Source organism: Falco peregrinus, chromosome 4 (assembly GCF_023634155.1).
Source record: "Falco peregrinus isolate bFalPer1 chromosome 4, bFalPer1.pri, whole genome shotgun sequence".
NCBI lineage: Eukaryota > Metazoa > Chordata > Aves > Falconiformes > Falconidae > Falco > Falco peregrinus.
In genome coordinates, this window is record NC_073724.1 from 73,505,482 (window position 1) to 73,577,570 (window position 72,089).

A 72,089-nucleotide genomic window follows, 5' to 3' on the forward strand; every position below is an offset into this window, starting at 1 on the left:
ATTTTCTGAGTTCCTGTGTGGGTTTGTAGATGAGCTTGTATCGTATAACCTAACATGTTGATTCAAATGTGACTCATTTAATTTTTGCAGTAGAATAAGTATCTTACAAATCAATATGAAAGGTCAAATTAGGAAAGTATGTTAGGACTCAGTGTTAAATTTTCTTTGGATAAATGCACACTTACTTTAAAGAGAGGCTTTCATTTAAGAGGTTCATCTAATGTACTGTAAAATTACTCTTATGTTGATGTTAAATTCTTCAGGTCTACACTGTGTTATCACATGAAAAGACCAGACTTTAAAAAAAAATAAATCAATTTACCTGTATTATTGATATGAATTGTTCCCACAAATTTATTTCTTCTTTTTCAAGAAGCTTTATTCTGACTAAACACTGCTTATTTGTCTGTACTAGCACATATATATATAGTTGCTTTTTGGATGAAATAAAGTTTAGCAATGACAAAAGCCTTCATTGAAAGCTATAGTCTATATAGTGTCAAAATCCTTCTCTAAAAAGTTGTGAAATTTTGTTATTCAAGATTTGGAAAGAAATTTAATTTTAAATGAAGAAGCAGATATTTATTAATTAAAGGAGTCTTAACTATGAATTAGTTACATCAGGGTTTCTGTTTTTAAAACGCATTAAAAATTGCTGAAGTCACTTCCTGTTCTGCCTAAACTGTTAGGAATTACAGACCTAGAAATTCCTCACTTGCTATAACATATACGAAACAGTATTAAACCATTAACATTGAAAGTTACTATAATGCATTATCTTCCACTGTATGTCACCTGCAGTTAAATAGATGCTTATCACTTAACTGTTATTTTTGAAATATATTTGTGCCTGTTTCTATTCTCCACATGAGTATTTCACATTCTTTAATCTTTCTGTGAGCGTATAAGATTCCCAGCAATAGCTTATGCCTTTAAAATTTATGGGGTTTGGAGTGTTCCAACTTTTTAATTAAAGCTCTTTCCTTGGACTTTGTACAAACTCAGGAATAAAACATTTTACTCAGCATTTGTAAGAATCCCTAAAGTTTAAGATTATTCATAATTACTCCTTTTGCACATTTGTGCAGCAGACATACTGCTCTATAAAAATCAATGACATCTATCAGAAGAGTTATTTATATCAAGGTTATGTCACAAACTTGTTCATTAATGATCACTTATTCTAATTCTGTTTCTGCAACGGAACATTGTCTTGCTTTTACTTCCAGCACATGTATAGAAGTTTGGTTTCATGTATCTGATATACAGTATGTGTAATACATTATTTATTGTAGAAATGTTCACAGATACACTAAAGAACTTACCTATTGGACACATGAAAATGTAGTTATATTTTTATGCTCATATCCATTATATATCCTAAATTTCTAGTCATGCATTGAGTTTTTGAATTAAAAAACAAAAAAAACCCCAAAGAACCAACCAACCACCTTACTAATTTTACATGTTGAATTCTCTGAAAGGAATTTAATTGGTTTTAAGTCATTCTTAAAATGGCTTAATTTCCTTTTCCAGATTTGTTTGTTAACTCATTTTTTTCTTAACTCTGTTTCACCTTTGTTTTGTAGACAATGACAAAACCTTTATTCTCATTAATTTTCCAGAATAGTTTGGCAGTTATCACATTATTTAATGTGTCATGTAATTCCATAAAAATTAGTTAAGTTTTTTCAAAACTTTTTCATATATATTCAAGAATGATTTTGTCAGTCTTAACCTTTACTTCATCCAAATAATAACCAAGTGTGTATATATATATGTATTAGTAGATACATGTAGACAAATAAGCAGTGTTTAGTCAGAATAAAGTCTCATGAAAACAAAGGAATAATTTGTGGGAACAATTCAAAACACCTGATCTGTCATTTAGCTATATGAAAACCTCCTAGAAAAGCTATTCAGAAAAAGGTATGTCTTTTTAATGTTCTTAACTGTCAGACAAAAGCACTATTGGGCTAATAATGAAGTAATTATCAGTCAAATGATGAATATGTTGTGCTTTTAGTCCTATAGCCAAACTGAATTTGTCAATAACACAAAGGGAACTATAGTTTTCAGTTTAGTTTGTGCAAAAAAGCTATGTACCTAAGAAAACAACATGCATATTTGAAGAAAACCCAAAATACTGTGGGCAAATTGACTATTATAGAAAAAAAAAACCCCAAACCTCCTATGGTTATATAACACTGGCTGTTTCATATGTCCTTAGTTTGAAAGCTAAAAGAAGAATCTTTAAGTAATGACAATTCATAGTGGAAGATGACCATGCCTATATCTTTGCCTCCTCATAAACAGCCTTAGCAGAAGACAACTTCCCAGAGATGAAATGAAATTGAGCTATCTTCCTGACACCACAGTGAATGTCTCCATGACCACTGTATCAAAATCTTAGAATTATCTAATTGTATACTTCAGATGTCGTGTACTTCATGTAGTGTGTCAAATGCCTAACACACTCTGTTGGTGAGACCATACAATCGTTACTGGTGTAGCTCTCCTGTAGATACTCTATTATACCTACGTATGCTAAGGGTTGTAAAACATCCTGTGTGGCCTACAACTGTTCTTCCAAAAGTTTTCCCATAAATCCTTTCCCGACTTGTATAAGTTCTGCTTCATATCTGCCAGTCTTGGATATCACAAGGCATCTCCAAGAGCATTAGGAACTCATTTTTATACAACCAAATCCAAAACTGGAGGCCTAAAGTCAGATGAGAGTATTCTTCCCTCCTACCAGAGGACAAAAACATTCACATCCATTCTGTTTCTGATATCTCAGTGCTGATCCTCAAGACAAATTTTACAAACTGTTTTCAGAAGAAGTTAACCAAAAAACTAAACCTCATACATTGGTTTCAAGGCATGCAACAATTTTCACCAAAACCTTTAGTAACTGTGTGTTTCACAGGAAAAGATCTCTACCCCCACCATCTCTAAGGAATTTATTATCTTTGTACTGGGTGACCTGTCCTCTCTTCCACACGTTTTTTGCCCAGTTTTTCTAATCTATGCTTAAAGAGTCAAATAACCAAGCTAAATATAAATTATTACTGTCAGTACATATATTTAGTTTTGAAAACAGGTTCTTCTGGTTCCTGTATAAAAAAAAAAAAAAAAAAAAAATTGTCTAATTGAAAACTCCTCTGTTTGTTACATCTAACTGTTCTAATAAAGCTATTGCCTCTCTGTGCAAACTTCATCTGGTTTGTCTTTAGATCAAAGCTACAATAATATTATTATACCATGAAAAGCAACTTGCAGGCATGCCACATCAAAGGTACACATGTATAAACTATAGCATTCATATCTAAAAAGCCTGAAAACTCATAGGTTTATGATGATTTAAATATGTCTGTGAATCACCACTTTTTGATGGGCTTCCACTCAGCTTGCTTTTACCCTTTATAGCAAGGCAATGTGCAAATAATGATGTTATATTACCATGTGAGGCAAATAACAAGTAAATGAAAAGATTTGTGAGTCTGATAGTTTTCGTCATCTACTAGACTGTTACAACACCATGAAATCATATCAATTACTTTATCTTAAGGAAAATTCTCCTCTTTGTACAGTTTTGGGTTTTGGTTTTTGGTTGGCTTTTTTTGAGAACCTAAAATATATGGAAAACTTGACCTGTCATAGATCACCGCATAAGCAAGGTAGTTGATCAGTTTGGTTTTGGATTGGCTTGTCTAAATAACATCAAACTACAGGGAATTCAATACTATTAGGATGGATTTATATTATAAAAAACATGCAGATTTCTCAAACACTATTTTCTACAGCCTCGCTTACAAATGCCTGACTCAACTAGAGTCTTCAAAACCAGTCAAAATATTATACCATTTTGTGAAAATCAGACACATTTGGGGAAACAAATGCTCAGTTAAAGGTCTCTCTCTTCATTAAAATAGCACTGCAAAGTAGTTAGCTAAGGTTGGCAGAAGTCACTTGGGAGAATCTAGATTTCCATGTGGAAGCAGCTCTGAAACAACCGTATGTCCAAGATTAGCATGATCTGACAATCCAATTCAAAAACATGGAGATTGTAATGATGACATTACATGCAAAAGGCTAAAAAGGAGAAGGTTTTAAAAATCAAATCTGAAGTGTTTAAGAATTTAGTTATGCTAAGTATTCAAAATCTTAAAAAAAAGAAAAAAAAGAAAAAAAAAGAAAAAAATATTTTTAAAATCCATAGTTTGACAGAATGTGAAGTTTGTCTGCTGGAAGTGACACTGAACTAGATTTATAGCATAGGAGTTCAGAAAAGGCCAGCAGAACTGGGGAAGTGATTTTCCCTCTGTACTTGGCACTGATGTGTCCACACCTTGAACAGTGTGTTCAGCTTTGGGCCCCTCACTGCAAGAAAGACATTGAGGTGCTGGAGCATGTCCAGAGAAGGGTAATGAAGCTGGTGAAGGGTCTGGAGCACAAGGCTTATGAGGACCAGCTGAGGGAACTGGGGTTGTTCAGTCTGGGGAGGAGGAGGCTCAGGGGAGACCTTATTGCTACCTACAGCTACCTGAAAGGAAGTTGTGGCGAGGTAGGGGTCAGTCTCTTCTCCCAAATAGCAAGTGACATGATGAGAGGAAATGGGCTCAAGTTACACCAGGGGAGGTTTAGATTGGATATTAGGAAAAAATTCTTCACTGAAAGCGTTATCAAGCACTGGAAAAGGTTGCCCAGGGAGGTAGTTGAGTAACCATCCCTGGAGGTAACTAAGAGGATGTTGTGTTGGTTTAACCCTGGCAGGCAACCAAGCACCATGCAGCCACTTGCTTACCCCCCCTCACCCAATGAGATGGGGAGGAGAATTGGAAAGGAATGTAAAACTCAAGGGTTGATATAAGAACAATTTAATAGGTAAAGCAAAAGCCACGCACACAAGCAAAGCAAAATAAGGAATTCATTCACTACTTCCCATGGGCAGGCAGGTGTTCAGACACCTCCAGGGAGGCCAGGCTCCATCACACGTAATAGCTACTTGGGAAGACAAACACCATAATGTCAGATGTTACCCCGCTTCCTTCTTCTTCCTCCAGTTTATATACTCTGCATGATGTCCCATGGTATGGAATACCTCTTTGGCTAGTTGGGGTCACCTGTCCAGGCTGTGTCCCATCCCAATTTCCTGTGCCCCTCCAGCCCTCTCACTGGCAGGGCCCAAGAAACCAAAAAGTCCCTGACTTAGTGTAAGCATTACCCAGCAACAACTAAAACCATCAGTGCGTTATCAACATTGTTCTCACATCATAGCCAAAGCACAGCACTATACTAACTACTAAGAAGAAAATTAACTCTATCTCAGCTGAAACCAGGACAGATGTGTAGATGTGGCACTTAAGGACATGGTTTAGTGGTGGACTTGGCACTGTTAGGTTAACAGTTGGACTCTATGATCTTAAAGGTCTTTTCCAACCTAAACGTTTCTCTGATTCTTTGATTCTACAATTCTTCAAAAAAGAAATGATGCTCCATGTATTGACAAACAAGATAATAAATTGTGCTCTATCAAAAAATGAAAGAAATTTTTAAGAAGAATTCCATAAAGTGTAATTATGGTTATTTTACACAAATGCCACAAGCAGGTGTTGTGATCAGACAGACTTCCAGTCTGCTACTCAGAGCAGGGAGACAGCTTCACTGGTTATGGGCCTGGGGTTGCAAACAAACATTAGGACTCACATTGTGATTAATATGTTTACTTTAATAAACACCATAAATCAGTGCCCACAAGCAAAACACTATCCCTAATAATATAGTGGAGGCAATGATCATATGTTGGTCACCCTCAACATTATTATAATAAATAACATACAAAAAGGAAAAAAAAACCAAACAAAGACTACAGAGCTGATTAAAACATTATAGTAATCTAGTAAGCTACAAGCAAAAGAAAGTAAACAGACATATGACCGGCTCAGAGGTAAAGCGCAGCATGACAATAGTAGGGAATCTCAGGCTGGCTGAGAGGGAGCTCCATTGAGTGCTCTCTGAGTCGAGATTTTATACCTTTACAGACATATAGGCTTTTTGTATGGATAACTTCCATAAGCAAGCCTTTTTTTATCAGTTTAGACACAACATAAAGCTATTACAACACTGGTTGTGTGCTCCCCCTTAGCCAATAGACAGTTTTTATCTCTTTTGGGGTTTGATCCCTTTGAGGCAGAGGGTGTGTGAGCGAGACATTGTTATTGCATATGCACAGTAGGGATCAAGTGCCTCAGAAAGGAGAAACTACCCAGTCTATGCCTGGTCCTGCTCCTCTCTTGTGGCTTCAGTGGAAGTTTCCCTTCTTCAGCACACTTCTTTTTTGTAGTTATTTGGGTTTTTTTCCCCAAACAACAAATTGAACCTCACAGCAGGCATAATGAAGATGATCATTGTTTTCCTTAATTTTTATAATGTTAAATTCCTACTGAGTAATACAAGGTCTCATATTATCTAGAGACAAAACTAAAAATTAATCTATAGTTCTTGTGGTTTCACCCAGCAGGAGGCTAAACACCACACAGCTGTTTGCTCACTCCCCCACCCCCCAGTGGAATGGGGTAGAAAACTGGAAAAAAATTAAAATTTGTGGGTTGAGAAAAAGACAATTTAATAGGACAGAAAAGGAAGGGAAAATACTAACACTAATATGGCTATTAATAAGAGTAAGAATAAGAATATAAAACCCAGGTGATGCACAATGCATTTGCTCACCACCCACCAAACAATGTCCAGCCAGTTTCTGAGCAGCAGCCCCCACCAGCTTTACCCCTAGTTTATATACCGAGCATGACATCATATGGTATGGAATATCCCTTTGGCCAGTTTGGGTCAGCTGTCCTGGCTGTGTTTCCTCCCAGCTTCTTGTGCACCCCCAGCCTACTCACTGGCAGGGCAGCATGAGAAGCTGAAGAGTCTTTGACTTAGTGTAAGCACTGCTCAGCAACAACTGAAACATCAGTGTGTTATCAACATTATTCTCATCCTAAATCCAAAACACAGTACTATACCAGCTACTGGAAAGGAAAGTCTATCCCAGTCAAGACCAGGACATTACTATGTCATCCATTTTGTAAAAAAAAAAAAATAAAATAAAAAATATTTGATGTTTCAAGGATCTTTCATCATCAATAGAACTAGAAAACATAAAAGTATTGCTTTCATTCATTGTTACCTAAGGAAAAAAAAAATCTCAAATGTGCAATAAAAATATTGAAACTTCAAATGCTATACTTTATATGTTACTCAAAAGCAGTCTTGTCATCAATGGCTGTAGCCTTCAATTTTTCCCACTTAGAGATGAAACTTATCTCACAGTCTTGAACACCACCTTGAACTCCTTTCCACCTCCAACCTGCTTATCGACCAGTTTCCAGTCTAGCATTTTATGTTTCTTTACCATGACCTAATGTGCTGATTTTCACTGTAATAGGGTTAATTTTCTTCATAGTATGGTCTATCTTTTGAATTTGTGACCAGTATTGATAAAACAGTGATGCTGAGCAGTACTTACATAGTGTCAAGCCTTTTCTGCTTCTCACACTGCCCCACCAGTAAGTAGACTAGAGATGCACAAGAATCTGGGAGGGGACACAGCTGGGACAGCTGATCCCAGCTAACTAAAAGATTATCCCATACCATATGATGTCATGCTCAGCAATAAAATTTGGAGGAAAAGGAGGAAAGGGGGGGCATTCAGAGTTAGTGTGTTTTTCTTCCCAAGTAACTGTTGAGCATGATGGAGCCCTGCTTTCCTGAAAATGGCTGAACACCTGCCTGCCAATAGGAAGTAGTGAATGAATTCTTTATTTTGCTTTGCTCGTGTGCACAACTTTTGCTTTTGCTATTAAGCTGTCTATATCACAACCCGTGAGTTTTCTCACTGTCAGCTTTCCAATTGTCTCCCCTATCCCACTGTGGGAGAGTGAGTTATATACCAGGGTTAAACCACAACAGCTGTTTTCCCCACTCTGGTTCATAATACTCTGAGAGACATCCTGAAAACTTACAGCCTCTAAGCTATCAGGTACTCCTACCTCTGTGCATTGACTCATGAATGTTTTTTGAAAGGACAGCCCTGCTACTTCCAGACAGGTGCCAAGCTACTTGTTGCTATCTGCTCTCTTCCTATGCTGAATGGAAAAGCAGGGGCAGCACCTTTCAAGAATTCTAGGAGGAGCAGTCCGATTTCCACTTCAGAGGATCTTGTGCAGACTGGCTAACCATGAATGATATGACTGCATCTCCAAAAGTGGAGGAAAACTGTTGTCAAGGGCTGGTGACAAATTAAAATTAATGGTGGTAACTTGTATGGATCCATTTATTATTTTGTGCACCTACAAAATTAATTTTGATATCACACTCTGAGACCTTGATCTACAGATGACTCCACTGAAAGTGGAATAATCACATTAATTTATTTTTGCCTTAGCTCATGTCATAAGTACACATTTCCAATGACAGTCAACTGAGTCAGCTGTGTAAAAGTTGATTTCTTACAATATTTAATCAAAACTCATCTCAAGCAAAAATGCAATACCTAAGATCATTCCTGAAATTACAGTAAATCCAATATGTATCATACCAACACCTAAAGATTACCTAGAAGAAACATTTTGCTTCTAACCTGCATATCATCCTTTTTCTTTCAAAATGAGGCTAAACGATACTAAGAATAATTGCTGTATGAAGAAGATATAATGCAAAATGCTTGAAGGTTTTCTAGACCTGCCAGTATAATTACTACTATTACAAATTGATGCCTCTTTTGCATTTCGTACTTAAAGTGAGATGTTACCTGAAGACATCCACGCAGGAAAACCTGTATCCTCTTTAATTTCCCAAATGGCTGGTGAGAGAAAAAGAATATGAAAAGACATCCGGTGAAAGCAAGATAGTCACATATCGTTTATACTGTCATCCTTTGAGGCAACCTGTGCAAAAAGATTTTCAGAAACTGCTGTAGTCATAGTAATCAGTTACCTTAATCTGCTAATTAGGGAATATGTAGTGTTTTTCCAGCAAAGTCAGTTTTCATTGGTAAGAATGTGTTAGAAGACAATATTTCTTAAAATACATCAAGACAATTAACAGAAACAAAAATGCATCCACAAAACAGTGTTTGTACTAGGAAAATCAGGAGTTGTAGGCTACTTCCTGTGAGGCTGGGTAACTCTTTTCAATCCTAATGTGATAAATTGCATCCTGGAAATCCTGGTACGGTCTTTGTGATTAACATATGGGAGAATAGACTTGAATCTCTCACCTGCAGAACTACTGAAAAGTGCTGGAAGTTTGGGACTCTGTGTAAATCAATGCATCAGAGCACCTAACTGTATTACAGCATAGGAATCTACTTGAAGTACCTGTGTCCATGCATGGGTATGAGTCACTATTGTCCTGAAAGAACTGAAAGGAAATTACAATGATCACTATTTAGAACTCAGTCTCTATATCCCAAAAGACTTTGTGGTACTTATATTTGTTAACAGCAAGTTAACACACTGGCATATTAGATAACACTAGAAAGCAGCAGTATAAAGCATTTTTTTTTCATTCATTCTTCACATTTCTGCAATATCCTGGCACTTCAGAACTGATATGTTCAAAAACATTTTGATGCCTACAAAGGAAAGTAAACTGTGAGATTTCCAAAAAGCTCTCAATGGGGGACATTTCAAGCTTCTTTATCTTCTTATTTGGAATAAATATGAAGTTGTCAATCACAGTTTCCTAAGAAACAGATTTTATCTCCAATTTTTTGATTTAGGGAAGGGGAAGACAAGAAAATTACTGATAGAAACACATAAACATTATAAAGATGAGAAAGGAAACTTAGTTCCCAGTGTAGTACATATTAAAAAGGTGGCCTGCTTCAGAAAGGATATAATGATTAAAAAACTAAAATTTTATTCCATCTTTCTTTTTTCACTCTCTGAATTTAGCCATAGTTATTTTTTTTCCAGAAAGAAAGAAAAAAAGACAAAAAAAAATAAAAAAAAAAAGAAAGAAGACAAACAAAACTATGATGTGCACAGGTAGGTGAATTTTGATCACCATGACTACCCACTTTTTACCCATGACTACTCACTTTTCTGAAGAAAGGACTGTTTTACTGGATTAAAAAAATAATCAGGATTTTTTTTTTTGGTGAAAATAGACTGCATATCTAAATAAAGTCATGCATGAGCATACATGGAAATTTTCATGCCAAATACATTTATATCATTGCAGCAAGTAGGAACACAATAAAAATTAACTAATGAAAATCCTGCAGGTTGGTCAGTAAAGCTCATTTGCACTTTACCCTCCTTTCCAGGGGAAAAAAAAAAAAAAAAAGTTTTTACCCTTTCCCAGTAGTAGGTCCATTTTGGAGATGACTAGAACTGGCTGTGTCTGACATGGGGGCAGCTTCCGATGGGTACTCACAAAAGTCACCCCTGCAGTGCCCCCGCTATCAAAACCTTGTCACGTAAACACAATAGATTTTTATATTAAATTGGTTTCTGGCATCAAAGCACAGATGGTGTACAATATGGTACATTCAGATATAAAGATCTTGTTGATGCAGTATTTTTCTCATACCTTATTTATTTCTCATTGTGTGTCATTGATTCTTGGAATGGAACTATTGTACTATTGTCTACTGCCAGTAGTCTATATTATCTGTAGTCCATATTGACTGTTGTCATGTCTGTCACTGCTCAGTTTGGGTTTTTTGCAACCTCTGACTTCATATTTAGTTCAGGAGAAAATGATTGAGTTTTTGATATATTTTCACTCTTAACATTGCTATTTTGATTTATGTGTCTCGAAGCAGCAGAACATGATTTCATTTTCATTTTAGTATTTTACAAGTTTCCAAGTATTTCACTTTGACTGGGCCTCCATTAGAAGATTCAGAAGACCATGCTTCTGTTAACTATACCTATGGTAGCTGATATGGCTGGCAAAGTCTTTCAGTAACCAATATTGGAAAGGCAAGTAGGTACAGTAAGATTTTATGATGCAGTATTATAAGGAAGAAAATTCTAATAACTGCTTAGTTTTCGATAGTGAAAATACCAACTTTATGAACTAGGCCTGTGTTATGAAAATGTTGAGCATGAACATGCCTTTCTGCTTTGCAGTTATAAGTAATGATCATATTTCTAAACTGATATGCACGGCTGGGGTTTCAAAGAGAAAGACAGTTATCTAAACATGAACAAACATATGTAAGGGACATTGGATGGAATTCCACGTTAAGATAGTTGTCTAAGATTTTTTGCTGCTTGCTCATTGAACTCAGACCATAGATTTTGGCTGTTACTTTTAGGTAGCTAATGTGAGATGAACTAAACTCCATCCCCAGTAGAAATGGAAGAAGCACGGGAAAGGTTGAGGTAGGACAGAACATGTGGAGGTCATCTGGTCCAACCCCACTACTCAAGCAAAGCCAGCTAGAGCCAGTTGCCCAAGACCTGTCCAGATGACTTTTGAAGATCTCCAAGGATGGACATTCCACAACCTCCCTGGGAACCCTGTTCCAGTGCTTAGTCACACTCACAATAAAAGTTCTGTGATGTTCAGACAGAACCTCCTGCATTTCAGGTTGTGTTCATTGCCTCTAGCCCTGCCACTGAGCATCACTGAAAAGAGCTTGGCTCCAGCCTCTGCATGCTCCCTTTAGGCATCTATATACACTGATGAGATCACTCACTGACACTTCTTTTTTCCAGGATGAACAGTCCCAGCTCTCTCAGCCTTTCCTCATAGGAGAGATGTGCCAGTCCCTTCACCACCTTTGTGGTCCTTCCCTGGATTCTGTCCAGTAGCTCCAAAACTGAACTGTCAGAAAGAGTATAGATACAATAATTCATTGTCCTCCCCAAGTGAAGTACTGGGGACCTGTAAGAGACTGCACTGGTGAGAACCACCATCGCCACAGCAGATGTTTGTCTCAACATTGCTATGGCAGGAAACTCACACCATCACCACAGCAAATGTTTATCTCAACATCGATAAGGCAGGAAGCCACCACCACTGCCACAGCAGAGGTTTATCTCAATGTTATTAAGGCAGGAAACCCAGCGACTGACACCATGGGGCAACTAATTCTAAGAAACTTAACCAATGCTCTGTGCATGTGCCCAGACCCAGGGTCAGGGGGACTGAGAGGCCTGGAGACCTCTGAGCATCACTTGACGGTATTGGGCACGCACAACAGTGCTGGATGGAAGGTGCGGTTAAGCAGAACAGCTCATGACAACCCTATAAATGAATGGAACCAACCAACATTGGATGGAGCGTTCCCCCACTGGACTTGGAAACAAATCGTACGGTTGGGACGCCGCAGCTCCAGGGTGATAGCTATTGCTGTGCACTATCTTTCTTTCTTTCTTTCTTTTCTTTCTTTCTTTCTTTCTTTTCTTTCTTTCTTTCTTTCTTTCTTTTCTTTCTTTCTTTCTTTCTTTCTTTCTCTCTTTCTTTTTCTTTCTTTTTTCCTTTCTTTTTTTTTCTTTTTCTTTCTTTTTTCCTTTCTTTCTTTTTTGTTTTTCTTTCTTTTTTCCTTTCTTTCTTTCTTCTCTCTTCTTTCTTCTTTCTTTCTTTCTTTGGTTTCTTTCCTTTGTTCTCTTTCTCTCTTTATCTCTCACTCTCTCCTTTGCATTTGCAAACCTGCTGTCAGGCAAATAAATTTCATTTGCTCTTGACTTCGTTTTGAGTCTTAATTCTGTTCCTGAGATTCCAAGCAGAACCTCACTCCAGTCTTGGACCAGCATGCAACAGGACCTTACAGATGGCCCAGAATAAAGTTGACTTTTAGATTAATTTAACAACATAACCATATGTTTAAACATGTATGGTGTTAGGTTTACTATTTTGGTGTATTAAGCTTATGGTGCTATATTAAAATAATTATCATTGGCAAGAAAAGAAAGTAGTCTAAGCAGAAAAGATTTATCTTTGTCTGGGAGCATGTCACAAGACCCTCCAGATGATTTTGTACTTGAAATTATCTTGTCTTGTGACACACCCCAGTCAGTTTGACCACACATCTTGTTAAATATGTAATCAGTTTTGTAATAGTCAAAAATACCTTTTTTGGGTCGCTCCCTGAGTTCTGGCCAGGTTTGGGATGGAATCCAATGGGGGAAGTTATTCCAGATGTTTCCACATTTGAAATTATGAAAGATGTTTATTCAACTGTGTAAAAGCTGGACCCTCTTGCAGCAACTTTGGAGACCTCACCTACAAGGGGACGCCCTGTGTAGGACATCCCAATTGCCAGGACAGGCTCTCCAAATCCTTGCTGCAGCAGGGGCTTCCCAGCGATTGTGGATCTGGATGATGGTAACATATTAGGGCAATTGGTGATGTATCTTTCTTAACCACTATAGCTAACCTTTGGTAGTAATGATTAGGTGCATTACCTTGCTTATTTGTTTTGTTGCTTGAACTATGGTATTGTAAGCTAATCCTTTTTTTATGTGCCCATTGCCTCATTTTCTGTATTAATTTGAAACAAACAGTAAACTAAGGTTATTTTTTCATTGGTGTCTGCATGCTATCTATTGATCCTGTCAACTGGCAAAACACCAAGTTCCATGGACTGATTTTGAATTTCTTTTCAAGAGAAGTGTCCCTTGCTAATCATAGCTTTTAGTCCTGGCTCTCCCTTGGTAAACTCTAGGTGTATATGATTTTGCTCAAGTGGAGGAGACCCTTGATTTTAAAACTTGCCAGACTAATGAGTATTCTGAGAACCAGTTTTAATTTTACCAGATTTTGTGATGATAAAATAATCCAACATATAAAACACAACAAAAAACAAAACCAAACCCACAAAACCCAACAAAACAACAAAACCAAACCAACAAACAAAAAAGATTGCCTACAATCAAGAAAACCTGATTATATTTTGCTTTTAATTTTGGGCAAAGGAACATTAGTATGTGTCTTGGGTGTTTTTGTAGAGTTTTCCTGAGCCATCCTTACACTGGAACATTGTGCTGGGTGTTGGGTCTGGAAACTTGTGGACAAATCTTAATGTGCCCTGACAGCAAACTCAGGGCAACATGTCAAATCATGTGAAGTAAACAGCAGCCATGTAAAACCTTGTTACTGACCCACCTATGCCTTTTCTGCATTTCTGCTATACATGACTTACCTGGCTCATGTAGTATTTTTCACCCTGCTGGAAACCTTTTGTCAAAGGTCTTGCAACATCAGTACCAACACTGACCACAAGACTTGCACCTGAACTTTCCCATGAATACTAGGTGGGAAAATAAATTACATCACAGAATCACAGAATCACAGAATCACAGAATGGTTTGGGTTCGAAGGGACCTTTAATGCAGTACTAAAGGTTATAGCAAGAGGCAACATCACTACAGAATCTGTATGAAAACACAAACTAAGATCAGTATTGCATGTCAAAATGCTGAATTTTTATATCCTTTATGAACTGCTGGTCCCTCAGTATAACTTACGGGAGATGACTAAACACTGCAAAGCATAATGGGCTGCCACCTCGGATATGCACTGTATATCTGTGTCCTGGTTTCAGCTGGGATGGAGTTAATTATCTTCTAAGGAGCTAGTGCAGTGCTGTGGTTTGGCTTTGATGTGAGACTTTTCAGTTTCACAGGCCTTGTTAGCAAGAAGGCTGGAGAAGCACAAGGAATCAGGAGGGGACAGACCCAGGTCAGCTGACCCGAACTAGCCACAGAGGTATTCCATACCATGGGGTGTCATGCATGGTATATATATCTAGGGGGTTGGCCAGGATGGGAAGATTGTTGCTTAGGGACTGGCTGAGCATTGGTGGGCAAGTAGTGAGTAACTGCATTGTGCACCATGTGTTTCTTTCTTCCTTTCCCTCTGGATTTTATTCTTTCCCTTCCCCTATTCATTATAACTGTTATTGTCATCATTGTTATTATTTTTCTTTCATTTATATTCTGTTTCAACTATTAAATTGTTCTTATCTCAACCCTTGAGTTTTACATTCCTTTCCAACTCTCCTCTCTATCCCTCTGGGTGAGGAGGGAGTAAGCAAATGGCTGTGTGGTACTTAATTACCAGCTGGGGTTAAAACACAATAATCTGGTACATGGATTCATAAGATCCTTCAGATGTCTTATGGTCATTAGCAGGCATCAAGCCAGCTCAAGTCTCCCACACTAAAAGCCCTGTCTTCCCCAGGGAAGTCTATTAGTTATGCAGGGAACTTGAAAGCTAGAGAGTTCTATTTCTGGAGCCAATTAAAAATACTCTGAAACTCCAGAAAGCATTTCTATTCAGAAGATACCTAGTTGGAACAAGAGCAGAATACTCCCAGAAAAAGACAGTTAAGAACAAAGAACTGCCTCTGCTTTTGTCCTAAAAGGTGCAAAAGGGAAAAGTGAGCAGCGGCCTACATAACTGTGCCCACAAGACTGAGAGCTTAATTCCCAAGCACCTTTTAAAATTACCTTTAAATGACAGTAAGAAAAATAAGAACAGCAAAACCCCACAAACAATTACATATATTTCTAAATTACTAATTAAAATATAATAATAAAATATATTAACTTTAATAACACTGGTCTTCTCTGCCTATCTATATCCTAAGCGGGTGCTTCCCTTTCTACATAGCTGCTCAGGAGCTCTAGCTTTAGTGGGCCTGCTGCTGTAGATGCAATCCAATGCCTGCCTTTTGCAGGCATGGGGTGTCATATGTTGGCTCTTTTCCTGGTGCTGCTGAAAACCACGATGACAGCCAGTGAAGCAGGCTGTGAAATGATGATTTGCCTGATGTTCAGAGTTAGTTTCATGAAAATATCCTGAGCATATGCCAGCTCTATTAAATCTCTCCCTTGAAGTAGTAATTGTGGTACAAAATTCTTAGTATTAAGGTTTTTCTTTTCTACCTTATTAGACTGTCCAGAACACAACCACTCAAGTCCATCATCATATGATTCATGCCCTACAAAAAGTCCCTGTCTAATGACCCTTGATGAGTTGCCTCCAGTTGCCTTCCAGATAGTCTCTGTAACTATCCTCTCACATTTGGTATGCTGCAAGATACTGAAGATGCTGTGTCTCTGCAATAGCTCAGATAGTGCTCATATAATTCCTTGAGAGAATAAAGGGCAAGAGAGAGAGAGTCCATAGGGCAAGGGACAATGAAGTAAACCAGAGTTGCTCAGTGCCATTTAGAGGAAGGTCTGTAACCACCTTTCTCTTTCCTATATGTGTTTGCCTGTGTCCTTGCACAGAAACACGATTGTGGTTTATGGAGATCAGTTTCACTTGCTATCTCAATCTCTCCTCATGGGAAACAGAAGACACCCACTTATGCTTGCAGTGACTGAGGGTTTTTGCAGAAGCTACTGTGAACCAGCAGCTACTTAAACAGAACTTTGTATTCTTATAGGCCAGAGACTTGTTAAACTCAAAACCCATAATTGATAGAATTCATGAGACAGCCATGCACAGACTTCTTGTTCAGTCTGATAGTAGGAGTCAAAATTTTGTGTTGTGAGAGTTGCTGCCTAAGGCTGAGTATAGCAAGAAGAGCAAAAGTCCTAACATCAGTCTGGCTTCTCCTTGCATATAAGTAATATCCTAGAGATTACTCCTTTGGCCTTTTAAGTATTCCACAGCCTGTCCTCTTTGCCACATCAGTCACCTCTTCGCCTTTAGAATAAAACAGTAATAACATGTATATCACATCACTGTTGTGATACTGCTTTTAAGAAGTCACAGAATTATCCAAGTGCTCTTGTTACCATGAATGATACAGAGCACATACTCTTCTGTTGTGTGCTAGGTACTCTCCACATCAATCTAGTGTAATGCATTTAATTTGCAGTAGTGTCCTGTGTATTTCTTCTTCCTTCAGCCGAATTTTATTTACTTGCATTTTATATTTCTTCATTTGAGAGCTGTAGGTTGTTCTTTCCCTTTTCACAGGAACAAAAGCTGCACAGTACCCTGTAGATCAGCACAGAAAAGGCTTAACTAGGCTGCTGTTTTCTGAAATTTTCTTTTTTTTACAGATAAATTCCTTCAAAGCACAGGGATGATGATGATGATGATGATGATGATGATGATGATAATGATGATCGCTATTATTGCTATTATTGTTATTACACTTTCAAGCATATAGTGCCTTCTTGCATTCTTTCTTGATGATCTGATCCAGGGAACAAGGTATAATTAAAAGTGCAAAAGAAGCTGAAGTTCACAAATACAATTGTTGCAAGAGCTGCTGTTTGATCACTTATATCAGTTCTCAGCAATTTTTAAGTTTCAATATTAAACTGGGCATTCCTAAAAGTCATATTACAGTTTTTATAACTTGCACTTACACAGATTCTCCATTTTAACATTGCATAAATTACTGTCCTCATTCATTTGAAATATATCATAATATTATTTAAGTATCTGTAAAGTTCAAACTAATCCAACAAGACATAGTCTTTGTCCTAGCAAAAATTATTGGCTGCTATTTTGAGTGCATCAAAATTTTGGCATGTCCTTTATAATTAAAATTATTTGGAAAAAAAAAAAAAAAGGAAGATTTGTCTCTGAAAAAAAAAACCAATTCTAGAAAAATGTTTGGTTATGTGATAAGAAGCTCATCTCTCCACTCACAGAGCAGGGCAGAGGCATAGGGCAGGCAGGAGAACCCAACAACTTAGTTGGATAGGCAAGCACGACCCAGGTCCAGGGATCAGCTGAGATGCATATTCGTGTATGTGTCTGTGTATGTGTGTCTATCCATCTGTGTCTAAGGCAACAGTGGGAGAGCAAAGATCTGATGGATGGACTATGCGTGGAATTGCAGCTCCTGGAGGGATCCAAAGTGTGCGTGTGTTTGTGTATCTGTGTGTTGGTGCATGTGTGCGAGGGGTCAGTACCAGCAACTGCAGTGGGGTTGCTGTGCAGGGGCCCAGTGCAGGTGCTAGTAAATGGGGAGACTGGCACCCAGGGGCAACTACTGGTCAAACCAAGTGTCTGAGCTAGAGGGATCCATGTCTCACAGATGTATATATACACATATATATTTTCCACTAAGTGGCTTTTATTCTGACCAGCCACAGAGGAAAGCAGGATTATGTTGGTTGTGCTGTGTTTATGTGGATTCTCTGTGTCTGTCTATGGCTGGTGTGGCCAGATCTGTATTTTTATAGGTATGTGTTGTCTATGTCTATCTGTGAGTGTGCCCTTTGGGAATACATGTTCAGCTTCCCTCCTAGTTTGATACAGAGATGTGGAGCTGATGTTTCTCCATGTGGCTACTGATTTTGACAGATCTCTAATATAAAAAGGTAGGCTGACATGATAATCTCAAATAATATTCGACTTCAGGTTAAGTCTTCATTTGTATATCTGATTTTATTTATGTTTTATTTTTAATTCTAGACCTTTTTGTTTTTCTGATTTGTTTTTGTGATTTGTTTTTCTTACAATTATATTAAAGACTTAATTTTTAATTAATATCATTATTGTATTCATTGTTTTAAAAATTCAGAGACAGTTATTTTGAAGGAACCAAAATGGAGGTGCCAGAAGGAAAACACTGTATAGATAATACATAACAAAAAACGATTCCAGAACAAATGTACAGCCTTCTGTGCTCTAATATTTCAACAACTGCAAAATAAAATTACTCTGGTGTTCTCAAACATATTCTGTTAAATTTTCATTTTTCCATGAGTTGTCTTTTAGTTTTATTTCCTCCACAAAATGAGAACAATTCAATGGTTAAGAATATCCTATGCAATATTTTTTGAACACTCTTATTCAGAAGACTTTTTCTGGATGTATAGTAAACATGCCTATTCTACTAAATCAAAGAATGTTGGGGAAGCACATCTGAGTGATGACACTCCTTATCATATAATCCCTGCTCACTCCCTGCCTCTGGCTTGGGATGTTCCAACAATCATCTGTCCAAGATAATGCCCAAGTGTGCTTCAGGGGTTATTTCACTACAGGGATCACTTCAGAGAGGTATTACGGATTAGTCTGCACCAAATGTGATTCTTTGCCTGTCCCAGCCACCTTAGTATCTTCTTTCCTATAATCAAGTTGCACTCCAGCCTTGCAGGAGGTAATTTCAGGTTTGTGGTATAAAAATCACTATTGTTGTATACTGCATAACAATCTTCTCACTCTTCTAGACAATTTGAACTCAGAGAATGAAAAGTGACACTCAGGAAACATTATTTATGTCATAGATTTACAGAGGCGTATGGCTGACAGCAAGGATTAAAGGCCGAGTATGGGCATAGTCAGTCTGCTTTACTGTGGGTTAAGCTGATTTCAGCATATATGGGCTCCTCTGCTTTTATTTGGGACTCACTGACAATTTCTGGAATAAATGAATTTAACAATACAGATTTAACTGTCCATGTGTATAATGCTTCAGCAACATTTATCTTTCAAGACGTTGTGCTGGTACAGAGACATACAAGACAGAGAGAAAACCTGACACCTTTTGCATGGGAAGTCTTGCTCTATAGCAGTCCGCTGTGAAAGTTTAACCGTACTGAGCCAGAACAGTAATGAGAAGAATCTATCTTCACTGAATAAACACCACCATTAAAGTAAAAAAGGTGGTGCAGGTACAGCTTCTGCATTTTTTGTGAAGAATTTTTGTCCAAAGCTGGTTAAATCAGGTATTGCCTTGACTCAAAGATTATTCCCTTAAAACCAATGAATACATCATATTATTTAGGTGTGCAGCCAATTTTCTTTGTTGGTTAGATACTATGGCAGTTACTGTAGCCGTACAAACTACCTACTACTACTTCATACTTTTTTTAACACTAATGAATCTTATAGAATTGTTCCCAGCTTGATTTTGTTTATGATTATTTTTTCTTAATGAATTTGCTTATCTGGATCCAATGAAAAACCTACATAGTGGAACAGTTTAATTCTGCTGAATTAAGAAGAATCTTAAAAGCAGCTCAGGCAGGTATGCAATCCGGCATGGATGCAATCAGCTTTACTTAGAATGCTCCCTTTAGGCTGAACTCTTCCTTCCTCTTCTACTGCTGTCCTCCACAATCCTGTCCAGACCAAGGTTTTTAATTGTACTGTTAAGAAAAACTGTTCTTTTTGTAATTGCAATTGTAGCCATTTTCCACTATGTGTGAGTTGTTTTGTTTTGGGTTTTTTTTTTTTTTTTTAGTTCTTCCTTTATTTTTGATTACCATTTGGAAAATAGCTAATAAATGCGTGAGCAAAATAGGCTGGTTGGTAATGATTTTTGCACTCATTATCACAGACGGAGCCAAGTCTAAAATAGTGCTTTGTGGTATTGCTGCATATCTCAGCAGTGCTTACATTCAAATAATGTAACTCAAAAGCAATGTACAGAAATTTAAGAAGGCATCTTTTATCACATAGCCCCGGACAATCTAGTCTTCACTGTAAATGAAGATGTATCACCCTTAATTTGATATTTTTTTTCTGAATGTTGCAATTATGGAAAACATTTAAAAGTTTACAAGTTATGGATGTTCCTGCCAAATTCATCTTATAAGTATTTTAACAGGTTTTATTCTGTCTTGGTGTCCTAACACAGCATTGGACTTGATCAACACATCCTTAGTCTAAAATGCTGATTTTGGCATTCCTTGTTCTACTTATTTCTGAAAATTACTTCCATAGCCAAGTCTTTGCTGTTTTTTGCTTTGTTTTGGTTTTGGTGCTTTGTATTGTTTTATTGAGACAATCAGTCTTTTAAACTTCCTTTTCTGGGAAAACAAATGGAAAGGCAAAACAGGTTACATTCTTGAGGTTCGTTCCTGTGTCACTCGGATGAATCGCCTTTTGTTTCAACAGTATAGCCGGCTTGAAAGCAGTTGAAAGTTATCTCTTTCCTTCACCTATTACTTACCACTTCAGTTTAGTGTAAAAGATTATACTTGAAGCATAACTCTGAGAGATATGCATTTTTACCTATTTATGCAAAAGAAAGCATTGAAATGAAATTTTCCATATCCTGGAATCTTTATAACAAGAAAGCTTTCCTATAAAGGGTATGGAAGGAATGAAATCACTACTAAAAATTCTGTTTTTCAAACAAAACTGGTATAGGGTAGATTCTGATTAGTGAGGACTCTAAAGCTGGGAAACTTACATAATTGACAGACATGAGACTGAAGGTGTTTTTATTTCTGTATTTTCCCACAGGTTAGATCCATGATGCCCTTTGGTTAGACTCCTGGTTATGTCAACAGTCTGAAGCATGTAGCTGTTACCATGGTCTGTTTAGGGAAGTTAGGCACAAACGTCTGTCACGGATTGTCCTTCTGAAGCTATATTAAGAGCTATTGATATGATATCATATATAGCTATCTACATATCCACCTAAGAATATTTACTGAGAATTGTGAAAGAATAGATTTATTTTATGGTTGAAGCAAAAGTCAATAATGGAAGTTCTGGAAGAGTCTGAAAAATATTTTCGTGAGACAAGATGAAAATCACCTCAGAGAATGTTTTGGGTATTACAAAATGTTTCAGGCAATCTGAAATTCAATAATTAATTCAACTACAAATTGTGGTCAGATTTTTTTTAATTTCTTAGAAATTAGGAAGCTCAGGATACAAAGTTGTAAACAGTTCAATTGACGAAATAAATATCCCACATTTCTATATTTCCTCCTTTTACATTTATCCATTTTTACTATTGTATCTGATCCAAACGTGCATAGTTTCATTTACCATATATTGCATTTTGAGGAAAATATACTGTTAATTTATGGATAATTTCTGTCAATAGAGATTATCTTATAAACAGAGACCAAATCAAGATATGATCAAGAATCAGATTTCTTCATATAATTTTCAGAAAATAGCATGGTTTTGCTTTATAAACATCTTAAACTATGGCAGATATCTGATAATAAATATCAGTTCAGTGGACTGAATTAAATTTAAAATCAATACTAAATTATAATTTCTTATGTGAAAAACCCACACAGATTATTAGCACAGAAGACAAGATGACTTAAAAATCTTCTTTTAAAAAATTATTTAATTAAGAATTATTTAACTTTCAGAGATAAATTCTTCAGAGAACAATAGATAAACCAAATAACTTTTTCCCAAACTCTAAATTTGTTGGTTTTTTTCTCATTCCATGAGTATCTGTAAAGATACAAGTGAGTTATTTTATGTTGTAGTTATACAAATACAATTGTGATTGACTCATTAAACATAAAACTATAATTAATCACATTTTAACATCTACTTGCACTTTAATATGGAAATCTTGTGCATAGCTCAACAAATCTGATTATTAAACAGAAGTGTAGAATAACTGGATAGGCTTTAATACATAAATGCATGAAGACCTTTCAAGAGGTTATGAAGTCTCATACTCCTAAGCTGTCCCTTTTGGTGAATAACTTCTGTGAAATAAATCTGAACATTATTTGTAACGGTCTCTTCAGTATAAATTACGTATGAAATAACATATATAAGCTTTGGCGTGCATGGCTCTTTCATAAAGACATAGAGATTTTCATTACCTCTCACAGGCCTTGGGTAGTTCAAAATGGGATTTCGTAGTTAGAGGGATCTAGGAAGTTTGATGAGTGGTACCCAAGATGAGAATTTCCTCTTCTTTTTTTTTTCCAGAGGAAATAAAACACATTTGTGTTTGCCATTTTTCTCTGGACAAGTAAGATCCAGTATAGTCAGACAGGCAGAAAGGCAGGAGATTTTCTAATGGTTTCTTGCAAAAATGTTCAAATCTCTCCCCTCTTGTACTCACATCTTCCTTGGCCAATTCCCTCTTCTGTCTTTTGATATCCATGTCACCCATATGGATAAGTTTCTTCTTAAAGCTTGGTGGAATATTTGTGTCCAGCAGTGCACGGTTTTTTGGCTGTCTACAGAGGAATGGAAATTTTCCACAGTTTCTGCAGATTTAAATGCTGACTAGATGCTGGAATTTCCATAAATCATTCATTCATTAATACACACACACACACGTATGTATGTATGTATGTACACACACACATAAGTACCCTCTTTGACAGTTTTCAAAGAATTCTATTTTCAAAAAATAAAACTTCTGTACTTTAACATTTTCTGGGGAAAAAACCCACCTTACTCTTTTGATACAGATTACACATTTTGAAATTTACTTTGGAGTGGATTTTCTGTAAAAAGACATTTGTACAAAGGAGATTTTTTGTTGTGGTGTATGTTTGTTTTGTTTTGGTTTATTTTTTAATACTGTTCGTCTGATTTCCATTATGTCTTTTCTGAAGAACTGGAAGTAATGTAATCATAGTGCAAGAGGTAATTGTGAACATTGTTGCCTGGTAATATAAAATCATTTTAGATGAGATTATATGGTCAGACAATTGTGAATGAAATATAATTTTTATATCTTTATTTTAAATAATCTAATTATTCGATCTAATTAATCATCCAGAATATCTTTAATAAAAGTTATATATTGTAGAAAGTAAATCCATAGAGTAGATATTGATGAAAAAAATTAAGGAACATAATACTTCTGGAAGGATTCTTTGTGAAAAAAAAGAGTGTGATTCAACATAATGGAATAATCTTTGAAATAAAATGACGAAAAAAAATTCTGAGTTGTCAGATGGGAGAAAATTTGTAGGGAGGTAGTAGAGAACATAAAATAAATAAAAAAAAGAGGCATTAGAAGAAAAAAAAAAGGTAAATTTTAAATGAACTTAATCACTTTTGAGACTGTCTCTAGCTCTGGTGCTCTACTCCTACTCACCCTTATTTTGTGGTCTCATCAGCCAGCTTGATGCATCCCAGTGGTTTCCTGCTCTTATGTTAGAAACACTGGATAATAATTCAATAACAAAAATCACTGTCATGTCTTTTTGATACTATGATAAGGGTAGGCAAAATACTTTCTTGCTTGAGTAGTTCTGAACATTTTTCAATTCATAAAGTGTTTAAGACTTACTGGAATTAACTTCATGATCAATGTCAATGACAGAGTTAATTACAAGTCAGAAATCATGAGCAAGTTTTATGCAGTGGAACGGCTGAAAAAAACCAGGCACCAAATATATTTATAAATGTTAATGAGCTGTTTTGTTGAATAAAGATCATAACTTTAAATAAGGTATCCAGAAATGTCTTAGAAGAGGGTATGGACATGAAAATATTAACAGATATCTTGTAAAATTAACAATTATTTCAAATATTAGCGACTATTTCAATTATTGCTTCAATAATTGCTGTCCTATATCAAACATACTGGTCAGCTTTTCAGCTGATGTGAATAAATAAATTCACCAACTTCTGTGTGAAAGCATTGTAGATAGTGACCTGGGCCAGTATTCTTTGCTGTGCTGTAGCCACAGAACCCCAAATAAGATGACACTAACTACTTACTAATTTTTGGTAGGATCTTTCCCAATGAAGAACTGTGCAGAATAGGTTTGAGATGGTACTTTCTTCTTGTTATTATTGATTTTGTGAAACGGTCACTGCACAAAATTTGGTAAATTTTAATTCAAAAATTCAGTCAGACATTTTTTTTTCTAAAAAATACTAAACAATTTTTTTAGACTAAAAAATTCAGTCAGAAAAAGCAATTCGCGATGGGAGTGAAGCATCTTCTGTTCCCCCGCAGAAGTTTACCAGCTGGACAGGACTGACTGTTGCAGCACTACGTACACTCTGTGGAGAAAGTGCCATCCAGAGCTTGTTGGGAGCAAGAGAAGTAAGAGGAAGAGCTGGCAAGAAGTGACCAGCCAAAGAATCAACCTGAAGGATATTCTAGGAGAGGGAAATCTGGCCCAAGCTACACAGGTCTAGTCTAGATGTAGACAGAAAGCTTCATTGAATATCATGTTTTCATGCATCTTGACCAAGAGACACTTCAAACACAAATTATCGAGGATTTTAGTTCCCAGCAGGACTGAAGGATCCTGTTAGTTGAGGTTTACCTGTTCCAGCAAAAAGTTTGGCATCATGGTCACATTATCGCAGCCATAGAATAGGATGTCACTGTGCAGGTCTCTGAAAGACCAAGCAGTAGGAAAGGATTCCCCAGAGCTCAATCAGACGCTGGTGTGTCTACTTCATCAGCATAGTCCAGAGAGCTCTGGATGTCAGTTGGCAGGTTCTTGAATTTGAAACCTTCCTAAACTTGCGGGAGAAGGCTCTTTGATGTTGCTGGACCAGGTACCTCCTCCTTCAGCTGCAGCATTCTGTCCCATTCACTGACTCCCTCAGGCCCTGCGTACCTTTTTGTTGTGCAACCTGCTGCAGTTTCTCTCAATAGTGGTATATCAGTCATAAGCAATCATGGGCTGCTTTCCAGGGTTTATCAGGGAGGAGAAATAAAGAAGATTTTTAACTCATATCATGGTGCTTTCTACCACAGTTTGCCCTTCCCTTGACATCTAAAGCCTGCCAGAGACAAATGTGCAAACTCTAACCTTAACATGATCACTTGTAAAAAGCAAACTGACTACAATGCTAAGGTGACTGGTTGAAATTCCCAGCAGAAAGGCATGGTCTGTCTGAGACTGATGATAATTTAATAAAATCATGGAAAGGTGAATAAGTAAATGTCTGACTGGATGACACAGGACTGTGCGTGCTGCCAGTCTGTTAGATTAGATATTCTTTGTGTATAATGAAGGGATTACTAACAATTGCAGTTGGGTTATTGATTTATGTAACAAAAGGAAGAGCTTTAGCTGCTGTGTGACAAGGATGAGAGCAGAGATTGAAGGGTTGTGCACTTCACTGCTTTCCTGGGCTGGGCACAAGCATGGGGAAAGCAAGGGACTGCTTTTGTAAAGTCATCACTCAGACACCAGGAAGGGAGTCTTATAGTCACCCAAACAGGGCTAGGGTCCACACTCTGGCTGAACTGATGAATTTGAGCACTGGAAATTTATAAACCAACTGTATATATATATTTTTAGCTGTCCATATTTGAAGAACTAGAATCTTAAGCATTTTACTCTGGTTAGCCAGACACTGATGCTTCAGAGTGTATTGAATAATGTACTTAATATGGTTGACAGCAAATAAAATAAAACATAAACTCCTGTTAAATAACTTGCCCCTTTTCTTTCCCTCAGCTAGTATTAGTCACTGCTTATTCAGATATATCCTAAAAATAAAATAAATGGCTATAAAAACCCAATCATATGGACCTTTTCCTTTCATGGATTAGTACATTGTCAACAAAATGTTTTATAAATTATTTAGAACTGCAGTTAAATAATTTTCTTTAGAAAAAATACAGGAAATTTATGTAAAAAATCCCCATATAGAATATTGATTTTAAGCATATCAAATCCTGTATGCTGTAATGTGCTAATATTTGTAGGAGAAAGGCAGAACAAAAAATACCACTGAATAAGGCAAAGTTTGCTCATTCTACCAACATTTCTATTTATAGAAAAATTGCTGTACTTGGATAAGGAACAGAAGTACCTTCAAGTAGAAGTAGAGCATGGACTGAATTTTCCAAGCCAAGTTTATTTCTGTGATTACTTCTTATAGAGCTAATGTCTCACAATATGCAGGTATAGCACAGACAGACTTTATCACTAGTTTAAATTGAACTTGTGTCATTCTGAGAAGGCTATGAATTTGTTCTGGAGTAGGCTTGTTTTACTAAATTCCCCAGTCAGCATACAAATTTAGAACAGTGATTTACAAATTGCCACTTCTAGAATGAATACACACAAATAGAGTGGAAGTAATCTGGTATTGAATATAGTTTTGTCTGATAGTTGACTTTATTCTCTGTTTGATTAAAAAGGTGCAAAATCTCCTCTAATTACAGACTAACTAATTGAAGAAGATCCTTTCTAATGATAATGAAGAACACTTCAAAATCTTTGTCTATTAGTTTATAAGATTTTTTATCTTTTGTTTATTCTGTAACCTAGACCTCCACTGTGTCTGGGGTTATTATGAGGTTATGGATAGTGTCTTGTGTTTTTCACTGACTTCTATAGACTGCTTTGCATCCTGACAGATTTGTTGCACCTCTGAAAGTGTTGTTAATTAAGGAAAAAGAGAGATTTGACTTTTCCTCGTTTTTTCTACTTATTAAAGTACTTTTTTATCTATTGTGTTTTATTCTGCTTCCTGCTTTAGTAAGGGCTAATGGCTATAAAAAACCATATATATTCTTTTCAGATATCTTGATCATGGTTCAAAAACCAGTATTTTAAACACCTGATCCATGCTTATGACTATTGTGTGTACACTACTCAAACAAGTTAGCAGTTAAGACTGTATTGCATTTGAAAATGTGATTTATTTATTTTTTATATGGGAGGTGTATTTTTGAAACCCTTGTGTAGTTACAGTAAATATATTTTTAATTCAAAATTGATTATTCAGTTTGTTTTCTGTCTTTCATTACCTTTAATTCTTGTTTTATCCTATCATTTACACAAAGAGAGTGGAAAGGAAGCAGAAGAATAATGAAAAAGCAAATGCATAAAGAATTTGGGTAGTACTGAAAAAAGTTAAGTACTGCACAAGCTAAGGAAAATGGAGAGAAGGATAAACTGGCAACAGACAATAATCAAGGAAAGAAAAAAAAAAAAAAAAAGCCATGAGAAAAGAGTGATGCACACTTAGATTTACATTCTGAATCCTAGAAGAGTAAAAGAGCAAATCCATTATTTTCACTGAACAGTTCTAGAACAGTTTTTTGGAGTTTGATGGTTAACAGAAATCAGAATCAGTTTTCTAACTGTAGCACTTCAATGGAATGGTGGAAAGTAAAATGACCACTGCTCATGAATTACCCTGGTTACCACAAACCATTTTTCTTTATTTGCCACATGCAATTTTTTTTTAGTAGAAGAGCACTACATATATGTAACATTTTCTGCAGATAGAGAAACAATCTCTAGTAAAGTATGCTATACTCAGTCATACAAGACTGGATAAAACTCCCAACATTTTCTAACAGTACCAGATCTTAGCTAACATGACTTTAATCGCAGCAGAATCAAAACAACTAAGACACTCTCAATGCAAAGAGAAAATTACCTGTCTGTTCTGAAATATTCCAAGACACCTGGGTTTTCCCTTTTCGCTCTTTGCTTCTGACAAGCAGACAGACAGATAGACAGGTAAGTAGCATGTCACAGTGCTAATCAGTGACAGGGTTGTCATTCACTTTAGATCTGTAGGGCTTTGTAAGGCTTTGTGGTACCAACATTGAGACAGGAGTAGTGCTCTTCCAAGAGATCAGATGCAGACTCCCTGTGACCCCTACTAAAGTGACGTAAGAAGAGAAAACACTTGCATTTTTCTTAAACAGTTGCTAAGAAATTTCCATCAGATGGTTACCCTTTTGTAAACTGTGGTGGGTTGACCCCAGTAAGCAGGTAAACCCTCACCCAATAATTTACTCACTCCACCCCAATGGGATGGAAGAGAGGATTGGAAGGGCAAAAATGAGAAAATGCATTGGTTGCAATAAAGACAGTTTAATAGGTGAAGGGCGAAAAAAACCCACTAAAAACAACAGAAAGAAAACTAAGTGATACTACAGCAATCCCTCACTACCTATTACCAGCAGACTAATACCCAGCCAGGCCCTGAGCAATGGCTACTTTGGAAAAACTCTCTCCCCCAGCTTTTATTGCTGGGCATGATGTTGTATGGTATGGGATATGCATTTGGTCAGCTAAGATGAGCTGTCCCAGCTGTGTCCCCTCCCAGCCTTTTTCACTCCTAACCTATTTGCTTCAGGGCAGAGTGTGAAACAGAAAAGGCCTTGGTGCTGTGTAAGCACTGCTTAGCAATAGCCAAAATTTTGTGCTATCAACACTGTATTTGTGTTCACCAGACGCCTACAATAATTTTTTGCAATTAATTGGATAACTAATTTTGACATTAATCTATTGTTTCAAGCTCTCTGAAAACTAGTAGCTACTGTTGTGTAATGTCATTTTTGAAGGTATTTTTCCACCTGCAATGGATGCACTTATTTTTATTTTCATGTGCTTTAATACACTCTTTTAATTGATGGTTCAAATGTTAAGAGATCTTTATAAGGAATGTCCTTGGGCTAGACTTTTGCAGCCATCAGGTGTGGCAAATCTAAAAATAAAAAAGATGCCTGTATTAACATGCTAAACAGAGCCAGGTAATACTTATTTGGATTGAAATTAAAACATATAATATTAAATTATAGTTTTATCCTGAGCCAACTAACATGCTTCCATGTAATTTCTGGGTGTTTTTAGGAGGTAGAGGTCAATCTATAATTTATTCTAAAGATCTATAGTGGTCACTGAGTTTTGTTCCCCACCTTAAACCATAACCATCCATATACTGTGCCTCATGTACCTCTAGAGATAGCAAAAGCTACAAGGTACAGTCCTTCTCTATAATTTCTTTTAAAAATTTGTGACTTCAAGTTATTTAAGATTTTACGAATTATCAGAAGCCTACAAGTCTGTATCATAGGAAGAGAAGGGGAAAAAAAAAAACTTCTGGCAAGAAATTTATTATATTAAAATAGCCAGAAAAATCTGTGCCAGTCTGACTTTATGAAAAAAATTTTCTAGTAATAAAAATGGTGATCTAGTGATATCAGACATGTGAGCAACACCAGTCACCCTAGAGGTTTCACAAAACCGTTATGATATCAAATGTAATCTGTCCAACATTGTTTTTCTTCCTGAGGCCAACCTTGTATGCTTCAGCAGACAATGAAGTCTGGCATTCCCATGAGCCTCTCTATGGACTAATGGAGAAAGGAGAAATCTTTTGGGCCTTTGCATGGCTTATGCTTCACAGGACTGAAGCATAGGATAAATACAAGTATTCTGAAAAAAAAAAAAAGTAGAAAAACTTTCAAGACTATTACAAATGTTATACCATTGATAGTTAAAAAGTCCTTCTAATATCCTGTCTAAATATATGCATGCTTTATTTCATCGAATAATAGAACTATATAATGGGTTGTGTTGGGAGGGACCTTTAAAGATCATCCAGTTCAATTCCCTTGCCATGGGTAGGGACATCTTCTACTAGACCAGATTACTCAAAGACCCATTCAACCTGGCCTTGAACATTTCCAGGGATGAGTCATCCATGACTTTTCTGCACAACCTGTTGCTGTTTCTCACCACCTTCATTGTAAAAGACTTTTTTCCTTATGTCCAATATAAATCTACTCTCAATTTAAAATCATTACTCTAGCCTATCACCACAGGCCTTGGTAAAAAGTTTTTCTCTGTCTTACATATTGAAAGGCTGAAAACAGGTGTACCTGGACCCTTTCTTCACCAGGCTGAACAGCCCCAAGTGTCTCAGCCTATCTTCACAGAATAGGTGCTGCAGCCCTTTGATCATTTCTGGACCTACTCTAACAGGTGCATGGCTTTCCTGCACTGAGGGCTCCATTTCTAGACTCAGTGCCCTAGACGGGGTCTTATGAGAGCAGAGCAGAAAGGGAGAATCACCTCCCTTGACCTGCTGGCTACACTTCTTTTTATACAGCCCAGGATATGATCAGTCTTCTGGGCTGCAAGTGCACTTTGCTGGCTCCAGTTTTTCATCCAACTGTATTCCCAAATCCTTCTCCACAGTGCTGTTTTTCAATCCATTCATCCTCCAGTCTGTACACTGACACTTGGGACTGCCCCAACCCAGGTGCAGGCCCTTGTACTTGGCCCTGTTGAACTTAATGAGGTTTGCATGGGCCCATTCCTCAAACCTCTGAAGTTTCCTTTTGATTGCATTCCTTCCTTGAAGCATATCAGCTGCACCACTCAGCTTGTCATCTGCAAACTTGCTGAGAGTGTACTCAGTCTCACTGTGTCATTGATAAAGATATTGACTTTATTGATAAAGGTGTTGACAATATGAACCCTGAAGGGACACCACTCATTACTGGTTTCCACTTGGACATTGAGGCATTGACTGTAACTCCTTGGACATGACCATCCAGCCAATTCCTTATCCATCTAACTGTCCATCTGTCAAAGCTACATCTCTCAAATTTAGGAGCAAGATTGTTGTGGGGGACCATTCCAACTAAATTGTTTAGAGCTATTACTACGTATTATATTACATAATTTTCTCTATCCCTGGTATTTAATCTGTGATTGTATTCATAACTTATCATATCACTTCTCAGTCTTTATGTTCTTAGGCCTTGCAAAAGAAACATTTTTACTTTCATGCCATAAAATATTTTCCTCATTCTTCTAATAATTTTCTTTACACCTATATATCAATATTTTTTCTAATTTGCAAGTTAAAGAAATAGGAACATATGTAATTTTTAAAGATATGTAATTTTTCACCAGAAACTTGGTTGTTATTGAGAATATTTACATTACCTTCCTATTTCTGATTTTCCAGTGATTTAAAGTCTGAACATATATACCTACCTGCATTTGAACTGTATTTCCATCTTTTCTTTTGCAAGATGGCTTGAAACTGAACATACAGATAAATGTGCTATCAAAATGCCCCCATGATTTGATGGATCTCTTTGCACTTTCATCTTATTTGAAAAAGAATAATTGATTCAATAATGCAATTCTCTCCTGCCACCCCCCAAAATCCATTCCTCATTCCCATGCTCTTTCTATCAGTTATTATCTCCTATCTCTTTGCTTTGCTTTCACAAATACATAGAGCTGGAGAGTTTGACATTTATACTAAAATGTTAGCCTGAGGGTTGTAAACTACACTGCCTGTGTGAACACCTCTATATTTAATTTTCCAAATGCTAAATCATTTATTTTGTCCAGTAACTCCTATAATCATTACAATCAATTTTCCTTATTTAGGATTTTTAGAACACTATGTGATGGCGGTTGCTGAGATAATAGGCAAACTACATATATACGAAAAAAGAGCTATTGTGCTGTAAGGAAAAGACTTGTCAAGTGCTGTGCAGAGCACAACACCCTAGAAGGGACAGGAAGAGACATCTGACTACTGACATGCGGCTCCAGCAAAAGCTTCTAACTGTTGAGTTGCGGCAAAGAGGAATTAATGATATACTTCCAGAAAAGCCAACACAGTCTCATGAAGCCAAGCAATTTTTTCTGACTAATTTAGGGAGAGAAGACCTGGCATCATCTGCCTATTCCCAGCTCCTTTTGTAGATAGCACTTGAGAAAACATAGTAAATAGTATCTCCCATTTACCTACAAGCGCACTGAGTTATGTTCTAAGCAATCCTTAAGCAGTACACAAAAGGTCTTACATCCTTTCATAAGCATATTATGATTTTATTAATAATTTATATATATGGTCAAAATTTTATGAAATAAATAAAAATATTTATCTAAAACATCATCTGGTATGACAACTTAACTCACTAGCACCCTGTTACATTCAGGAAAGACTACTGCTTCAATTCAACATCCTAATCAACCCACAACTTTACCTCAGTTTTGTGTATCAACAGAGAAACAGTTGCTTACTAGGTTACAAAAGCAAAATTGCCGTCCAGAGGGACCTTGACAGGCTTGAGAGGTAGGCCCACGTGAACCTCATGAAGTTCAACAAGTGTTGCAGCACAGTCAAAACCAGCTGGATGCAACAAGGCTTTATCATCAGCCAGATTCTACTGTCCCTGCTCTTTCTCCTTCCTCCAGAGGCCAGACCAGACCACACTCCATCCAACCACCTCTCCCACCATCCTCAGTGCTATTTAACTACTTAGCAGGAATGAACTACACCTGCACATCAACCATGTCAATCAACCCACTGCCTTCTAGGCAAGGTCACAGCTGCATATTATCAATGCTAATCAACTCACTGCCTTCATTCCTCTACAGCCAAGCGCAAGGTCCTGCCTTGATTGATACCTCTAGTATCAATATGGGCTGGGTTGAAAATGAATTGAGAGCAGCCCTAAGGAGGACTTGGGAGTCTGGTGGATGAGAAGCTCAACATGGCCCGACAATGTGTGCTTGCAAGTCACAAAACCAACCATATCGTGGGCTGATCAAAATAAATGAGGCCAGCAGGTCAAAGGAGGTAATTCTTCCCCTCAACTTCACTCTTGTGAGACTTTACCTGGAGTCCTGCATCTATCTCTGGGGCCTCCAACACAAGAAGCACATGGACCTGTTGGAGCAAGTCTAGAGGAGGGTCACAAAGATGATCAGAGGGCTGGAGTATCTTTCCAGGTTGAGAGACTTGGGGTTGTTCAGTCTGGAGAAGAAAAGATTCTGGGGAGACCTTATAGTAGCCTTTCAATATTTAAAGGGGACTTAAGACAGATGGGGACAGACTTTTAATAGGGCCTGTAGTAATACGACAAGGGGTAATGGTTTTAAACTAAAAGAGGGTAGATTTAGATTAGATATCTGGAAGAAACTCTTTACCGTGAGGATGGTAAGACAATGGAACAGATTGCCCCGAGAAATTGTGGATGCCCAATCCATACAAGTGATCAAGGCCAGACTGGATGAGGCTTTGAGCAACCTGGTTTAGTGGAAGGTGTCCTTGCCCATGCCAAGGGGGAGGGGGGGTGGAACTAGATGATCTTTAAGGTCCTTTCCAACCCAAACCATCCTATGATCCTGTGATATAGGGGGATGGGGTTTATGTGTACTTTGCAAGCATAATAATAATAAGTAAAATGTTACTTACAGTTAACCACATTTTTCAAGTGAATATACTCTTCAAGTAAGTATATATGTAACTTCTGAAGCACAGGAATTTGATGAGTATTCTCTATCAAATCTCAAGCAAATAGAGAAAATTTGTTTAGAAAGGTAGACAGAGGGTTTAGATACTGTTTGAACAATTTCTGTACCTCCTTATAAAATTCTGTTTCTCTTCATACTGGGCCTATGCCTTTTTTATGCAGACAGTGATCATTTTGGGATATTACTGTACTATGTACTATATTTCACAGACACTTGACATGAAAATAAGGGAAAACGTCTTTTCTTTATGATTCCAAAGTCAAGGTCTTCTGTGTCTACACAGTAAATTCCCTTTTATTTTTTTTTCATATAGAAATTATTTGGATTAATAAATGCAGCATTCATTTTTGAGGGTCTTCACAAATTCCTGAAAGTCTCCTCCATACATGGAACAAGAACAGGAAATATCCTATCCTCGGGACAAAATTTAGGTTTTGTCCAGTTCAGAAAGCTGGAAAAAATATAAATATATTTCAGTTTAAGCTTCTCTCTGCTGTTTCCTCTACAAGTGCTACAGGAATTTTAATGAATGTCTTTAAGCTGGTGGTACAGGCAATCCTGAGTAGTAGCGAGGGTGGAAACAATAGGTTTCATAGGATCCTATTTCCCAATACACCTAAGGAAAATGAAGGAAAAACTTTCAAAAAGCCCCAAGAGGAATCCTTGTTCAGGATGGCAATTTTGCATTGAAAACAAGGGGATTTTAAGTGCAGTATTTCTAACATAAGCTTCCATAGGTTCAGTACACTGAAATAAATGCCAGTCTTACCTGGGACAGCAGCTGTAGCACAGAAATTCCTTAAATCTCCTCAAAAATAGAAAAAATCATGTGATATATAGCAATAGTTATCAATTTTAACTCTTTCAGGAGAAATATATCATACATTTCTGCACAAAAAAAGTACAGTCATTCTAGCACAGCATATTATTACCTACACTGATATGCTTTTCTAATCTTTAATTTAATTTTAAAGGCACTAAAAATGGTATTTCCTCATTTTAAGAAACTATCCTTCACTATTTTTCATTTTAGAAGGAATTAATTGAATAGTTTACACATGGGGCAATTTAGCAGCAGTTAGTGCTGCTCTATTTTATGTGTATTTTATAGCATTAATCCAGAAATAATAATTTAACAAGATAATATAATAGGAAAACTGTACTTGATCTCACTGTTAATATTTGAAATAGGATATGTAATTACCATTTTCTTTGGAAGATTAAAATATTAAAGCTATGCCAGTTGCACAAACCAACCTTTTTTTTCACTGCTATGCGTAAGCATCTCAATGTTGATTTTATTTTCCAGCATCTTTCATATAAGCAATCCAGAAGCTATAGGCAGATGCTGATGGCATCTGGCCAAAATCAGACACTGACAAGGTGATATCAAGATGCTCAGTCTGTCTGTCTGGGTGTTCTCCTGCTAGTTATGGAAAGCACCCTGGATCATCTTGACCCCCCGAAAAAACAGATTTGACATATATTGTATAGTCAGCCACAAGTTTTGTTTATTCTTCTGATTTAGGTTGTGGTGATCAGTTACAAGACAGGACTGGTTTGCAGGGATCCCCAGACAGCCCCAGTCACCTGATCTGCATACCTTACTACCACTTTTCCTGTGTCTTGACCTTAACTTCTATTGCTGCATATTTCTCTTTCTCTGCCCTTGTGTATTCCCAAATAAACAGTCCATTGAGTCCAGCTTTGCTGCATCTGTATCCAAATTTGGTTTATCTGATGCTGTTACCTGGACCATCTCTTCCTTACATGTGTGGTGGGTTGACCTTGGGTGGAAGCTAGGTGCCCACCAAGCCACTCTATCACTCCTCTCCTCTGCAGAACAAGGCTGGGGTATGTGTGTGTGTGTGTTTGTGTGTGTGTAAATAAGATGGAAAAATAAACATCTTGTGTTTGCAATAGCAAAAGGCATATGCATGGTAGTGAAGGAAAACAAAAGATGTTATCTACTTCCCATCAGCAGGTGATGTTTGGCCACTTCCCAGAAAGCAGGGCTTCAGTACACGTAGCAGTTGCTGGCAAAGGCAAATGTTGTAAAAAACAAATGCCCCACTTTCCTCCCCATTTCTCTTAGTTTTTATATCTGAGCAGATATCATAAGGTATGGAATATCCCCTATGTATGGGTACAGAATAACCCAGTACCCCTAGCCTACTGGTGGATGTGGGTGTGTGTGGCAGGTGGAGGGTTGGAGAGACAGCCTTGTTGCTGTGAGAGCACTGCTCAGCAGTATTCAAAACACTGGTTAGCAACCATAGGGCTTGCACAGCACTATGAGGGCTGCTATGGGGCTCAGCCAGCCCCAATACAGTGCAGTATCACAGATGGTGTTGCTGAGGCACTGTTGGCCTGGTGCAACTCTTGCTCCCCTGAAGGTCCATAGTGCTCCCATTCAGCTGCCTGTGATGTTTGGCCATTTCTCTGAAACCTCTCCCTTAGCCACCTGTGGAATACCTCAAAAGTGCTATCTGTAAATTTTGTAAGCTGCTCACTCTATTTATAGCATCCAGCAACTTCCTATCTAATGTCCAGCAGGTTCTCATGTCCTGTTTAGTTAGCTTAATCTCTGGTGAGTGTCTAGCCAGAGCCCCAGCCATTTGTTTGAAACCCTAGCATAAACATCCACATTCAGACATCCAAATATTGTGTTGCAGAACTATATTTTAAAAGACGTTAGTTTTACCTTTTAAAAAAAAAAATCTTCAAATTAAATCTGACAGCAAATATTTACGAGACAAACTAAACCAATAAGCAAGAATTTTCAATTCTGCAGGAGAGATATTTCAAGGTTCACCATATTCTCTTTTACTACAGATAGGAAGAATAATTTATTCAGATTTAATAAATTTATCAGTTGTAATACTTGGATTTCTTTTCTTAAGTACAGTGACTAGTTTTTGTCTCATTCAGTATCTACTGTGTCTTTTGTCTTCCATTTTGCAAGTTAAAATTGAGAGCCTTTTTCTTGGTTTAGAGCAGACTGAGGATGAATCAAGTGAAGAAAGTTCCAAAGGCATACAGCTTTCATACATTAGTAAAGTAAAATTTGTACAGGATTCAATGAATAAAATATAAATGCATGGCTGTTTCTGCAATTTCCAGTAAAATATTATAGGAATAATAAAGACATGCACTACTAATACATAAGAAAAAAACATATACATGCTTTTAAATATTTACAGTTGAAGAAGCCATCACTGTTTTGATCCACTTTAATTCTTTTGTAAAACATTATACTTACTAACTTAAGATATGTGTTATTTTGGTTGGGTTTTTTTTCAGTAAACCAAAAAACCTTTAAAAATGGAGAATTACATAATAAATTCTGGGGGGCTTGCACTGTAGAGGTCTTAGTGACAATATTTTTCTATTTTACAGGAATGTTGCAAATCTAAATTCATTAGTGTCAGTAAATCAGTGCTGGACTAAGTGCTAAGAGAAACAAACAAAATATAATAAAACCTTTAAATCAATTTCATGTTGCATTAAAACTGATAGAATGAATATGGGTGTACATTATATATTGACATCCAGGTGATATGAAGTTTATTCTGTTTCTTCATGCCTTCCATATGTAAGCTGTATCTTAAAATGGACTTGTTTACCACTAGCTTTAAGTCAATGAGAGTTTTTCTTTCCAATATTGTAACTCATCATGCAATATTACTTACTGATTAAATTTTTAAAAATATATAATTTTTAAATTACATGCTCTCATTTTCCTTCCTTCTGCCTCACATTTTAGAATGTCAATTTATTTTTCCTACCTATTGCTTTATTTTCATTTTTTCTTCTTTTGTTTCTGATTTTATTTTTGTATCTAAACCTTGTAATATTCTCTTTTAAATACTTGTTTTTCTTCTATCAGAATTTTAATCTGTTAAATTCTTTCATAAACTATAATGCAAAAGAAGTTGACAGTTGAATTAATTTAACTGCTACTTATTACATATCTGTATTATATGAATTGTGTTTAGTCTTTAAGAAATATCCAGCTTACATATTTCCTTCTTGTTCTCAGTCTCAACAGTGTGAAGTTTCCTGCATTTTTTGCTTTTTTTGGGTGTTTTTTCCCCCTACTGTTTATAAAAGAGCAAATAATAGCACCTGAAAAGTTCAAAAGTTTGGAAATTAAATTTTATGGCAAATTGGTAATCTGTTTAAGTGGATAAAACCCCTACTAAGCACTGAATCATCTGTGCATAAACATGTACTTATTTTTACATTAAATTAGTTGTTGAGCTGTTACATATTTTCACTATTGAAAGGCCATCATAATAAAAGAAGACAGTGATGTAGATGGATAATTATAGGGTTAGATGAGGTATTCCTGATATCTACAGTGACTGCAGAAATGAATCTTAATGAATTTTAATCCCTTACTTTTTAGCGGCACATAGTAATGGAATTCAAACATTGGTTTTGCTATTGATTCATCCTCACTTTGTCTGCTTTTCCTGTTAGTCACAGTTCAGAATCCTGAACAGTTCTGTATGAAACAGTTAAAATAAACCAAATCAAGTTTTAGAATAGAGGCTATATTTGAAATAAAATTGACATTAATACATGGTAGTTCTTTACATACCGTACTGTGTGACTTAAGGATAGCCAAATTGACTGTAAATAAGCAGATGTGTAAGGAATTAATATATTCTTTCTAAATGAAAATTATATAGTTATGTGACTATTTTTAATTACCTCACTAATGTTTCAGAAAATTAATTAAACGGAAAGGATTAAAGTCAGAGAAAACAGATCTTATAAAATGGCTGAATTCACTCATTTCAACTCAGGCTATGTTTCCTTGGCAATCATCACAAGCATACTATATATATATATGTATATATGAAATGCACTTTCTCAGTTATTTCAGAAACATAAACTTCACAAAAGATTAAATAATCTCTTAACGTATGGATTTTTAATTATATTAAAGTTTTATATGTACAAATATACACTTAAATATGCATATAGTAGAAAATTTATAGTAAAAGAGATATAGATAAAGTAAAAGAGAATAGTAAAAGACATTCACCATCAGCAAATAATACTTTGCATGGGAAATCACCCAATTTAATGAAAATGTCAAATACTGTCTTACAACGTGAGCTTACTACTGTTGCCAATAATGTTCTCAATTATGTTGTAAGAAAACACCTCCTCACTCTTTGTTCTAGGTATTTGCATTGTCTACAATGTACATGAGCTGTAACCGTGAATCAAGTGAGGACACAAAAAAATTATTTTTCCACATGGAGATTTTAAATTTTTCTCACTTTTGGTGGAAGGAGACCATGCAGCATTTAAGATCACAGTTTCTTAAGATCAAAGTCTTAAGAAAAGAATCCTTAAGTCTCTTTTAGCCCTCTATTCTCTGAGGTTTTGTTTGATTTATTTTCTGTTTTGTTTAGTTGGTTTTGGTTGTTGGGGTTTTTTGCATAAAACAGACATTCCTGTGCTATGTTCTTGCTTCCTATACTAATATTTAAATGGCAATTATTTGTTCAAAAAATGCCAGTTCAAAAATTTCAATAATATCCAGTAATAAATATGAAGTATTTTGTGAGTTATGGCTTTCCTTGTTAAAAAAGATAGAATTGTTTCCATAGCCCATAGCCTAAACTAAACTTAAACTTCAAGCCTTCGATTTTCATTCCATCTAGGATAATGATACTAAGAACAAAGTGTTCTAACATCTCTATTAAGTAATCAAGACACCCTGTTCTCCTCTCATAATCATTATCTAGAGTAAGATAAAGAAGATTCCTTTCATCTTCCACAATAAAGCTTTTTATTAACATTCAACCATACTTTTGGTTCTTTTAGGTATCTACTTTATATATTTCAGCATATATGTCAAAGTACTGGGAGATGGGAATATAGGTCACCATGATATTTTGGCTAACTGAACTATTGCAATTTCTGTTGATGTACTCTAAAGGATGAGGCTCAAACATTGTATGGCAAGGCATTAACTCATCTCTATACATAGCATAAAGTGGTTTTCTGTTCACAAAAATCATAGGACAGCTGCCTAGATAAACTAGAAAAGTTGCTGGGTGAAGTGGTTTTGTGAATCATCTTTCAGTAACACTGCCAAAGACAGGATATTGATGCTAATGAACCAATAATCTAAGTGAGGTAAATTGAACTAAATTCTGTGCAAATTTACATCTTGTGGTGAGTCAAAGAAATCATAAATTATTTCTAATGTCTGTTCCAAATGCAGTGTCTTGTGTAAAGCATTATTAATATTTTTAGATCAATTAATTGCTAATCTTATGGATAATTTATCCTAACTGATAATTTCAATTTTTCTTTTCAAGCAAATGCTTTATTTTTGTTTTCTGATGAAATCTACTTCAGTAAAATTGAAAACAAAACAAAACAAAACCAACAAAGAAAACCAAAAACAAAAGTCCAGAACTCATTATTTTAGGCTGTATGCAAAGCAAAATACTGCAAGTGGATTTCTCCATATCCATTAAGTAGATCAGTTTACAATAGTTGGGACTGTAAGAGGAAACCTCTTTTGGAACAGGCTGGCATCCCAGGCACCAGTACACTAGGGGCCATCCATCTGGAAAGCAGTTGGGCAGAGAAGGACCTAGGAATCCTAGCAGACCACACATTGCCCATTAGGGAGCAATGAGCAGTTGCAGCAATGGTGGACAGAAGTATCCTGGGCTGCGTTAGGAAAATCATCATCATCAGGTTGATGGAGGTGATCTTTCCTCTCTACCCAGCACTGGTGAGGACACATCTGGACCCCTGGGTGCAGGTCTGGGCTCCCCAGTACACGGGAGACCTGGATATACCAGACTGAGTCCAGCAAAGGGCCAAGAAGATAATATAGGTCTTAGAGCATCTTTCCTATAAGGAGAGGCTGACAGAGATGTGATTGTTTAGTTTAGAAACGCCTCTGCACTAAAAATAATAAATTGCAGAGCAGAGGACTAATTTTTTTTTTTTTTTAATTGATCCAGTAATTTATTGGTTAAACTCTAATGTAAATTTGGCAATACTTACATGTGAACAGGAGTCCCAAAGTCAGATTTTTATGAAGATTTAGAGCAAGTTACAAAAGAAAGCATGATTTTGGTCTTTTGTATCCCTTTCCATGCTTATTGTTGTTCTTTCTCAAAGTTTTTGTTTAAGACATCATTGGTTTGATTAATCTCATACAGCTTTATTTGCCTAAAAGGTAATTCTGAACTAGCTTTTGAATTTATATTACATTTGTCATTTATGAGGAGTTGCAGGCACCTTCACAAAGCAGTTTATTCAATCTAAATAACTATGTCTGAATTAGTCAAGAGGCACCTATCTTTCTCTATCAACAATAGAGAGACTATAAAGCCTAGACAGCCAATTAACAACAGACTTGTAACTTCTATGTGTTTTCACCAAGTTTTCAAGAGTTTAGGAAGAACTCATTGTCAGAATGGGGTAATACCTATGTAAAATAAATCTTTCATTCTGTAGCCAAAATACGGTTGTGACAGTTGTAAATCAAAGTGCATTTGTCAGGAAATAATGATGATGAGTTAACCTTAAACTCAAATAACATAGACTAAACTTGTGTAAGCAACAACAGTATATAAGCACAGTGTAAGAGTGATGGCCTAGGCAGTCACAACATCTAAGCGTGTTACACAAGTATTTGCATAATGCTACCATCAAAGGAGCAAGGATCTGTGTAGGTACAGATAATAGGGATCCAAGAAACAAAAAATTTGTGCAGGAACAAGACAAACACAAGGGACTGCAAACAAGCAGAATGTCCTGTCAAGCAGTCAAGTAGGATAACTAGAAAACCAAAGCAAATGAGATAAGCTGTATTAACAGCAGGTGGGATCCTTCTTTTGGCAGAGGGACAAGAAACATAAAAACATTGGGTATAAGTGGGGCAGAAGTTATAAGACAGCTCAGTTCTGGCTTCCTTCACTGAATCACTCTCAAGGATGAACACCTTGATTTTCCTAGAGAAGAACCACCCAGGACTGTTGCCATCAGAGCTGGAAACATCACCTCTGTGTTATTGTAAACTCATAGTTAATACAGAAATCTAAGGTTTAACGGTTTTGTCTGTATTGTGGTAAAAATTAATAACGTGGAAGAATTCTTAGAGTGGTATAAATCAATTAAGTTAGGGATGAATTGTCAGTGCTTTAATTACTCCCATGACCCTGATCTCTAAATCCCTGATATATAAATATATCTGCAACAATTCTGAATGATAAAATTACAATTATTTTTTTTTTGTTTTGTCAATTACATTGTGTTCTATTTTTTCAAGTATTTAGTAAATATTTTACATACACATTTCCACAACAGTTGTGGAATAAGACGTTTAAAGTATAAGACATTTCTGATAAAATACAAAGTCTAGATAGTCTAAATACCAGATAGAACTGCTAACAACAAACAAAACAGTTACCAAATGAAAATAATTTTTGCATAGAGGATTCTGTGAAGTTTCTTTCTATGTGGAAGACCTTGTTTTGAGGGCTTTTTAAGGCTATTGTATTTCATAAGGTTAATGACAGACCCTGTAGTATCTAAAATGCTTAAAAGTCATTCTACAGAAGTTGTAAAATTACCCTTTTTACCTTTCATTTTAGTAAACAAATCTGTATAACATAAATGTGCTGTTTGTGGATAGCAAATGTATAGTTTCATGGGTCATATGATACATGTTGCTCTCTCAGCATTTATTTGAGATATATTTATATGTATTTATACATATATATATATGTGTGTGTGTGTGTCAAGTATTTTTTCCCTACACACTTTGGTGTTACAAAGAAAAGTTTGAAAATGTGATCAGGCTATATTTAAGGTAGCAACTGTTAATCTGCAGTCAGCCTGAATCTGTCGCTGACAGCACTGACAGAAATGAATTGTCTTGCATCTTAATGCACCCAAGGCCTCCTGCTCAGGCATATACATGCTTTAATATCATGTATGCATGTCTTCATATGTGCTGTCTCTTTGGGAATAATAAGGGTCACCTCTTGAGCCTAAGAGGAAAATAAAGAGTATAACTGTTCCAGATTATTTAAAAGAGTACCTTGGCCTCTTTCTACTCCAAGTGGACAAGGGACTGGAGTGTGGGGCTAAAACCTTGATGACAGGGCTAAGGAGAGCTTGTGATAGGACAAAAAGAACTCCAAATGCATTAGCACACTGGTAAGAAAATGTGAAAACCATTTCAAGCTGTCCTCTGACTTGCTGCAGTGATGATTTTAAATTAATGTAAAACTGTTCGTGTATTAGACTATCACATTTTCCCCACATAAAATGTTCTCTTTTTTTTGTCTCTCTCTCTGAAAGCTAGCTGGAAAACTAATTTCCTTTGTTGCACCATAACAAGTGTCACTTCTTAAGTCTGAGGCAAAATTATCAGAACATGGTATCAAATATAAGTGAGTAAATCTGTGGAGGCATTTCAGAAATCAGTTTAGTGGTCCATATGTTACATGAAATCTTAACTCACACAAAAGTATACCTTTTCTCAAACAATAATACCTCAAATGCAGGTAATAGCCTCTTCAGCATGTTTTTTCTCTCATAGATAATGTAGATGTTTTATGCCCTGATTAAAATCATTTCTAGTGTAGCTTCACTGGCATGAATTAATTGATTTGGCATACTCACAGGAGAATTGATTGTAGCTCCTCCAATATCATTACTCTGTAATAGTAAGAATTTAATCAAATACTATGTTCATAATTATAAGAACAAGCAAAGCTGGAATAAAAGGAAACTGATTTCTCCCCTCCCCCCCCCCCCCAAAAAAAACCCAAACCAAAACACAACACCAAAACATGATAATCTTACATCAGTCATCACAAACATAATGCTTATAGGAGGATCTCTGTAAAATCAATAGGGTTTGGATGTTTAAAATTATCCATTCAAAATTGCTTTAGCAATTCCAAAATTCAAGCAGAGACTTTCTTTACTTTGGCTTTGCCTAGTACGATGAGATGCAATCTGCGTGCAGCATGCACCTGTTCAGTGAATGGTATGATGTTATGCCACACACAGACAGGTTTCCAAGGATTATATGGATTCTGATGATATTCTAAACCCTGATTAAGAGACAGAATTTTGTATTCAGTGCTCTTCCAATAACACCTATAAGTGGACTGAGACCCTAAAGACCACGGGTGGCTCTCAGTTAGATACACATTCCCAGGGTGCAAGAAGTTTAGAAAAAAACATCCTCTTTTCATAAAATCCACTTGGGTCACGAATCTTATGTCCATCTCCATTTGAAATATTTTTTTTTTCAAATATTGAATCACGAGAATGTTGACATACTTACTAATAAATCAGTTGTAACAGGTCACTTCTGTATATAGATTGCACACCTTCAGTGGGACTTCCTGGTGAATTTTCTCTGTAGGCCCAACATAAGACCGGTGACCGCCCAAATTTATAATTTTATACCATAACTTAATAGAATTTGTAAAATAAATTATAGCCTATATTATAAACTTTGACAGTTTTTCTTTCTTAAAGGTACAGTGGAAGGCTTCAGGAAGAATTAGAATGGAAATGATAGAAGTGTCACAATACAGACTATTATGTAAGCTCATTAATTGTGGTTGAATGTAGAAGAGTTGAACTCAGTCATGTACAAATCCACAACACAGAACTGAAGGCTGGGTTTGTTTTACTGTGCTAAAAAGGTGTTTATTTGGATATAAATGTCATAAAGACATAATTAGACCATATGAAAAGTAAGGGGGTTTTAAGGTGTATTAAGGGGGTTTGGTATGAATAGTATAAAAACAGAACATATGAATTATAAATATATTATCTCAGTGAATATGTAATGATGCACAGATTCTTGCTACAATGTCAGAGTCCATCCCTGTAGCATTTTCTTTCTTTATCCTTATAAGTAGTACTCCATATCTTACTACATAAAATAATTTCAAGAAAAGAAAGCTGAAAAAGAAAGATAAAGGGCAAAAAGGAAATACAAATCAATGTAATCGGTGACTTCTTTATCAAAATATCAAAATATATTTATCAAAATGTACTATCAAGGTAATTTTGCAAACTGGTACTGCTTAACAGTTAAAGTATGAGGTCAAGTAATCTAAAGGTAGGGAAACAATTTTAAATCCAGAAGCTGACAACATAATCAATCATGGTGTGCTGAATAATAACCACCTAATAAGAATTAATGAAAATAATAAGCTATATGTATAATACTTTAATGGATAAATATTAATAGTAAAATCTCAGGGAAAAAGTAGAATCTGTAACCATATTTTAAAATACACATACATGTACGTTATTGAAGTTCTAAAGTTATTCATCTGAAACCTCATACTCTAGGGAGGAATGCAAAACTGAAGAAAGGCCATAGTGACATTATATAGTACATTAAATGTCAGACATGAATATAACCTTTTGACACAGGATAATAGCTTGAAGAACATTTAGGGAAGAAGTGTTACCTCTTATTTAAATATTATACTATGCAGCTGTCACAGAAAACATTCCCATTAATAAGGTAAATGAAAAAGTATCTATCCAGATTATCCATACCAACTTGCCTATATAGCTTGTGGTTTATCAGGGTAGGGAAGCAGGTTGTTTGTGTCTACCTCTTCTTTGTTTTTTTGGTTGGTTGGTTTTGGGTTAGGGTTTTTTTTTTCCATGACAAAGAGACATTTTCTTTCCTTTGGGGCTGGATGGAATATAGATTAGAATAAGCTTTTTTCCTTAGTTGATTTATTTTGTATCAAACCCAGAAATCCCAGATGAGATTTGAGGTTTTATCTTGGGTTTCCAAGATCATTCAAAATTAAAATTGATAGTAAAATCATGTGGTTCCTAACCCTCATGTACTGAAGACACAATTTAAAAGAAAACAGTGCTATAACACAGAATCTCATTGATGTTGGATATCTCCCCTGCCCCCATCCTTAGTATCTGAGGCAGTCTTCTTGATTTGAAGAACCCACAATTATATATAAAATTTTATTTTTATACATAGTCAGATTAAACAGATATTTCCAAAATTCTTAAGCAATAAAATGCAATGGCTCTAGAAGAACTGGCTGTGCAAAAACATGCATTGACATATGAGGCACACTAGGATATCTGAGACATGACCATGTGGTTGACAGATATGAAAACTGTAGACCTACACTTTTCCAGAGAAGAACATAAGAGTTCAGGAAGAGTACTCCATGGTGATGGTAGTTTGCATACACAAACGGTTACTTGCATACAGCATAATACAGTTGCTTAAGGACATTTATTCCATTTCAGTCCAGGGATCTGTACATGGCTTGCAGATATGACATAGGATTTACAGGAAGACAATACACCTCTGCATTGTCAGCTGAGGTCCACAGAAAGCTATTTCACAGCCTGAATGACTCTAGATGCCTGTTTATAAGTAATTAAATCCTGTCCCTGCAAGAATACATGTCCATTTAGGCATGCCTGTGTTGAACCGAATCCTATCGGAGATAAATAAAAGTTAAACTGCACTCTGCGTTTGAAATAGGGACTGAGCAAAGGCAGAAGTAGAGATATTATTCTATCAGTCTGGCATCACTACTGCTCAATTTCTTGAGTGTAAGAAGACATAGTAATATGCATTTCATGTGATATATGTTTATAAAACAGTTAAAAAGTGATAGTTTGTGACATTTGCTTTTATTGTGTCCTTAATACTTTTCCTCATAACTTCAAACCATGACTGTAGATTCTTTTTTTTTTTTTTTTTCTGAATTCTTTCAGTGATATGAGAAATCTTCATTATGTTCCTTTCTGCAGGATGATGGTCTAGATATATAATCTGTTTCTGTATAGAAAAGTCCATTACACGGTTCTGAGTATGACAATGAAAATGGTGAAGCAGTATTTTGATCTGAAAATACAGACCCAAGAATTATAGCCTCTGGTGATCATTCATCAGTATAGATTAAACATCCTTGCATGGGAAATGAAGTAACTACTTACTCTAAGTGTGAAACTAAAGCAAGTAACCAGGTTAATAAATGTTGAATTTGATTGGTGCAGTAGTTGCATGGTCCATTTATATAATGGACCAAAACACTGGCCAACAACAGATAAAATCCCCTAACAATCAGCAATCATATGCTAGCTCTACCATTTTAATACGACTTTATTCATTCTTTTTCATTCCCTAACCTGAAAACAGTATGAATAGCAGAAATATAAAATATAGTCATTTATATTATGTAAGAATATAATTTTATATAATATAATAATTTATATTTTATTATAATTATTGTCTACTCCAGTTAAGCACAATATAGAGAAAGGACACTGTTGCTTTGGTGTAAAGGTGTCTGACATATATACCCCAGGGGGTTATTGCAATACCCATTTCTAAGCAACTGATGTATCCAAAGCCAAGAAGTCATTCTGCTTAAAAATGGTAAGCAAAATATGTCTTTAAGCTGTGTACAGATTCTAGCATTAGACTTCCATTCTTATCAGTTTTAATTCAGTTAATGTTAGATACTCTGTGATTTTGTCATGACTGAAGGAAAATGAGATGCACTAGGTTTTCTATTATATTGTGTAAGATACATTGCATATTATATGGAATGATTCCAATAAATAATAAACAATTGGAATACATCTTATTTTAAAGTGTTTTAAACTTCTGACAAGTTGGGGGTCTCACATGAGTAAACGTTGTACAGACACGTTGGATACATAACTTATAGAAGTACTTTTTTATACACATACATATATGCCCACATATATCTGCTTCATTGTCTTTTAATAATAAGTCCCAAGTGTCTGACCACTACAAATATCCTGTTTCTTCCACAATTTCCACTATGTCACACGCCCTAGAAATACTATGACAAAAACAAGTCAAAGGACAAAATACGGCCATATGCTGTACTTGGTCCCAAGTAAGGTAAACACTTTGTAGATGGGGGTTGTTTGGTGGTTGGTTGGTTTTTGTTTTTGTTTTTGGTTTTATTTAACAAGATGAGGAAAAAGCCTGAGTACTTGAATCAACTAAAGTAAAAACCAGGAGTGCTCAGAGCAGATAATGTCACCTCTCTAGATACTTACAGATTCCTTCACAGTACATGGGAGACATGTTCAAATACTTCCCATTCTTGTTCACTAGAGATATATTTTCCTTCACTAAGGTAAATTTAGTTAGCTATGAATGTGCACAATGAAAATTTCTCAAAATCCTAGAACAGGGACAAGTAAAGCAACAGCCATTCAAATATATTGGTGTCAGAAAAACCGTTATATTGCTCAGACTTCCTTCTCTTAACTGATGACACTTTGTGGCTGCAGACTGAAACAGTAAATTCTGCATGTAACATTTCTGATGTGGGTTATGACTAAAATCAGTTATGTAAAGTCACTTATATAGCTCCCAATAGTGTACATTGAGCTTTAAATTCTTAATGCATTTCTTTTCCTACCTCTTTGTGAAATATTTAAATTTTACGGTACACACTCACAGGCAGTTAAACTGAGACCACGGTGAGGGAGGAGGTGGTTAGGGCTCAGATTTTTAGATAGCTTGCTGTCTAAAACAGTAAGTAAGCTTATAGCACAAAGTAGCTAAATACATCAGGCATTTATAGAAATCCCACTCATGTCTATGTGTGTCTTTACATGCTCAATTAGCTTTGAAAAACTGGTGTTACGTGTCTAGGGCAGTGTAATATAAGGACTTTACAGCAGAGTTGGGAGTTGAATCCAATTTTGCTAAATATTATATTAAGTTCTTTAACCACTAGAAAATCCTTTGCTTTTGACCTAGAAATCTATTTAATGCTCCACCTTGGCTTAAGAAAACCAGAAGAAAAACATTATTTGAGGTACTGTGTGCAGATTTATGTGGATGTTTATCTTCAGCAGCAGGGAATCAGAAAGGGTAAATTTTTATTTGTAAAGTTGTAAACATTTGAAATAGACTATGAGTACAACCTCTGTCCGTGTTTTCTAAAGATATACTCTGTTTATCCATTTAGCAGAATACTTTTGGTTAGATACTACTGGGAATATGTGGCAAGATTATTTTTTCTCCTCATCCCCTATGAGTGATCACTCCTGTGCTTTGCCTGTAAACATTCATTGTACTTTCTTTGCCAGCAGGCATTCAATCCTGCAAATTGAAACACATTGACAATCCATTTCACATGCAGGTTAAGGCCTTTTCCTCTGCATGGAGCAGAGAATGAGCTGCTGGTCTAACTTGAAGAGTATTGATGCCTATGTGAGTGAAAGAAAGTATCTTATTGAATGTGTGCCTAGTCTGTGTTTGTGACCATAGCTTCCTGTGACAATTAACTACTCTAATTTAATTCTGGATATGTTAATCTATAGGGCAAGGCCACTCAGTGCTGTACTGTTCAGCTGTTCTGAACAAGGCTCACTGGGATTCTAGTTTTGTTTCTGTCTTATGTTGTTATCCCCACATGGAGTTCTAGAAAAAGAGAAAACATAAAAGGAAGATATTCAACCAGGAAGAAACAAAAATAAAGTATTATGTTACACAGTGTAGGTTCTTTACTGAATGAGACTAGTTGGGGAAGGATTTGAGTACTGATTCTTTTCGAAATGTCCCTATTGGTTTTCCCATGGTTTCATTTTTGATCAAGCATCAAACAAACAAATCAACAGAGAAGGAAAGGAGTTCTCCAATTCATTACATACATGAGCAAGTCCTAGAAATTAGCTATGAAACAGCAGCTTATATTACCTAGTTAAATAAGCTTGATGAAGTCCACTGCACAGAGCAAACTAAATGGTCTTAGTGTTTTGTAGGGCATTCCAGTTGTTTTTTGCCTCCACCTAATTTCAGTGTATGGACAAAACAGTAGCTGATGTCATACCATATGTGACAATATTCTATCCACTCAATAGCTGATACAGAAAGTAAATGATATTTCAGTATACTTCCAGCTACAAGTCGCTGTTTCAGATCATGTTGCTAAACTTCAGTGGTTTAGAAAGCCGTCTCAAGGTTAAGAAAATAAGGTGAAGTGACAAGACAAGCCAGTAAGGGAGAAACAGACAGCACATTTAAACCAGGAAAAATAAGTCAGGCATGTGAATATTGGGGGCAAATTTGGCTGTGATAACCATGAGACAGATGGCAGAGTTCAGGATCCTGAGTAGTGAAGCATATTAAAAAGCAGGATCCCAGCCCTGAACTTCAGGAAAACAGATTTTGTGTCTGTTTGGGGACCTGCTTGGAAGAATCCCAGCGAGAAAACACTGGCAAGAAGGGGATCCAGGAGAGCAGGTTGATTTTCAGAGACCACATCCTCCAAGCTCACAGCTAATCCATCCCCACACACAGGAAGTTGAGCAAGGGTAGCCAGAGGCCTGCATGGATGAACAAGAAGATCCTGATTAGTCAAACACAAAAAGGAAGCATACAGGAGGTGGAAGGAGGGACAAGTGTCACAGAAGGAATATAGAAACACTATCTGAGTATATAGGTACGGTGTTGGAAAAGCCAAAGCCCATATAACGATCAGTGGTGGACTGAAAGAAAGAAAATGTCGGTTTGGCAGGAAGGAGGATCTGAGGAACTAAGACCGGTCAGCCTTACCTGGACCTCTGGGAAGGTGATGCAGCAAATAATGCTGGAAACCATATCCCAAGATATGAAGGACAGTTGAGACTTATTGAATAATATAATTATCTGTCATACAAGCTTTTATGTAAACAGTTATTCACAAAAAAAAAAAAAAAAGCTAGTTATCAGTATTGATGAAATTCATTCTTTTGAAATCTGACCCCTGTCTAGAATTTTTTTGGGCACTTTGTGAAGCAGAAATAATTTTGCATGTTTTTGCTATGTGGTCCAGCTAGTGATGAGGATGATTCAGATCATCCTACAGTAAACATCTCCAATATATTGACTGAATTAATCTTGCAGAACATGTTGGCTTAACTTCTTTTTCCCAATCATAAATTTTCTGTTAAGCTTGAAACCGTACATTTTAAAAGCACTGCAAAACACTGAGGCACTCAGTTACTAGGACTAAATTTTTCCAACACTACAGATGTTAGATTGCAAGGAGAGAGGGTCATATTGCATTTGCAAAGTAGTTTGGAAAAGCATGCAGGTATCTCAGAATGAACAGGAACTCAAGGCCAGGGATATACTACTCTAGGACAGAACCTATTTTTTACCTCATCATTACCATAAATTTGCTTTACTACAAACAAGTTAAAATGATGTACTCTAGTTTACCATCCTGTTCCTAGGTAGGCATGATCTGTAAAATGTAAAAAAATGTCTAAACTGAAAGAATATTTATTGTAGCTTTTGCATTTTTAAGTTGTTTCTTTCTAGCAGTGCAGAGAGAGGTTTAATTTCTTGTCATCTTTTGTGTATGTTCGTATTCTTTATTAATTCTTTTGAAATGTTAAAATTTTCATTTGCACAGATTCCTTTGAAAAATCTAGAAATGGCTATTCATCCACAAAAGTCTATTAATATTTTTCAACATTTCTTTGTATATATTTCCACTTATACGTTATGACAGTGACAGGTTTGGTTTTGTAGGTTGTTGGGATTTTTTTCACCTTATTTTTGTATAATATCTATAAAAACATCTCCAAGAGGTTTTAAAGTCTACAGTTTTCTTATCTTTCCCATAAGGGGTCAGTGCATTGCACTTGGGAATGAATTATAATTCACAACTTTCACAAAGACAGGAAGCAAGAGGAGCAGGGCTGCTCCCTGGTGGACAGTAACACAATCCATTAAAAGTCCAGAACTGGAGGGGAGGGATCAAATCCAGGGACCATGTAGGTTGTCCAAGCAGAAGCAAAAGGACACACAGCTGGAAACATGGGTACAATGGTGGTCCAGAGTCTGTTGAGGAGATGGGTATGGAGAGAAGTACAACGTATATCCAAGGGATAGAGCTAAGAAACAAGCTAAATTGCGTAGAGTTAGAGTACAAGATAGAGTAGAGCTGAGAAGACAAGGCTAGAGACAGTTATACCTACAATAGAGCTCACACAAGGACCCAGAAGCCCATGCCTGAACTTCAGTGGAGCTCCCTGGTGTATTATGTTGAGAGAATGGGTGGAGGACCCAGGAAAGGTTGGTAGGAGTCATTAAGACCCATCAGTGCATTCAGGACCTTGACACTCAAATTTGGTGATACATCTGAGTTCAAAATGGAAACTTTGTCCATATTATATACCTCTGTAAAAGAACAAAGTAAAAGATGGGTGAAAATCATAATTGTTTATGATGCTTTCATACTACAAAAAATACTAAGCATCTCACAAGTGCTGTGGTTATATTGAAAATGACCCATCACCTTCCTTCTTTTTTTTTTTTTTAATATGAAATTATTTGAGTATTTTTTTAAGCTATTTTGATCAAGAGGTTCCAGTCAAATTTGTCTGGTGTGGATTCATCGAAACATTGAAAAAAAAAATCGCACATTCTGTCCCAGTAGAGGGTGCTATTGATAAAAATCATGAGCTACAAAACTATACAGAGTTAAAAGCTAAAACAGGAAGAAGGGAAAGATGAAATTTGTTTCTTAGGTTAAGTTCATGAACTGTGTAAAAAGAGATTTTAGCCTTCACAACACTGTTCAAAAACAAATAAAAGGAAAAAGACTGGCACAAAGATCAGAGCACCTAAGTTAAACCTGTACAGGTGCAAATTCTCCCACAACAATATCTTACAACTGTAATTTGTTTCTAAGTATTGTAGTGCTAAGATATGTCTCATCAAGGTGCATATCTTGTGATATGTTGTGGCTGAACCCGGCAGGCAGCTGAACACCATGCAGCCGTTTTCCCACTCCCCCACCCCTCAGTGGAATGGGGAAGAGAATTGGAAAAAAGGTAAAATTCACAGGTTAAGATAGAGAGAATTTAATCAGACCTAAAAGGAAGAGGAAATAATAATAATAATAAAAGAATATGCAAAACAAGTGATGCACAATGCAGTTGCTCACCACCCCTATGGATACCCAGCCAGTCCCCAATCAGCAAGCTGCCACCACCTGGACAGCTCCTCCAGTTTTATTGTTCAGCATGATGCCATATGGTGTTGAATATCCCTTTGGCCAGTTTGGGTCAGCTGTCCTGGCTGTGTCGCCTCCCAGCTTCTTGTGCACCCCCAGCCTGCTCACTGGCAGGACAGTATGAAAAGCTGAAAAGTCTTTGACTTAGTATAAGCACTGCTCAACAAAAACTAAAACATCAGTGTGTTATCAACATTATTCTTATCCTAGATCCAAAGCACAGTACTCTATTAGCTATTAGGAAGAAAATTAACTCTATTCCAGCTGAAACAAGGACATGACCCTACTGAGTTCTTACTTTAACTTACTCTACTGAGTAGGCTATATATTAACTTCAAAGCTATTGAAGGTGTCCTCCAAATTGGTAATCCCTAGCCCACTGGACAAATGGAATAGTGACTACACGGTCAGGCTTTGGTTTTAATTTCTCTTTGTAAGTAACAATGAAGTTCGAGTCAGACTTGAGTTGTACTGAAAATGAAGAGTTCTCCCAGTTTCAATGGGAGCCACCTTTAACTTGTACCTCTGCAACTACAAATTTGAAAGTTTGCATGGACCTTCCCTCATTATCCCAACTGATTACTCCAAATTACCTAGTGCAAATAAATTTGTTTAGATTTTTCTTAAATTTTAGCACAGATGGCTGAAATCATAGATTCTTTAACAAAGAAATAGTGGTTGTTGACAGATTTCATGGATTTACCTAACCATAAAAAGGAAACTTCTTGTAACCCCAAATATATCAAATGTGATTTTCTATAACGTCTTATATAACAATTTAAATTATATGAGATTATCAATCTAGTCAGTCTGACTTGGTTAGAAACTTACTTTTGTAATAATATGAATGACAGGCTGACCAAGGCTGATAATGCTCTGTAGAGTTCTTCCTGACATACCTTCAATTTCCGTTATGTTACAAGCATTCTGTCATTTTTTTACACATTGTTTTATCTGAATAACCTTTCTTCAGCACCCTTCAGTTCTAAGATTTAATGTTATGTCAAAAGTCTTACAAAATTCAAGACAGATTTTTTTGGGGGGGTTGGGTGGTTTTTTTGCTCCCCCCCCCCCCCCCCCCCCCGTGAATTACTTTAATAGCAAAAAGATACTGCAGATATGGTACTTACAAGCAATATCTGAAATTTCTAAACAAAAAAACCCTATGTAATAAACTGTCTTCCTTTGAATACGATATATATTCAGAATGTCTTCTCAGCATGCTTTTAGTATGACACCCTTACAAGCAATCTGAAAACTGTAAGAGTGTGAAAAGATTGACAGTCTATAACACAAGCATATTAAACTACAGGGTTTTTGGTCTGCCACAAATACTGGTGTAGATTCTGACACTGACATTAATGAGTTCTGTATATTGACAGCTAAAGATGAAAGACTGAAACAAGGAATCCTCTAGACATGAGTCTCTTGGCACCAGACTATTTGACAACCCTAATTATCTTGACTGGAAAATGAATGTCTAAGAGCTTATATGGATTTGGATTTTGTACTATAGTTTGTCAAAACTGTTATGTCTTGTTGAAGAAGTATGTGAATTTAATTTCTTGGGGAAAAGTTTGGCATTGCCAGCATAGCACAACTTAAAAAATGTTGAAAACATCCTCCTTAATCATATAAACTATGCAATTTTTCCTACATAAATTTGAAGTGAAGTTAGATTGCTGCTAAATTTTTGATGGCCTTAACAGGGGGAACTGCGTATAAGATGGGTAGATATGACAACTGTGATCTAACGCAGAGGATATGACTGTAGGTGTCACAAATACTGTGGTCTTTATCAACTTGCCCAGGAACTGGTTCTCCAACAGGAAATAAGCCTTTCCATGCCTCAACAGTTATGTTCATACCCTTATGAGAAATTCTTGAACTTTACCATTAAAGTCATGTCTTTAACAAACTAATGTAAGTATTGACCACATAACATACTTACTTTTGTAACTCAGATAAGAATATGTAAACAGTACTTTCCATACATACTACAGGAATGTATGTCATGCAATTTAAGTTTTTAATGTGAGTATGAGGTTAGTTAGAACACTCATTAAAAACATTGTTGTTTTCTAAATATGTTTTGACATTTCTCCTATGAATAAGATAAAGTTTTCATGCATTTTTAGATACAAATAACAACCATAAGCAGAATAATCTTTTAAAAACTAAAGTCCATCTTCGCTACTCTCATCAGCATGCTTTTGTCTTCTGTCTTTCTATGATAAAGGTTTTGTGTTAATGTTATAGTAAAATTTACAACCTATATACTCTATATAGATAGCTTTTTAGTGCTGATCTTACTTGACCTGAATTTGCTTAATAATGCAAGAATAAAATTTCCCTTTTATTTCACAATAACATTTAAAAACAACTTTCAAATACTTCTATAGTTTTCTTCAAAATTACTTTGATATCTCACTTCAATATGGTGCTAACATTATCCAAAATGGTCTTGATGCCACTTCAAAAAACTTCTGTGTAAAATCTAGTTAATGAAAAGATGAGATAAATAGGGTGGGTTTTTTTAGTACCAGGAGGTTAAAAATTTCTAATGCCAAAATAACCTTCTTTGGACGTAAAGAAAGAGGAGCCATCTAAGGCTAGTAGTAAGTGCTGACATGCAATGGAAAGGTTAAAGTGGTGAAATCCAAGACATAGAGTAGTCAGAAAATGAAGTGGATTTGAATCACAATGTGCTGCATGACCTTAAAGACAGACATGAATAACAAAACAGAAAAAGTATAAGATGAGGAGAAATACAACTATGTCTACCTGATTAAGAACTATGACTCTTACTATATATATTTAAAAAACCCAAAACAAAACAAAACAACAGAATCTTACTTAATGTAATAAAATTAAACAGTTAAATGAAGACTAGGTAGTAAGACAGATGAGCACAGATGGATTTATATTTTAAAAAAAAATGGTGAAAAATTCAAGAAATACATTGAAAACAGCAGCACTTCATGTTTATTGTATTATTCTCTGAGATAACTGTTCTCTTGTTTCTGTAGTTCTTTGTTCTTTTCACAGTAACTATCGTGTTACTTGATCATGGACAAGTGAAGAAGTAAAATGTAATTGACTTTGCACCTATGCAGATACCAAACAATGATTCCATTAGATCACTCTAATATTTTAGCAACATAGGTGTTACCATTTTTTCAGTCTGAATCTTACATTGGCAAATAACTGTGTCAATGAAATGACACAGTTTTCATACACAGTTTGTGTATGACAAACAAAACAAAACATGTGCTAAGCTCAAAAATCAAGGATGACTGGAAATTTCAATAAGAATAATTGTCTTGCTGTCATGGTTTAACCCCAGCTGGCAACTAAGCAACACACCACTGCTTGCTCACTCCATCCTGGTGAGATGGGAGAGAGAATCAGAAGAGTAAAGGTGAGAATACTCATGGGTTGAGATAAAGACAGTTTAATAAGTAAAGCAAAAGCTGCACATGCAAGCAAAGTAGTGGTGAAGCAAGTCAAGGTGGACTTAAAAGACACACTATGTCTGCGTGGCTGGATTCGGACAAAATGGCCTTTATTGTTTATACAAACTATTTATATATCTTAGACAGTGCAGGTGTTAGACCCTGATAGGTTTTTGTGTCCTTCTTCTTGCTTGCTATTTGCTGTTGCTGTAGGTGCCTGTATGCTGCGGTTCTAAGTTCCGATTCTTCACATCCTGTTTGCGTACCTGACAATTTGTGGCTGTCTTAAAGGTACACGGCTTAGTCTTTGAAGTCAACTAACTTGTCTGCAGACCCACTGCAGACCCCAACACAAAGTAAAACAAGGAATTCATTCACAGCTTCCCATCAGCAGGCAGTTCAGCCATCTGCAGGAAAGCAGGGCTCCATCATGCTTAACAGTTACTTGGGGAGACAAAATGCCATCACTTCAGGCATCTCCCCTTTCCTTCTTCCCACAGTTTTATATGCTGAGCATGATGTCATATGGTCTGGAATATCCCTTTGGTCAGCTGGGGTCCCAGCCTTGTGTCCTCCCATCTTCTTGTTCACCCCCAGCCTGCTTGCTGATGGGATGGTGTGAGAGGAAGAAAAGGCTTTGAGTTTGTATGAGCACTGCTCAGCAGTAATGAAACATCCCTGTGTTATCAACAGTTTTCAGCACAAATCTAAAACATAGCCTCATACTAGCTAATACAAAGAAAATTAACTCTACCTCAGCCAAAACAGCACATCCTCCACCCCTTATTCCATAATATATACATTATGTTCATATCACACAGCATCCAATACATTCTTATTACCCTTTACCCCCTTTTCATCCTTTGACTAATACACAGGCATCATTCCCCTAGTTTGTGGACCACCCTGTGAAATGTCTGTAGAATGTCCACAAAATGTACATTGATTTCATTGTCCATTGACTTTGGGCTCCACCTATTATGGTGGTCACTCAGGACAGGAGAGGTTGTGTGTTTTATGGGGTTTTTAGGAACCAAAGCCAGTTCAGTTCAGGTCACTGTTGCACTTGCACTGCTTTTTGTAGGGCTTGTCCTCCACTGGTTCAGGTGGTTCCTGCTATATTAATTCCTATAACATGCAACTCAAATCATGAGTTGCAACAATTTAAAGGTATTTCCATGACAATTTATACTCCTAGTCCCTTTGGACCAGACCATCAGGTTTAACATTGCAATGAACTTCTCCCCTTCCCCCTCCTCCAGCTTGGACTTATCCACAGACTGCAGTTCCTTAGGGGTGTACATGCACCAAGCGGAGCTTTATCTATGAGCCACAGTATCTTCAGGGACATATGTGCTGCAGCATAGACTTATCCACAGCCACAGTTGCTCTGAGGTGCACCTGTTACCGCGTGGACTTATCCTTGGGCCACAATCGCTTCAGAGCTATACCTGATGTGTCACAGACACAATCACAGACACAGATGCTTCAACATGTACCTGCTCTGGCATGGGGTTATCTATGGCCACAGATGCTTCAGGATGTCCTGCTCCCACATGGATTCATCCACAGGTCACAGTCCCTTTGACTCAAGTTCACACACTGGAGTTCCGGCCTGCCCAGTATAGCAGCACAGAAACAGCAGCGATGCCCTGGTCATCTGCCAGCTCTGGTGCATTGCTATTGCTGTTATCAAAGTGTTTCTAGACACAGTGGAGTAAGGTAAGAAGCAGTACAGCAAGCAGTGAAAGTAAAAAGCAGCCACTAATGAGCACTAGACTATAATTTAAAGTAAGCCAAGCAAGCATCATGGCAAGCACAGGAGCCTGCCAATTAATAGCTGAACAGCAGTAAGAGCCATAAATTCAATCTAGCACATTCCAATCAAATCTGTCACTATCTCAAACCCTTTGAGCCCTATGCTGGGTGCCAAAAAAGACTGTCATGGTTGAACCCCAGCTGGCAGTTAAGTACTATGCAGCCGCTCCCTCCCTCCCTGACCCATCCCCCCACAGTGGGATAGGGAGTAGAATCAGAAAAAGGTAAAACCCATGGGTCAAGACAAGGACAGTTTAATAATTGAAATAAAATTCTATAATCATAAGCATTGTAGTGAAAAGGAATAAGAGAGAAAGGAATAAACCCCAAGAAAAACAAGTGATGCACAATACAATTGCTCACCACCCACTGACCAATTACCAGCCAGTCCATGAGCAGTAATCGTCTGCTCACAGCCAGCTGCCCCTGGTTTATGTACTCAGTGTGGCGTTCTATGACATGGAATATCCCTTTGGCAAGTTTGGGTTGGTTGCCCTGGCTCTGTTCTTTCAAAGCTTCTTGTGCTCCTCCTTACTGGTAGAGCACTGGAAACTGAAAAGTCCTTGACTTAGAGTAAGCACTACTTAGCAACAACTAAACCATCAGTGGGTTATCAACATTCTCATACTTACTCCAAAACACAGCACTGTACCAGCTACTAGGAAAAAAAAAAAAAAAATCCTTTATCCCAGCTAAAACCAGGGCACTTGCTAATGTTTTTATGAATTAATTTTTTTATGAAGAAAACATTTTTTATCCACATGTGGATACACACCTAGCAACTGGCCAAGGTCAACCCACCACACTTATTCATGGGTAAGAATATACTGTGGTGCTTGATGGACTAAACCAGTATGCACAAAGCACAGGTGAAAGCATTTAGCAAGAGTCATTTCAGTGTGAAAAGTACCGGTCTGTTCTTGCTGGCAGTAAGAGATGATTTCTAGGGTTTTCTTAATAGCACATATCCTCAAACAGACTGAGAGCCTTGATCAATGAAGGTCTAGGCTTGATATTAATTTCTGACATCCAAATGCCAATCACTATTTCTCACTAATCTCTGTAACATGTTCTTCCACTTGAGAAATTGTGGATTATATATTTGTACTGAAATGAGTTGACTGTTACAAATGTGAGGATAAAAGGCAGCCTTTTGATAACAAGGCTAATGTGGGAAAACATTTTTTTTGGTCTCATTTTACTAAAGAAAAAAATAATTAAAATAATTAAATTGAACTCATCAACTCAGTTAAAATGTAACAAGTCCAATAGCTAAATACTTATAAACTATTTAAAAAATGAAGAGAAATCAGAAAGCAAAACAGAAAGTCATAGTTCAAAAAAGATCAAAATGAGTACATTCTTATCTAGCTTTCTGGAAAAAAAGAACACAAGATTTTGCAAGGCTTGAAAATCTATTTAACTATCCTTTTTTGGCATGTCTAGCAGTGTTTCAATTATTGTGTGAAGATACAGCAAGCTGCTGTTAAAAAGCTTAAAAACATCTCATGATCTAAACCACTGTATTTTGCACAAACCCTAATGATTTTTGAGGTCCTAGTTAGCTTAAAATTGTATCATATTTCTTCTTTTAATACACCTTGAAAAAATACACTTGTAATCATGTTTTTATTGGCAACTAGGATCTGTCATGTAGCCATGTACAAATTTTACAATATGTGAGAACTATGAATGTAGAGCTAATTAATTAAAATAGGGAATTCAAAGTACTTAGTTACTTAAATAAATATTCTTTTATTTGAAGAAATGAGACAGTCCTAATTCCTGCAATTCAATTAACAGGAATAAAATGTATTTGTTTTATTTAAAGATAGTCCAAGATTTAGACACTGTTCCTACTGAAAATATTTTATGAATAGTAAGAAGCATTAGGACATAAAAGAGTACAAAGCTTTTCACTTCATAGTTCTTCTTCTGACTAATGAGAATTGTGTCACAAATGATCGATACTTAGTTATTGACTGATTTGTTAAGTAAGAGGAAGCGACAGTACTGGGGAAACTAGTCTAGGTATTCAAAACTACATTGCATAGACTGTTTATATTATATTAACTAGAATCCATTTACTACCGCAGAATTAGAGTCCTTATCTACAATCTGATGCAAAATGTTTCAACTCAGCAATAGAAATTCTATTCAAAACCCAGTTAATACATACATTCAGTTTATACATATATAGATTAGATACATAAATATGTGTGTGTTTGCCTGCTTGTGTGTGTCTCTGTGAGACGTGGTGAGCTTTGCTACTGGTTGAATGTGCAAACTAGTAAAAAGCAGCCAGTTGTCTCAGCTTGGGACAGAGATCCTGGGTCCCTGGGTGTACTGGGATGGGCTCCAGCAGCTGGGCAGGGGGAATTTCTTCCTAACACCTCTAAACAACAATAAAATAAGCACCTTCAAGACAAGGCACATCCTAACATATTTTGTCCAGTTTGAGGCAAGGAACAAATGGAAATTTACCTGTGGCAGAGCCCATAACCCCCTAATGCTCATTGTGTGTATTAGCCACTTGAGTATTTCTGATTTTCAAGCAAGAAATACTTTATTTTCAAAGGAAATTTAAAACAGCATTCATATTTTTCTTCACTAAGTAGAAACTCTAGTGTTCTAGCACAATGACAGATGGCAAAATCTGTACTCCTACTATAATTTGAAAGAGCAAAGGCAATAAAAAATATGAACATTTTATAAATTAGTCATTATTTTCTCAATTTTGTTTCTAGTTGCCTGTTCAAGTTTTAACTGGAGAAATTTAGGACAATCTATAAAAGGGCAGTTATGCAAGAAAAATATTGTGTGATGAGTTAGAGTCTTCCTGTATGGTTGCAAAACAAGGATGCAATTTCATGCCTTTATAATTAACATTTCAAAAAGGTGTAGTTTTAATTTCACACTTGTCAGCAGCGATCATGATCTAGCTTAGCCTTTTCTTGGGTGAAAATGTTTTGCCACTGTATTCCTAAGTTTAAGATTCTGTCCTGACATTAAGTCCTGTTTTGACAGTCACGTCTATTAACTCTGGGCCATCAAAGAGTACCAGATATAACTCCATCAGTTTACCAGAATGTTTATTTTCAGTTTGTGTTCTGTCTGGCAAAGCAGAATAATACTTACATTTTCCTTATAAAGGAGGAAATCATGAAACCTTATTTATGACACTCTTTCAGTAACACCACCCGGACTACATGCCAGCCTGTTTTCTCAGGCTGAGTTAAGGTATTCAAATATGTGTGCTGATTACTGTTTTACTCACAGCATTATACACCTTGTCTAGGTGTTTAAGCACCCATTACATTTTGTGTAAACCCAGTCAATACAATTAAGGTTGCCTTAAGAGGCTGAGAAGGAACTAGTTACCTCCACAGAAATATGCAATGCTGTTTGAGACCATGGCAAATACAAGCCATCTATGATGGGTTGGTACGTAAGACACAATTAATGGGAGTGTCTTCTGCAGCTAAAATTGAAATTGAGGTGGATCACCACAGGACGTAAAGTGACTTTATGAACCTACACGAACCGGATCTGCCTCACTCAAAAGAGGGTGAATGAACAACTGATTGTGTGTGGTATTACAGATCCTATCCTTAAGATTGACCTGGAAACACATGGAAAATTGCATTTTATTTTTTTTTCTGGTGCCTGCTTAGTAAAGCTACAGTACTTAAACTGCACATATAAACGGAATGATTGGATGGTACTGGATGGAAATACTGGTTGGTGTTTATCTGAGCATATCAGAAAAAAAGAAATGGCTTGCCCTTGATGATCTGTACTCAGGACATTGAAAAAGTGAGTAACATCAGTAAAATATAATCATAGAATCACAGAATCATTTAAGTTGGAAAAGATCTTTCAGATCATCAAGTCCAACCATCAACCCAAGACTGACAAGTCCACCACTAAACCATATCCCTAAGCATGACATCTACGCATTTTTTAAAGACTTTCAGCGATGGTGATTCCACCATCTCCCTGGGCAGCCTGTTCCAATGATTGAACGCCCTTTCAGTGAGGAAATTTTTCCTAATATCCTATCTAACCCTCTTCTGGCGCAACCTGAGGCCATTTCCTCTTGTCTTATATCTTGTTATCTGGGAGAAGAGACCTACCCTCACCTGCCTACAGCCTCCTGTCAGGTAGTGGTAAGAGAGCAGTAACATCCTCCTTAAGCCTCCTCCTCTCCAGACTAAGCAACCCCAGTTCTCTCAGCTGCTCCTCATAAGACTTGTACTCAAAACCCTTCACCAGCTTTATTGCCCTTCTCTGGACACTCTCCAGCACCTCAACATCCCTCTTGTAGTGAGGGGCCCAAAAACTGAATACAGCATTTGAGATGCAGCCTCACCAACGTCAAGGACAGGGGAACGATCACTTCCCCAGCCCTGCTGGCCACACTGTTTCTGATACAAGCCAGGATGCTGTTGGCCTTCTGGGACATCTGGACACACTGCCAGCTCACATTCAAGCTGGCTTTTAACAAGCACCCCAGGCCATTTTCTGCCAGGCAGCTTCCCAGCCAGTCTTCTCCAAGCCTGTAGCCTTGCATGGGGTTATGTAACCCAAGCAAAGGTCCTGGGTCTTCTCATTGTTGAGCTTCATACCATTGGCCTCAGCCCATTGTGTTTCATTCTTAGTTACTAACAGACAAGTTTAACTAGTAGAGGAGCCTAAAAACGTGCTTCCTTGAGGTTTTGAGATTTGCCTTGTGTCTCAGATCTATTTGAATAATCCAGACACAGCAGTACACTGTTTCTCAATAACTGTGCAACACTGGTGTTTGGTATTCTTCTCTTAATTGGTTATATATATTTCAAATTAATACAGAGATCTCAAGACACTCATAAGCCCTCTTGATCCTCTGTATAGATTGTAATCACGGTGCATTCTTTTAATGTAATGCTTACATCACATATGAAAAAGCCTAATATGAGTGAAAAAAAAGCCAACAATTTTAAAAAAATTTAAAAGACCTCCAGTATCTAAAACAACTCTAACATTTATTTTAAGTGGTTATTAAAAATGTATGTCTTTCACCTGATATATTGCTGTAACTGCTGTTCAGCAGAGAGTTGTAAAAGTTTTCACAGCTAAACAGTTTTGTTTATCTGATGCTTTTAAATCATAAAAGAAACAAATGATTGGCATGGTTACTCTGATAATGAATATTTAATTCCTATTGCATTTATTATGTATTGGCCATAGCCTGCAGTTGCAGGTTTGAAAAAATAGACTAATTTTCTCTTTTTTTTCACCCCACAGGAACCTGGCATGCCAGTATCACATGAATAACTGAGTAGGGCAAACAACAGCTCTGCAATAGTCTAGCAATATTGTGAGTTTTGGCCGAGAAACCACTAGCCTTTCTATCATGAATAATTTCAAAGTTTGAAGTTTCTTTATAGTAAAAGCACTGAATTTTACAAAATTATCCAGGCAGTCTAGCTTTTCACAACATACCCAGAAAAAGTGTGATGTTGGCAGTTGTCTTCAAGAGTTTACCTCTTACTTTGAAAGTTCTGTTTTCTGCTCTGCAAGTCAGACAGGTCTGGCCAGCTAATACTTCCAATTCAACAGTTCCTCAAGAAGCTGTCTGCAGTACAGCTCAGCCAAGAGATGTCATATTATAGCAGAGTAAACACAACAGAAAGGCCAAAGAAAAAGACTTGTAATACATAATCTTTATTAAAATTAATTTAATTTAGGAGGTGTTTGGGTGTTGGTTTTTGTTTTTTTTTTTTAAATGTTGTATGATCAGAATCATAATTCTTACATTGGCAAAGCTTATGGAGCTCTTAATGTTTCCTTTACAAAACTCAGTACAAATATACTATCCTTACTGTCATGGTCTGCATTTTTATGCCATAATTACTAAACACATAAATCAAATGTACTGCACATTGATTCTAACTATAGAATAGCATTTCAGCTACAAGTGAAGGAATGTAATGCTATGACAGAAATTCACTTATAGTTTAATACTTCTATGAATAGAAGAAAGCTCTTTTTGCAATTAAATTCCAATCTTGTTACCACACTATCATATCAATTTTATTTCAAATTTTTATGCCTTTTCCAAGCAACCATACATGGACAAGAGAGATTGGTTACTTTATTTGAACAATGAAGGTCAGTATATACTAAAATATCCCAACCAATATGATCTTGGAAGATCCTGACATTTGTAAAGATACTTCTTTTATACCTAATAACATTCATTTTATAAAAATATTTTATTTCCTTTAACATTTGAGAAAGCAATAAAGCAATAGACTAAAATGCATACTAAATGAAAGACAATAATTGTTTCCTGAGGAGAGAGCAAGTTGTCTAATAGAGAAGGAGTCCAATGGTACTCTTAGAGCAAAGAATATATTGGGGTAGACCCTGTCAGAGTAGAAACTGCCTAGTAAGAAGGTGCTCTGGATTGCAACATGTAAAAATAAACAGCAGAAAAGCTAAATACTACTGAGAAATTTGTTTTACAGTATATTGCTGGTAAAGGAAGAAACAGAAGCATGTTCAGTTCGTAGTGTATATGTGTACCACCCTTTTAATGCCATGTTAAAGTTACCCTCTAGACGAGGTTCATGCAGTCTGTCTGAAAGTGTTGAGCCTCATGAGATTATCAATTGTTCTTTAAAATGCATAATATTCTAAATGTTCAAGAGTTTAGCATGGCATTGGATGGTTAACTAGATATAACTGCAAGCTGTTTATAGGTTGGTTGTGAGACAAGCATGTGTATGGATGGCGAATGGATCAGAAACCATATTGCTATGTGCTGTTTTAGCAAAGGTTTCATAGTAACCATAAATTCTCTCCAATGACCACTGGGACACTTAGTTAAGTAAATACATAGGTCAGTAGAATTTTTTGTAGCTCAGTGTATAGATTTATCTATACACCAGTTAAGGAATTGAAGATTGTTCTGAGTGCAGAGTTTAGAGGATTGATAAATAACTTGAAAGCAATCCTTTACTGGACTGATATTCATTAACAATGCACATTACCATTTGCTACTTAATCATTATCAGGCATTATCAGCACATAGGCAAACCAGTTACTACTTAACAAACTTGTCCTAAACTAGCCATAAGTATAAAATACCATGGAACTCAAGTTTTCAGTTAGCACTCGTGGCTGTCTGTGGTTCATCATTATGCTTAGTCACCAAGATCAACGTCATCATGATCTTTGACAGGGAAACTGGAGCTGAAGCTGAGCTGTCTTCTTTATTCCCCACCTTTCCTGTCCCAATGCTGATGCTTTATACTTTTCTGTCCCTACCTCGAAAGAGAAAGGAATGATCTCATCAGGTCTTAGTATAATACATTTGGGATCAGAACTTGTTATGGTTTTGCTTACTCTGCAGGATAATTCTGTTTCCATCAGTCACACTGTCAGTACCTGCTCTGCAAGACTGCTCTTTTTACCAGATGTCTTCGCTGTTTGTTCTTGCAGATTTTAGTTCTTGCACATATTTTTCTGAACTCCTTTTGTCCACTTGTCATTTTGTGCTTATGGTTATTAATGATGCTAAGCTGATGTGAATACTACAAAATAATCATACACTGTCACCAGTTACATCATTATTATGTGCTCATGTCTAGATTCACAGCAGTCAGATATAAAGCTGTGTCTTACCCTTGTAGAGAGCTCACCAGCTAAAAGATATTTGTGATTGATTTAGGAGTTACATTTTGAGAGTCTCAAAAGTCTGGATCATGCTTAATATTTCATATTTCATACAAAACCACAATAGCTATGTTTGTTCTACTGCACTACTGAATACAAGAGACCCAAATTTACCAATCCCTGTCCCCAAAATTAAGCAGCACTTTATTTGGTTGGCTTACATCCATGATACTTGAGACTAGGCTCAGTCCTACCGAGCTTTACATGGAAACAACTACTCAAATCAATTCAAAACAGAACTAGGGATTAAACTACCATCTGAACATTGCAGACAATCAGGAGTGCTTGGGATCATTCCTTGGTTTTATTTACGTGGTGGTATACACACACACTCAGCAAGTCCTAGGTTCAGAGAGTTCAGAGAAGCCCAGTGCAGAAAAGATGTGTTTATACAGTGTTTACTCCCCAGTTCAGTCTATTCCTTTATAACAACAGGCTTCCAGGGCCAGGACTACTTCACTTTACATTTTATTGGTGAACTCTTTCCACTGTTACTTCATTTGTAGCAAAAATCCATATTCAGTTATTGCAACAACAACCAGAGCAACAATTTCTTCTTCCATTTCTGCTGCATAGCATTTCCTTTCCCCTATGCCAACTCCTCTATGTAAATACAGTTACTGTTATTATTCAATGTTTTCTGAGACCAGACCAACGCCTCAGCAATCATAATGCTTTTCAGTGTCCTCTCCCTTTGGTTGCCTTAGCTAAATGCTAAGTGCTTCACTGAGGCTTCTCTGTCTGCCTTCTTCCCAGCACAGGTTGGGTTTAGCTATGAAGATTTGAATTTATTGAGAAGTGTCTGCCAGTCACAGAATGCTCATTTGCAGTTCAACTGCTTTAATGTGTTTTAGATGTAGATGAGGTAAATTAAATGAGAATAAGAACAAAATGAGAAAGAAAAGCATCCAGTTTATTGACAGACCACATCCTGGTTACTAATAATCTGTTGCTTAAGGTATGGCAAAGGGGCAACACCTCAGAAACTTTTCTGCTTTCTCTATTAGTCAGATATGAGATGTGCTTTTGTGAGAGTTATAGGTCAAGACAAAGTCAAGATAATATCTTTTTTTCTGCTTATCATGAAGGTCACAGCTATTCAATTAAAATAATCTAGTAAAAAAATGGATACATGTAAGATAGAGTCAGATAAACTAACAAATCATTGTTTCATCAGTTTGACTAACCAAGGTAAATTACCAAATCAAACAGAGTTAACTTAAATAAATTTTGACCTGATTCATAAGGTTTGTACCTATTGAATTAGAATTTGTCTGTCCTATGCTTTTTAATGGTGACCTAAATCTACAATTATTTTTCTCATAATTCCTCTTTTCCACCTTTTACAGAGTTGATTTCTAAACACATATTTTCATCAGCTTTTTTTATACTGTATAGCAGGAATCACAGATATTCTTTAGAGGATTATTTTTTAATCTAACTTCTAGACCTAAGAAGGCTTGTTATCAGGCCTTGAAACTATTAGGTAATTGGAACTCCCACTCAAAATGTGTCGTGGGCATGGAAGTTTGTGAAAGGAGAAGTGGACTCAGGCCACATTTTATCCTATACCTGGAACCATTTCCCCATCCCTGGCATTGGTGCTACAACCAGGCTGGATCCAAGTAAATATTTTCAGCAAGATTTGGCAGGCCCCAAATCTGGTGGATTTTGTTTTCCATAAAGGAAATCCAGGCACATAGAGAGATGCAAGTAGGATGCTTTGACTTGCTGCTAGTCTGTGCAATCTATGTCATGTGACAAAATGTCATCTTTTCCCCCTACCCCTGCCTGTTCCTTCTGGGGGTCCAATAGGGAAGGGTAACAAGTATGCCCCTCACCCCATGACAAAAAGGGCTGTCATTCCCCTTCCACCCCAGGGTCTGTCAGGCTGTTGCCACTGGCTATATACCCTCTTTAGCATTCTTGTTACATATGCTGCATATTGTAAATTTATTCCCCTTGCTTTGAAATCACACAAAACTTCTGAGTGTGATCTTTCTTCTCTACAGTAGCTGTAAACTCCCATTTCATTTATTTGTAATCTAGTTGGTTTATTTCTTTTTGCAGAGAAGATGTAATAGAAGAAAGTTTTACTGAGAGCTCATACTACTTTAAAATTTTGCTTTAGTAAGATATGCATCCCTGATTTATTAGCACAACTTAAAATTATATTGTAAGCAATTAAAGTAAAAATTCACTTGTCAAAATAAATGAGCACAGTATATTTTGTGTGGACGCAACCTTGATAGTTAATTGCATTTGCATCCTTAGTCATTTGCAAAAAAAACCCAGTAGTCTGTGAGAAGTCTTGTAAGCATTACAATGAATTAGAAAAATTTTTAATCTTCTGGACTGTTTTGCTAAGGGTAGTCAGAGTTTCATTTTACTATACTGTCTTTCAGGAAGCAATTAGCAAGTTCCAATTCTACACATTTTCAAATGAAACATGAAAAAATGAAATGTATTTTGAAAATATCTCTTGATTACTTTGCTTTGGACTTACATAGCACCCATTTGTAGAAGAATATAAAAAGCCAGCCTGATTGCCTTCAGTCATAAAAATAATCTCTGTATAGAGGAACAGTAGCGAATGTAATTTAATCATGACTTTAGCAAGCCTTGTCACCGTGTTTCTTGTATTTAATTTGGTACATTACAGTCTGGATGGGCAGACAACTGGACAGGCAAAAACTGTTGTGGCTATTGGGTCATGCTCTGCCTGGAGACTGGTGACAAGAAGAGTGCTGCAGGGGTCTGTGCTGGGACATGTCCTATTTAACACCTTCACCAGTGACCTGCAGGAGGTGACACTGTGGATTTTCATCAGGTTCACAGGTGGCATCAATTGTGAGAGATGCAGCAGATGTGCTGGAACACAGGCAGCTATCCAAAGTGACCTATAGGAATGGGTAAGCTGGAACATCATGAATTCCAAAAAAAAGGACAAATACAGTGTTCTGCTCCTGGGAAGAAAGCAATACATCCAGGACACTGGATTTGTCTAGTTTGCAGAAAAGGAGACTGAGGGGTAACCTCATTGCTCTCCACGGCTTCCAGAGAAGGGGAAGCGGAGATGGAGGTGCTGATCTCTTCTCCTTGGTATACAGTGGCAGGACATGTGGGAATGGCTCAAAGGTGTGTTGGGTGAAGTTGAGACCCAATATTAGGAAATGTTTCTTTACTGAAAGGTGGAACAAGCTTCCTAGAAGAGACAGCTGATGCTCCAGGCTTGACCATGTTTGAGAACCATTTTGACAATGCACTAAATAATATCCTTTAACTTTTGGTCAGCCCTGAAGTGGTCAGGCAGATGGACTAGATGATCAGTGTGGGTTCCTTCCAATTAGAACTATTCTTTCCTAATAAAGGGTGAGGACTGACAACCTGGGGAGCATCTCAGGGCTCAGAGGGACTCTGGGGCAGCAAGATGAATGTCAGCCAGCAGCAGAGATGGCCAACAGCATCTGGGGCTGCGTGAACAGGCAGCAGGTCTAGGCAAGTGATTATGTCCCTTACCTTTTACTCAATACTTGTCAGACAACAACAATAATATTGTGTCCAGTGTTGCATCTCCCCATACAAAAAAGACATCAATATACTGGGGCAAGTCCTGGGGAGTGCCACCAGGGTGGTTGGACTGTAGCACTTGTCTTATGTAGAGAGACTGAGGGACCTGAGCTTGTTCAGCCTAGAGAATAGGCTTTGGAGCACCTAACAGCAACCCCCCATACATATAGAGATGAAGCCAGGCTCTTCACAGTGGCATGTGGTGGGAGAATAAGAGGTAATGGGCATAAATTGGAGAAAGAAAGTTTAGACTGGCTATAAGGAGAAAAAAATTTCCACATGAGGACAGAGGGTTTCGAAACCTGCCTGGACAAGATGCTGAGCAGCCTGGGATGACCTCAGGGCTACCTTGGCATTAAACAAGATGTTGGACTAGAGAAAACTGAGGTATCTTCCTACCTGAATTATCCTATGGTGATAATTTTATTTAGCTATGAAAAGATAGAATCAGAAAATTTAAGAGATGTTCAATCCATAATTTCTGTAGGTACTCTTCATAAAATTAGTAACAAGCTGTGACTTTTACTTAGTACACCAAGTATTAGGTTAATAAAAATTAAGAATAAAATAAAAAAAAATAAATTAAATTCAAACTTTGACATTCTCTCTCCTAAAACTTTCCAGTTAGATGGAATAATTTTTTCAGATTTGTCTGTAATACTGGATGAGTTTGGATGTATCCATGTCTTAGTTCAATAATAGCTGATGTGTCAAAGAAAAGGAAAAAAGAAAAAAAAAAAACATTAGTAATGAATGAAAACTTAAAATTATTTATAATACAAAAATAATTATTTAATTTGGCATGTATTTTATTACATTGGCAGGACTGTAGGTATGCCCCTTTCATCTTTAGAGTTTAGCAGGGTGGGGTTTTTTTGTTATTCCCCCCATGACCTTAGAAACATTTTCTGGAAGAAGGGGACTTATATGACCAACGACATCACACTTTTCTTTGTTTTTCATTTTGCTCATTATTTTCAACAGATCCATTAGACAGATGACTAATTCTATAAGAAAGTGTACATGTTCAGCTAAGCAGATGTTTTCTCCTCTAACAATGATGGAAATAAGTAGAAAGGAGAAATTATTTTCAGATGGCTTACTCATTCTCCTCTCCTTTCTTTCATATGTTGGCCATTACTACTATAGCAACAGCAGCAGGATCATTCTCATCTATTTTGTGATACAAATAGTCAAAAGATGTATTTTTCAGATATTAAGTTTGCTTACTGCTTCAAACATTGCCTAACTCTTTCAGCAAAATGTGGTGGCTGGATTAATGAATCCTGCAGACAATCTAGTTAGACTATGTTGTGAATCTTACTGCATTTATAGAATTAATGGGACTTTTAAAGATCACCTAGATCATGGGCAGGGACATCTTCCACTAGACCAAGTTGCTCAAAACCCTCCAGCCTGAACTTGAATACTTCCAATGATGGGACATTCACAATTTCTCTGGGCAACTTGTTCCATTGTGTCACCACCCATATCACAAAAAAATTCTTCCAATCTAAATTCACCATTCTTCTTTTAAAACCATTATTCCCTGTCCTGTCACTACAGGCCCTATTAAAAAGTCTGATCCATTCTTTCTTATAAGCCCTCTTCAGTTATTGAAACGCCACAACAAGGTCTCCCTGGAACATTCTCTACACCACACCGAACAACCACAACCTTCTCAGCCAGTCTTCATAGCAGAGGTGCTCCAGCTCGCTGATTGTTTTTGTGGCAGTCCTCTGGGCCTGCTCTAATAGGCTTTCTTGTATTGAAGACACACAATCCTTTTTGTGCGTCCTAGGATACAATTGGCTTTTTGGACTGCAAGTGCACATTGCATGTCCAATCTTTCATCCACCAGTACACCCACACCCTTCTCTGCAGGGCTGCTTTCAACCAATTCATCCTCCAGTCTGTACTGGCACTGGTGATTGCTCCAGCACAGGTACAGGCCCTTTCATTTGGCCTTGAATTTCATGAGGTTTGCATGGGCCCACTCCTCAAGCTTGTCATAGTCCCACTGGGTGGCATCCCTCTACTCAAGTGCGTCAAGTGCAACACTGAGCTTGATGTCATCCACATTATGTATTCTTCTGTAACTGAAATCTAACAGTCTCTGTGCTATTAATGTAGCGTAGTTATACTTCCTGAGGTTTTTCAAAGTTATCTCTAGATTTAAATAAAACTAAACTTGTATATTGAGTAAAAATTTGCAGAATTATTAACTCTTTTTTTTCTGAATCAATAATACATTCTATAAATAATAACAGCTACACTACAGCTGTTTTGTGTTTCTTATTTTTTTCTTGTTTTCTGATATATGGCAATTCTTTCTATAACGTTTGCATAGTTTCCTTCTTTCTTAAAAAAAATAATCAGCATAATCCTGCAAGGACCTGTTAAAAGGGTTTTGAATGGTCAGATGTATTTTATCATCTTTTTATTTGCCACCCAAATTTTTTTGTGACACATCCAACTAACTCTGGAAGATTGGAAGGAAATATGTAACAGTTGTCCATGGTTTTGTTAATTTCTTTAATTCCATTTCAATTGCTTCTCCAGCTCCTGAAGGCAAGGTTAAGATCATTTGAGTTAAAAACACAAAGGCTTGTCCCCCAATATTATGGGGACAGGCAAGTTCTTCTGGGGATCCTTGGCAAAATGTTGTATTAAGTTGTAGTTACAATTATTTTTTTCTTTTTAAACAGAATTTTATAATTAGCATAGCAATATTTTTTTTATCAGAA